Source organism: Camellia sinensis, chromosome 9, assembly GCF_055761805.1.
Source record: "Camellia sinensis isolate YWXY chromosome 9, ASM5576180v1, whole genome shotgun sequence".
Taxonomy (NCBI): Eukaryota; Viridiplantae; Streptophyta; class Magnoliopsida; order Ericales; family Theaceae; genus Camellia; species Camellia sinensis.
This window is the reverse complement of record NC_138969.1, coordinates 30,867,555-30,925,768: the sequence shown is the minus strand read 5'-3', so window position 1 is coordinate 30,925,768 and position 58,214 is coordinate 30,867,555. Positions and strand designations below refer to the sequence as shown.

The window sequence follows — 58,214 nt, the reverse complement described above, 5'->3', positions numbered from 1 at the left end:
CATTAAGTGTTAGATTCTGTTTGCTCTTTGAATTGGATAAAGTTTGCTGACATGGATTTTCAAAGATTTTACACAAATAATGTAGATGATGAATTGAATATTCCTACCATAATTAAAAGAACTTCCTATTTATTTATTTATTGAGAAAGCAATTTAAAATATGTTTTATTTTATGTGACTACCACTATTTTAGGGAGGTGGTCCACCGACATATGCAACATTAATTCCATAATCTAATTAGTGGTATATGTATTGAATTAGTTTTGAAAGGCAACACAAAGAAAAAATAATAATAAATTTATTAGACACTCCACATTTATATAATTTTGGTATCTAAATCAAATTATCATAAAAGACAAAATCTAAAACTCTACACTTACTTTCAACCATTACTTTTTTTTGAACTCCGTCCGTTATTGTTATCACTTCTAACAACCACCTTAACTCCCAACTTAACCTCCTTTATTATTACTGATACTAATTGTTTCTCTCCGACTACCATATGCAACTCCTTATTTTCCCTTTCACCTACATTTCCTTACCTCTTATCCCCTCACAACGTCTCGCCTCTTCCCTCCATCCACCTATAAAATTTGCATCCCTTTCCCTCATGCATGGTCAAACTAATAATCATCACTCGCTTTGATTCTTAAACTTCATATTGTCTACATATGGTTACTGATTAATGAATTTTTGTCAAAGTGGTCAAATTGAAAACTTTTGTCAAACACTCGTAATGATAAACACCACGTGACATTGAATCGAAGGGTCAAGTAAGAAAATTGTAAAATTTAAACGGCAAAGTTAGAAAAGTATTAACGACATACGAAATTTTTGGTTAAAAATTTGTAATTCATTGCCAGAAACTCATTAATGATGGACCAAATAGGAAATTTTAAAGTTTAAAATCCAAAGTAAGAATTAGATAACCCTTTAACAGTGCAAAGTATAATTTATTTTTTTGGTAGTAAGGCTATCGTTAATAAGTATATATGGAGTAAAATTTGAAAATATTACAAGTTAACTTCGAAAAACAAAAGCGGCAAATTTGACTTTACTCATTGTGGTTTACTCCGTGAGATTTACTCATTATCATTTAGAAATAATTACATAACTTCTCTATAATTGTTTATTAAAGTACACAATCAATCATTTTATCTAAGTTAACAATAAGTGTAAAGCACATGCTAACAGTAAGGGAATTATGCATTCATTTCTAAGTATCAAGAGATAAATCACACATAAAGTAAAACACAAAGGGTTTAAAGTGAATTTTACATTTCAAAATATAACAGAAATGTCTATGACTTACATAATAATGTAACTTATATATATATATATATATATATATTAGTATTTTAGTCTTTTTGCTTAAATTATTAACAGACTTGACGATACGCTTTAACCTATAATGCATAATAGATTATGTGCTTATTTTCATATAACAGGGACTATGAGTAAATAAATCAAATTTATCCCCAAAAAAAGAGAAAAAGATTGAAAGTCCCATGGTTGCATGAAGGGCAAAGCGGTAATTTAAATCAACTCGCACTTGCACGCGTGACCTGCAGTAATTATCATATCATTAATTAATCCATTCCACGCTTGAAATTGCTCTTTGATTCCCAAAATTAGAAAATTAATTATATCCTAATTAAACGCTTGTAAGTCTTGTTTGGCAACCATATTATTTTTTAACTTCTGGGGCTGTCTTTTGTTGGTGACTTCCTGATTTTTTATTTTTCTGAAATGACTTCTTCACTTTCTGATTAATTGAAAATCATAAAATATTGAAAGCAAGTCATTTTGAAAGATTATACCGATATTCTATATAATTTGTTTCTCCTGTCAATATAATATCTATATTTTTAATTTTTTTTATTAATCTTTCACAATATGTTAATTTAATTTAATTGATAAAGAGACATATCGTTTTAAATTAATATCAGCTCCTCAATTATTTTGAAAATACTAACTTAATTATTTTGCCCATTTATTTATATCTACTTTTAAAAATACATTATCAATTAGATTAAAATTTGATGTAATTAAAATAATAATGACCAAATTGACATAACAGATAAATAATAATTTTCTCTATTCATTTTGTAATGAAAAATTAACAAGTCTTGAAATCAAATACCTAATTTTGTTTTTATTTTAAACTTTTCACTTGATTTTTTCAGAAGGGCAAGAAAATCCGACCCAAACGAGAAGTTAATCCTGATTTTTTTTAATGGTTAGTGGTTTTGAAATAAATTATTAATTTTTTTCTTTATCTGCACATTTTTTTTTTATAGATAACATTAAAAAATAAAAATAAATAAATAAAACTGGGTTGCATACGGACACCAAAACAGATTTAAATAGAGCTAAATTCTTCAGAACACTTACCCCTCTCATCACAACTCAACTCTCTCTCTCTCTCAATCATTCTCTGAACCCTCTTTACCCAATCATCTCTCTCCTCTCTCTCGTTACTCTCTCTCTAAATATATATATTATATATATATATATATATATATGTATATGTTGTGGCTGCGTACGAAGTAAAAGAAGTAATTGAGTGAAAGAAAGACCATTCTCGCTTCACGTCTCTCTACTTTCTTTCTCTCCTTTGATGGTGGGAAGGTTTTCATCGAATCTGTTCTGGATTGGTATATAATCATTCAACTATCTCTTTTGGTTTTAGGGTTCGCTGAGTTTCCCTTTTTTCAGGTAAATATGTGAGTGTGTTGGATTTTTTTTGGGGTTAATTTGTTTTTTTGAAATGCCAAGTGTTGATGAATTGTTCTGCTTTTTGTGTGTTTGATTTATGTGTTTTGAAGTTGTATTTCTGGCAAAGTTTTTTGAGTGGCGATATTGGGAAAATTTGGGCTTTACTTGTAGTAGTGATAAAGGTTGTGTTTTTTTGTGAAATCAGTGCCCTTCTTTTGTGGGTACTTTGTTGATCGTCTTGTAAGTTTGATGAATTTCGACTTTATCTTCACTGGTTTTTGGGTTCACCAGAAATTTGGATTTAATTTTTTTTTTAATTGAGAGACGGGCGTAAATGGACACCCACGCTTGTGGTGCTATTTGTCTCCTGTGCAATTCTGTTTTGATTTTGGTTGAGATATGCCTGTGTTTACATTTTTTTTATAACTCAGTATCCGGACCATTGGACTGACCAATCTGGGAACCAATCCCACAGTCCATTTGCGGGGTGCCAATTAAAGTCAGGGCAAAGCCCATATGGACGCCCTAAGAAATTGTTTGCACACCCTTGGAGGTTTCGAACCTGGGCCCTTGGAAGGATCATTCCTCAAGTCCCAAGCCTGTGTTTACATGTGGGCGGTGGGGCTGTGGTTGATCGGGAGGCTACGGTGGCATCTTATGTGTGTGGGGGGGGGGAGGGTGTTTACATGTGGGCGGTGGGGCTGTGGTTGATCGGGAGGCTACGGTGGCATCTTATGTGTGTGGGGGGGTGGGGGGGGGGGGGGGTGTGGTGGTGTGGGATATTCAGTTGCGGCAACAGGTGCAAGATTGGGAGGTGGCTCAGTTAGTGGACCTGCGGGGCTTCTTATATGGGTTGGGCATCACTGGAGTGGGATTAGATGTTATGGTGTGGCATGGGGTGGGGGCAAAGAGACGGTTATCAGTTTCATCTTTCTATTGGGGTTTGGTGGCAGATTGTGGGAGGGTTTTCCCTTGGAAGAGTGTTTGGGTGCCGGTGTTCTGTCTAAGGTGGCTTTCTTCATGTGGACAGCTGCTTTGGGGCGAAATCTCACATTGGATAATTTGGCATGACGTGGGCATGTTTTAGTGAATCGGTGCTTTATGTGCTGTGCGGCTTCGAAGTCTGTGGATCATTTGTTTCTTCATTGTTCAGTGGCTTCGTGGCTATGGGGTTTTATTTGCTTGCTTTTTGGGATTGCTTGGGTTTAACCGGAAGGGGTGTTGGAGCTTTGGGCCTAGCAGGGTGCTCGGATTGGGTGTCGGCGTTGCCGGGTGTGGGTGTTGGCGCCGTTTTTTTTTTTTTATGTGGATTGTTTGGTTGGAGCGGGAGAGGAGAGGTGTATCATGGTGTCCTTTGGTTAGAGAATCGTCTTCTTGGAGTTATGTATAATTGGTTGGAGAGGAAGGTTGATCGGATATATTTGTTTTTTAGATTTTTTAGATGAGGTGATTGGTTATACTTATTTCTGGTTTTCCTTCATTGGGGATGCTGTTTTGTATTCGTTGCATCATTTTTGATACTTTCTTAATAATATTTGTTTATTTATCCCCCCCCCCAAAAAAAAAGTTCATACATATCACAGTTTGACTTTCATGTCTTCATTTAGAAATTTTTTCATAGGTTCACTCCGCAACTATTGTAACTAATAGTTGAATTATGATGCATGTTGAAGTAGTCTGTAGTTTAGGGAAATAATTATTAATCTATTCTTAAGGAAGATTTGATTTTTATGCTTAATCTCTTCAATAGTTTGGCCAATTACAATTGATTTGTTGAGGGCAATGAAGGCTTGTTTGAAATTTTTTGCAATACCTAAGAGACTCTATTAACATGGTCTCAAGGACCTTGGCAAGTCGGGATAAGTATGTATAGTGTTTTCAATTTGGAAGGCTTCAATAGTCAAATTACATAAAATTGAGTTTTGGTTTCTAAGGTTTCAAGCTCTTTGAAAGGTGGTTCAAATAGGTGTACTACTTTGTTGTTATTTATAAGTGGATTTGTTATTCTGATGTAGTTTTGTGATTTTAATGATTTGCTGATCCTGGTATGCAAATGAAATTGATGGGTTTTATTAGCTGATCTGCCTTTTTTATAAAAAAAAACTATATAATAAACAGATCTTCCCCTCGACACCAATCATGAGTTTTTCTCCATTCCTCTCGTATATCGTCGTAATGCCCTTGATGCTAGGTTTTGTTGTACCATAGCATGTAAAAAAATAAAAATAAAAAAAGGTTTTTGATATTATTGTGCCTCAGAATCAACCCAGTCAGGGTTGTTTTTTGGGGTAAGTAAGAAAGCAGTCAAGGTGGTTGGTGAAAATTTTGCTTTATCATCAACAGATTGAAAACCATGATCCGCGGTGTTTAATTTCACTGCCACAAAGAGAAAGAAATAATATTATTTCACTCGAAGTGTTTCTTTTAACCTTCCTTTCATTGTCAGGAATTAACTTTTTTATATTTGTGTAGGTTTCTTATTATTGGCCAATAGGTAATGCAATGCAACAGTCATCGGAGGATAACTTTCCTGGTAATTTCTGAAATTCTTCTTCTTAAAAAACAAAAAGTGAAGTGTGTACTATTATTGATGAATCATGTGATTCGTGTGTTCTAGGTTACTTAAAGATTCCATCCAATGTTTCCAAGAAAGTTGGAAGTGGAGCATGGGGAGTCTTGTATGGATCTGATGTCTGTCATGCCTCAAGTGATGCTACCCTTTTTTCCACTTCATTACCAGTTCTTCCCCATGAAAAGTGTATGCGTCTGCTATTGCTTGAAGATAACTATGCCATTTTGATTTTGAGAAATAATATTATTTCTTTCTCTTTGTGGCAGTGAAATTAAACACCGCGGATCATGGTTTTCAATCTGTTGATGATAGCTCACCCAGCTTAAACAAATTTGATCCAGATGTGGAAAGTAATGACCTGCTTGAAGATGTTGAAAGTCATGCAATTGGAAGTTTACTTCCTGATGATGAGGATGAGCTTTTAGCTGGCATAATAGATGGTTTTGACATAAGTGTGTTACCTAATCAATTGGATGACTTGGAATTGGAAGAGTATGATCTTTTTGGAAGTGGTGGAGGTATGGAATTGGAATCTGATCTACAAGAGGGCTTGCTTAAGGGTTTGTCGAAGATAAGTTTATCTGAGGGTGGTGTTGGTAATGGGGTCGCTAATTTTGGTTTTCCAAATGGTGTGGGAACTGTTGCTGGAGAACATCCATTTGGGGAGCATCCTTCCAGGACCTTGTTTGTCCGAAATATTAATAGTAATGTCGAGGACTCAGAGCTGAGAGCTCTCTTTGAGGTAATACAAGTCAGTTGAACCTCTTTGTAGTTAGGTTTTGGCTGTTATAGTGTCCACACTACCACCTATTTGTACTTAGGTTTGTTTTGGGAAGTAGGTTAAAAGCTGACTTTTTGATTTTTGATTTTTGATTTTTTTTGGTTGAAAAAACGTATAAAAAAGTAGAGAGATGATGTGACCTAAAAAAGCTAAAAAGCTGGCTTTTAGCCAGGTCACCAAAACAGGCCTTAATTGACTTGTATTTTTTACTTCATAGCTGCTTCTATGGATATAATTAGCTAAATCCTTGCACTATTTTTAAGTTTTTATTTAATTCAATTTAATTTTTTGCTGGAGAAACCACTTAATTTTGCTTTCATGACTCTATGGTTTGATTTTGCATTCCACACATCTGTTTTGGGCCTTTGGGATATATGGTCCCTAAGGTCAGGTTTCCCAGCTGAAGTATTGAGAATGTGACTTTGATCTTCATGAGGATGTATCATTCTTACCATTGTCCTTTGCTTCTCTCTTTACGATATTGTTTATCTGTGCTCAGCCTATTTCTCCTAGTTGTTTGTTTGATCAAGAATATAACTTATCCTCTGGAGGGAATTTATTGAACTAACTGGTTGCAAGTTTAGCTAGAGCAATGATATTCAAACAGAAAAGTACACAAAATGTATACAGAATGATGTGGCAGAATTATGGGCCTATCATTTTAACAACAAAAACCCATTAAGATGCGTCTTAATATAAAAATGTCACTGAAACATCATTCTGATGAATGATTCTATATGAAAATTCTGGAAGAATAACATTTTCCTTTATTGTTATCATATGCAACCATCACATTTTTTTCCGTACTATTTTTCTACGCTCTTTTAATTGTTATTCCTGTGTCAGATGGATGGTTTCATAGTTTCCTTCTGCTGGCTGTGGATGGGTTTTCATATTTAATTATTATGTCATGCTAAAAATTGGTTCAATATATTCCCATTATATATGCTTTATGGTGCTTTCTGATATTTGAATCTCATATAAAAATTGTTGATCCTTATATTTAATGGTGCTGGAGCCACCACATCATATGCTTAAATGTGTGATTAGATTCTTCTAGTCCACTCTGGTTTGAAAATATTTTGAGTTGTTTACATTGGAATTTTTTTCATCCTCTACATGAAAGAGTACCATATGATAGTCCACAACCTTATTTCTTATATTCTTCCATATGTCCATTTTTTAAAGAACTTGATGATTGGGCTGCCTTCTTATTTTTCTTCTGTGTGTGCATAAACTGTATGATAGCAGGTCTTGAATAAGATTACCATTCTTTATGACCTGACAAGAAATTACTAACAGATCTTATTTGCTTCTCAATTTGTGATATTTCTATCTTTAGCAATATGGAGACATCAGAACGCTATACACTGCATGTAAACATAGGGGCTTTGTGATGATATCTTACTACGATATCCGTGCTGCTCGAACTGCTATGCGGGCATTACAAAACAAGCCACTAAGGCGGAGGAAACTGGACATTCACTTCTCAATTCCTAAGGTTCAAAACAAATTGTCAGCTTCGTGTATTTCAGTTTCTATATGTTGATACTAACTTCATAACATTTTTACTTTATTTTGTCTTTATTTTTGGTGCCACACCAGGATAACCCATCAGATAAGGACATTAATCAAGGAACTTTAGTAGTTTTTAATTTGGATCCTTCGGTTTCCAATGATGACCTTCGTCAAATATTTGGGGCTTATGGCGAGGTTAAAGAGGTGATTAATTATTCTCTTCCCCCCCCCCCCCCCCAACATTTACTGCTTGTGATGGTTTTCTTCCATCAGGCATTCTTGTGATTTGGGCTGACATCTTAGCAAATTTGGTATTCATTGCACAAGCAGATAAGGGAAACACCACACAAGAGGCACCATAAATTCATTGAATTTTATGATGTTAGAGCCGCAGAAGCAGCACTTAGGTCCTTAAATAGGAGTGACATAGCTGGTAAACGCATAAAGCTTGAACCTAGTCGCCCCGGGGGAGCTCGTCGAAAGTGCGTTTACTGACTTTCTTTATTCTTATTTTTATTGCATTAGGTGTTCCAAGTTTAGCAATTTCCTCAATTGATCAGATTCTTCCAAACTAGTTTCTCTGATTTCATTTTACCATTACAACTGCTTGGCACATTTACTGCATTGTTTCATTTTGCATTAATTCTGATTGTATTTGGTGGCTGAGGTTCCCTGGTTTTGTTGGATTAATCAAATTGATCCATCCATAGTTTAATGAGATTGCACCATACTAACTTTAAGCATTCTGTGCCTTTCAAACAAAACAGAATTATTGGACATATAGCTAGATGCATGTAACAAATGGATAGATATATCGATGTCATTGAGGAACTTACAGGTGAAGTGATGGATTTTAGGTAGTCAATGAAGAATAAGAAAGTAACATGAGGAGTTTGAGGGTGCTTGAATGGAGCTTGATGGAATATAACATAAGATCATTCTTGCTGTAATTTATCTCCTTGTTCAAAAGGTTTATGTTTATTAACTTGATAGGGGCAGGTATTTAATTATTATTTATTTATTTGGGAAGTACTTCTGTGGTTCTAATGAGGAACACTTTTGGCTATGAGAGCTCTTTCACTGTAACATTGCTTTTCTTTCTCTGTGGCGGGGATTGCTGCTGTTTATTTAAATATGCATTGCACTCAGATCAGAAAGAAGTGAATGAAGATAATGGGCAGGAAGCATGCATTAGAAATCTCTGTAAGGAAGAAGATGGCGAGAATATGATATCTCATGGTTATTAGAGAGACAAGCAAATTAGAGATCTTGGATGCAGTTAGATGCATCACGGAAGAAAGAAATTTAGCTTGGTTTTTTTAAAGATTTCTGTAGTAGATTGAAGACTCTGATCAAGTTGTTTTTGCACTTACAAGTAACAAAGGAGGATATGATCTTGATTTACAACTTCCAAGTCAAAAGTCATTCTGTAGAATAGTGGCAGAGAATTGTGGACTCAAAGAAAGCTTGGAACAAGTAATTTAGACAACTTAGTTGGCTTCTCTTTGTGGAAAACTCTAAAAAGTTGTAGATTGTCTCAGGCAACTTGTAGAGATGTTTGTCTGTAAATTTGATGCTGTTTCTAGAGAGAGAGAGAGAGAGAGAGAGAGAGAGAGAGAGAGAGAGAGAGAGAGAGAGAGAGAGAGAGAGAGAGAGAGGTAGAGGTGATGAAGATGGTGGGTCAGTTGAGAGGAGGAAAAAGTTGCAGTGGGTCAACTTCTTTAAAGAGAATGGAGTATAAAATGAAATAGCAGAATGAAAAAGGTTTAGAGTGGGAAAGTCAAGTCAAAGAATTACACACACCGGCATATATGTGATGAATTTGGGTTCAGTTTGTCTCGACAACCCAATTCAGGATTGAACCGAATTTAATTTGGGCTGAACAAATTCAGCTCAAGCACAGGCCGAAATCAAAAAAATGTTGCCCAGTTTTCGGGTTGCTCGGGTTCAATTTGCCCAGGTTGCACCCCAAAGCAAGATCATGCTTGGCTTAAAAACATTATATGCCCAAGTACAGGTTAAACAGTGACCAAGTGAATTTTGAGGCTAAAAGAGTAGGCAGTGCAAACTTCTTGTATTACCAGTATGAAATATGTAGGCCAATCCTAGTGCAGAATTTGGTTAATGAGGTTCCCAACACCATCAGGTCAAAACCCACCCATGTCTGCCACCCTTCTTGCTTATATACTTCGGATGTGTACTTGCACTCTATGTTACATGGACTCGGATACGGGTGTCGGGTGCGGGTATGTATCTAGAGGTCGGACTCATCAAATCATAAATTTAAGGATACGCGGACTCGGCAAAAAAATGTCATATTTTTATATTTTTAATCTAATATGTGAGATAAAATGGTATTATATGTAACTTATAGTGTCAAAATGACATTTATAGCAATTATATAACAATATATACATATAATAATAGTGTTATATACAATTATATAAGAAGTATCCGTTGAAAAGTATCCGACACATATCCCATACCCTTGTCCGAGTGTCGGGTGTCCGACACGGGTATTTGATTTAATTTGAAGAGTCCATGTAACATAGCTTGCACTATAAAACAGTGATTGAGCTCTATATGTCTCTCTTTTTCCCTTCTCCTTCCCCTTCCCTTCTCCATTCTTATGTACCTGATTAGATGGGTTGATTATGTTAGAAAAGACCAACGAGAAAGTGGGAGGGTTGCAGGGTTCTAGATAATTAGGGGCTGACTAGAAGGATAATGTTAGGTTAACGTAAAAGTATTTCAGCTCATTCAGTATGGGGCTAGAAATTGTTGTTAAGTTGTCTATGATAATAACTTTCTTACTTTGACTAACAAATTCTAATGCTTGTATTAAGAGATGTTTTATCTTCTTTTAGGATTTAATATTTCTCCCAAAGCTCCAGATAACATGATATTAGTGGCAAAGTTGTTTGGCTACTGTTGTATGTTTGCATTGTGCTCAGTTGATGAGATCCATTTAAGGACAAAGAATAACAAAATTTAATGCCCCATCTTCCATGCTTTTCCCGGTTTTTAATTACTCTACCATTGGCTCTCTATATACATATGTCTTTTAGAAATCCCCTATAGTCATAGAAGTATTAACTATGTGTATCTATGTTGTTGTTGTTCCCTGCCAAACATCATGTTTTGTTTTACTTTTTGTTATTTATTGTTAAACTTGAGCCATTTTTGTGTTTGATTTGTAGAATCTGTTAAGTGGATCTCTCTCTGTCTGTCAAATAGTTTAACTGATACAAATGTTGCCTTGTTACATATTTTACCTTTAGCCTTATGTTGCATCTGAACCAAGACCTTGAACAAGATGAATCTCGAAGTTTCAGACATCAATTGAGTTCATCAATAGCCAACTCCCCTCCAGGTAATGCCTTCTGGGATTAATTTCCCTTATTTTTTAGTTTGTGAGAGTGTTAGTGTCTTCTCGTTTGAGTTATGATTTCTTGATCCTTTTTCTATTTTATTTATCTGCTTTTTGACTTAAAAACTGAGTTGCTACCCACATTCCTGGCAGGTAGCTGGCCTCAGTTTGGCAGCCCTATAGAGCGTAATCCTCTGCAAACTCTTAGCCATTCCCCTGGTTTCAGTTCTATGAGCCCTACAATTGGTAATAATTTACCTGGGTTGGCTTCAATTCTACATCCTCTGGGATCAAACTCTGCAAGGGTTGCACCTATTGGCAATGGAAGAGGTAGCCAGGTGGAGCCTAAATTCACCAACTCAAATTCAAACTACGGAGCTGCTTTTCAACAGTCTCATTCATTTCCAGAACCAAAGCTGAATCAATATTCTGGGACCATGTCCACTTTTGGTGGTTCCAGTTCAAATGGATCTGGTATTGAAACATTGTCTGGGCCACAATTTCTTTGGGGAAGTCCCAGACCATACACAGAACAAACTAATTCTTCTGCTTGGCAACCACCATCCATTGGGCATCCATTTACATCCAATGGACAGAGTCATGGCCTCCCACACACTGGTCGCCATGAATCTTTCATTGGTTTATCTCCCCACCATCCACACCATCACGTTGGATCTGCCCCATCCGGTGTTCCTTTGGAAAGGCACTTTGGCTTTTACAAGGAGTCTCCAGAAACATCATTAACGAGTCCACTTGGTTTTGGAAGCATGGGTTTAGGCCACAATGATGCAAGTTTTTTGGCGAATGTGGGCTCTCGTCCTGCTTTAAATGCCGGCGCTGCTTTTGCTGGAAACATTGGAGAAAATGGTTCCCCTGTTTTCAGAATGATGTCTTCTTCGAGGCTTAGTCCTGTATTCCTTGGTAATGGTCATTACCCAGGACTAGCACCCCCCCGCATGGAAGGTTTTGAGCGGGGGTGGAGCCAACGTGTTGAGAACAATGTGAACCAGATAGATAACAAAAAACAGTTCCAGCTTGATTTGAATAAGATTAAAAGTGGGGAAGATACTCGGACAACTTTAATGATCAAAAACATCCCCAATAAGTATGGACTCTGTAATCTTTCTCATTTGTGAATAACAGCTATAGATTTTTAGTGCTGGACTGGATGTCATTGTGATATTCGCCATTGTCTTCATCCAGGTACACCTCAAAGATGTTACTTGCAGCCATTGATGAAAATCACAGGGGCACTTATGATTTTCTTTATCTGCCCATTGATTTCAAGGTAATTTTTGTTATGGGCATTTTGATGAGGTCATACTATACTACTTGAATTCATCACAACTGATTTTGGTTCTTGCATGTGGGTGCAGAACAAATGCAACGTGGGCTATGCATTTATTAATATGCTGTCTCCTTCGCACATTATTCCATTCTATGAGGTATTTCAGATGAGGTGTCTCTTGAAAAAAAAAATCGATGTGCACTATTAACTTTTTTTCCCTTTTGTATTTTTCCATATATCCTGCTTGCAGATTAGCAACTGCCAGAATTACATTTCTTTCTCACGAAAGGAAAATAAATGTGAGTGATGAAGTTTTCAAAAGCAAGTTGTATGATTTGCTCACGTTCCTAAACTGTGCAGGCATTTAATGGAAAGAAGTGGGAGAAGTTCAATAGTGAAAAAGTTGCTTCATTGGCATATGCCAGAATTCAAGGAAAGGCAGCCCTTGTCACCCACTTCCAGAATTCTAGCTTGATGAATGAAGATAAGCGATGCCGTCCTATTCTCTTCCATTCGGAGGGCTCAGAGGCTGGTGATCAGGTAACACTATTAATTACCTGGTACAACTGAGATCTATAGTGACCTATGTTACATGGACTCTTCAAATTAAATCAAATACCCGTGTCGGACACCCGACACTCGGACAAGGGTATGGGATATGTGTCGGATACTTTTCAACGGATACTTCTTATATAATTGTATATAACACTATTATTATATGTATATATTGTTATATAATTGCTATAAATGTCATTTTGACACTATAAGTTACATATAATACCATTTTATCTCACATATTAGATTAAAAATATAAAAATATGACATTTTTTTGCCGAGTCCGCGTATCCTTAAATTTATGATTTGATGAGTCCGACCTCTAGATACATACCCGCACCCGACACCCGTATCCGAGTCCATGTAACATAGTGACAATATTATCTGATTTTACATATACTTGATAGAAATGTTGAAATTTATATTAAGTTAACATGCTGGAACTCCCGTAACTGACATATATAATACACGTGTTTTCTTTCCCTTGCTCTTTGTCCAATCCAGAGTGTATCTTCATTTTTTGATCTTCTAGTCAAGTAATATGGCTTCGTGAAAAATCTGTATTCCATTAGAATATCAGGATTGTCATGAAGAAGATATAGCCCCCTCCCCCCACCTGCAAAAAATAATAAATAAAACAGAAACAAAAGCAAAATTTTGGATCAATGGTGCATCATATGTAGGGTAGATGATGAATCTTCTTATTTTTGTATTACCCATTAGTTTCGTCTTTTTGGCATTGACTTTTTCAATTTGTGGAGATTTGTTGGGTAGCACCAGCTTCTTGTTCCCAAATGCTTCTGATTGAATTCCAGAGTTTTGGGTGCAATGATAAAGCAAAATTCTTGTGGGATTATGTTTTTCATGCAAATATTTTGGGTCATTTGGTTGGAGCGTAATGCTAAGATCTTTGAGAATATGATTGAAGAGTTAGGCTCTTTATGAGATAAAGTTTGTTATCTGCCATCTTTTTGGGCTTCAGTTTTCGCTTCTTATACAGGGATTTCACCTTCTTTTTTTTTTTTTTTTTCTTTTTTTCTTTTTTTTGTGAATTTATATAGATATGTGGGCAGTCTGTGATATGTAGTGTAAGACTTCAGTTTTCTCTTCTTTTAGAGGGAATTCACTTTATTTTATTTTATTTTATTTTTGGGATATCTATAGATATGAGGATAGTGTGTGATATGTAGTGTGAGACTCTGGTGGTTTTTTCTGTCCGTGGACTCCTTGTTCTCCTTTTTTAATAGTATTTCTTTTGCTGCCAATCAACAATATATATATATATATATATATAATAGTTCACTGACCATGCTGGTGTTCATGTAGATCATCCAGGAACATCTTCCCATGGATGGTTTGAACATCCAAGTCCATCAATCATATGGGTCTTACTCAGAGGATTCTCCTGGAAGTCCTTTACCGGGCAGTCCAGATGAGAAGCCAGATAAGAGCTAACATTAGTGAAGACAGAAGCAGATTGCCCGCAGTCCAAAACAGTGGTGGCTGTGAGTGCTGTCGCATATATATATATATGTCTATAAAGATTAGGATGTGCATCAAAGAAAGGGGCGTGTAGATTTTGTACTATATGGTTTTCTTAAGAAAGCTTTGGGGAGCTGAAGCAGGAGTATTTTGATTGCAAAAGCATTGATCATGTGCAATGTATCTCTTCTCTGTGCTCTCTAGTTGGAGTCGTTTTGATATTTTGACTTGAAAAATTGGGTAAATCAATCTGCAAATATGATGTTTGTTTTGGGTATAGAGTATATGGGGAAAACTGTATCATGGGGTTTGAAATTTTTTGGATGGTGATTTGTATTGGGGACTATCTACAAACTGTACAGTGTTGAACTTGGAAGACAGACTAGACTGCCTTCTGTCAATCTAGCGCAGTATTCTTGACCTAAATGACAAACTATGTAATTCTGAGACATGAAATTGTATACAGTGCTTTCCATGGCTTCCGGTATTTATCCTTTGAAAGCGAAGGTGTTGTATTATTGTAATTCTGTACTTTATCCTTGAACACCTCTCTCTCTCTCCCTTTCTCTCTCTCTCTCTCTCTCTCTCTATATATATATATATATATATATATGTATATATATATATATATATTTCAAACATGATTACATGTTTAGGGTAAGGAAAATGATGTTGAAGTTGAGACTCGAGCTGAAACAAACTAATGTTGTTGGTTTTGATTGGTTCATGTTTGGGGTCACAAAGTCCGGGTTAATCAAAACCGATCACATTGGTTAGTTTCAACCTGGAAATTTTTGGGGGGAATTTCATAACCAAGATTGAGCTTCAGATGGTTAAAATAAGATTAGTTTCTTTTTTCTTTTTTCTTTCTTGTTAAATGTTTCAAAGCTTGAAAGTTTGAAATTGCTATTAAATTGAATTTGTGCATTTAGAATTTGAGCTATTCTACTTCATTTTTATTTTTTTGTTTTATTTTATTTTATTTAATATTTTCCTACACTTATTTTTTACTATACTCGTGAAGTCTCATAAATCAAATTGATTGTTCAATCAATTGTATTGTATGAATTTTTTTTTTCTTCCTTCTCTATCCCTATCTCTATACCATAGGTGAAGTGTCGATGCCATCTTCTGTATGAATCAATAGTATTATATTCCAATTCTTTCACTGTATCTACCTATGAAAATCTCGAATTACATCCCAAATTGATGGCTTATTCTTTAAATAGGAATCCATTTTCTAAAAGACTAACAAAAGCTTTAACTCTGAAGTTACCACAGCACACTGCAATTTCAGTTCGTGAGTACATAAATATTTACACATTCACTAACAAGAAATGGTTGAAGCACACAATAAAAGATGCTCTTATTCCAAAACATGTACAGCGAAAACTAACCCGAGGCATAATAGAAGTTACATACTATGAAACCGTCATCATAGAAGTTACATACTATGAAACCGTCATCATAGATGCTTCTAGAACATTCTGGAAATGAAAGCTAGTTATTCTGCTCGCTATCCACTTTTGAGCGGCCATTCATTCCCTTTGTCTTGATGACCTTGTTCTGAATTTGAGGTCAATGAGGAAGTGACACGCATCTTGCTCTCTGGTGTAACGGACGTGACCATTCATCATGTTGAGAAGTTTTCGGGGACAAGTTTAGACTCGGTCATTCCTGTGTAGTCCATTGATTTCCTTCTCCAAACATGTCTTGAATCAGAGCATAAGGCAGGCCTTGCCCAGAATGAGTCATTCTAAAGAACCAAGAAAGGGAAAGAAAAAAAAATGTTGAAAACAGAATCTAAAAGTAAATATTTATAACTTATTTTGTTGTGCTTTTAGAATCATATACACTTCTTTTTAATAAAATGAAATCAATATTTAACAATCTTTTATTCATAGCAACATTGATTTCTTTCATTTTACAAATGCTCTCTAATGTGAACAACTATACAAATATCAATATGTTTAACTAACCAATGATTAGCTGTTTATTCATTTCAACAGATTTCAATTTATGTTTCCAAACATTTCTATATATATTTAAATTCGTTTTGTCACTTCTGAAACATTTCTTTTTCCATGCTAATCGAAACAATAGACTGAAACAAAATTTTGAAACATTAATGTGCCTGACCTTAAACAAAACAAAAAAGCATTTGTTTTTTATGTAATTCATACACAGAGATACAGGAAAGTCATCTTCTCCCACTGCAAGCCCTCATCAGAGCAAGCAGGCATAAAAAAGAGTGATGCATCTAATACAATAACTAAATTAATCAATTAAAAAAAAAAAAAATTGAATTGGTGCAAGACTTGGATTCAAAGAGATAAAAACTTACTCCTCCTCAATACTACCCAAATCTATATTGTTTACGATTGACATCATTTGTTTTTCGCACGCATCGCTAGTCTCAAGAAGTTGCTTCTGATCCTCCCAAACAGCACTACTTTCCAGTAGTTTGTGGATAAACCGTATTCCATTCAATGGATTTCTCATCTCTTGTCGAATAAAAACCAACTCTTTAAGTTTCGAAACGCGCTCTTCATTCTCTTTTTCGTTTCCAAAAGGCTTGCACGCCAGACACAATAGTTTGCAAGAAACAAAAACACCCGATTATATTCTCTGCCTCATCGGTTCTCTTATTCGCTGTTAAGAGCACCTCCACATATTTCCCATTCCTATCAAAAAACCCAAATGGCAACTTCTCAAAATCATTACCGTTAATCACTTGTTGAAGTAGAATATTAAATTTAGTGAGCGTGTCTTGACCTTTCAATCGACAAAACCCCCCAAAAATTTCCCCGGGAAGCATTCTGCCGATTATCTCTTGTCTCGTCCAACCAGTTATCTTTTCCAGGGCTGCATTCCATTCAGAACAACAAGCCTTTTCGTCTGAACCAAATATTGGTGGAATCAACGGATTGAGACTTTGAATGATTGCCTTATAATCATCTAGCAATCGGATGAATTTATCCATGACAACTTTCTCAGATGTGATGTCTTGACCAACAAAGAACACACCCATAACTTTCTTTGTGCAATCTCTCCTCACACCCATTGCCCACAATGTATAATACTGAGTTTTGCTCATTTAGCCCAAACTTTCGCAGCTTTAGTTCAACACTTTTCTCCTCCTCACCTGGATAAAATTAAACTAAATTTAGAACCACGGTGTCATTGGAGTTGAACTTCTTCAAGAGAATCTTAGTCATTAACCTAGAAATCAGGACAAAGAACCTTAGACAAACTGTTCATAGAAATTGAATAGAAAATAAAATTTGATTGTGAAAATAGAGATATTACTATTAGTATATAAAGGTAGTGTTCTTGATCATTAAGATAGGGGAAAATTCACCTTGCAAAGCTCTACATATAAGATATTAATAGTGTTCTAGATCATTAATATAAGAAGAAAAAAATCTCCTTGCAAACCTCTGCTTATAAGGTTTTCAGCGACTCCACGCAAATCCTCACGAACAACATTAAACAAAGATTTCCCCATTGCTTCATTGGCTTGTAATCCTGTCAGCTCAGCGATTTTTGCACTCCAAGCATTGGTAAAACCAGCCAAATCAACCCCAAAAATAGGAGCAGACGCTCTCTCAATCAATCTAACCATTTCACACGACACCGAACTAAATTCATCCATCCCCTTCTCCTCAGAACCATTGTGTTGTGTGTATATTACCATCTTAGTATCATCACCGTCTCCAATCTCTCGAAAATAAATTTTCATTATAAGCTGCAAAGATTGAATAGCATTAATCTCCAAAACCTCCCAAGGCAAACTTGTGTTTCTAACCACTTCACAAAACACTATGAACGAAGATCTCAGATGCATTCTTCCACCATCATCTTTATCCTCAGGATGATGCTTAGCTCCTGCCCATTTGACTTTGTTTGCGGTGCGAGACCTAAACCAAAACAAGAAATCTTTCGATGTAATTCTTGCAGTTGCCATGCCATGCCACAAACCGCATCGCCCAATAAATATGCACCAGGGTAACCAGCATTGGCTAGACTCTCCGTGCTTTATCTGGTTGAATCCCATTGATTATTCAACAGCTACTTTGCAATATCTTTTACTTGCGACTCGGTTGGAGTTACACCTTGCAACCAACATTTCCCACCATAGTACAACGCAGCCCCGTCACATTTCAGAAGATCCATGATACTAGGCGATTGAGTCACAATCCCACATGGGGCATTGCGGAGGAGTATGTCACACAACAAAGTTTGCATTTGGAGAACCTTTTTCTCCGCCAATTGTGATGTCAATTGAAGTTCCATGTGAAGCTGCAACACGAATACTGCATTAGGGATTCACAAGCCCAGCGAAGTGCGAAAGTAATGTAGCGAGGGGAAGTATGGTGACACGCCAGTAAGCGCCATCGCTTCGTTGAGTCTTTGTCATTGATAACAATCGCTAACACCAATGAGGCAATTGAACCCATGTTAGCCATATACTTCTTGTGGCAAGCATGGCGCGAGCGAAGGGTTGAATTTACTAAGCAAAGAGGTTGTTTTAGCTCTTTGCTTTGAATTATTCTAACCGGATTCGCAAGACAATTGCAAATCATCCGAACTCGGTTCTGCTTGAACAAAAACCAAGCAGCATGTGGGATGTCCGTTGCCGGAAAATGTAATCCCAAGTAGGGTTCTAAATCAGGCCTTCTAGTTTCTGAAACAACTTCACCATGATCATCATCATGAAAGTTACAAACCATAACCCTATCATACCCGGTTAGCTGTTGAACATCTTCAACAACAGTATCACACAAAACACCAATATCACAAGCAGGGACAGATTGCAGCCTAGAAATTGCTCTCGCCACCAGTTTCTGAGACTGCACAGCCTCTGCCAGCGACAAAGCTGGATCACCCGAAAGTGCAGGCTCCAAGTCAATTATAATACCCACATCAATCCTATGAAGTATAGCATAAAACGGCTTCTGGGTACTTCTAGAATAGACCCAAATTGGGTTTGACAGTGAAATTTCACTAGACCCATTTCTTGTTTTGACTCAAAAAGTGTGTCTAAATCCAAAAACTCAAAGCAATAGTCACTATAACTTGTGATTTTGAAACTGGGTTCAACAATTGCAAGCATACAACCAAAGGATTGGATTAAACCACCTCTCTGAATCCCAGAGAGGTAAGCTGTGATTTGTTCTTCAGGGACAGTTTCTGGGGCGTGAATGACTGATCTTGAGTAGTTGAAGGATTTACCAAAGTCTGAAGATTGTTCAAATTCAGAGAGGAGACTAGCATCGGCATTGCACTAAGCTATGGCTTTGTTCTTTTTGGTGATGTTGTTGTTGTTGTTGTTGTTGTTGTTGCTGCTGCTGGTTGAAGCTGTTGATGAGAAGGTGGTTGTGGAGTTGATGATTCTTTCTCTGCTTTCTCTGATTCTCAACTCCATTTTTGGATCTCTTGATTTGATGGTTTTTTTTTTTTTTTTTTTTTTTTTTTTTTTTTTTTTTGGGTGAGAAATTGAAAGGAGTTGGGTTAGCATTTAGTAGTAGAAAGTAGTATGGTGGAGCTTTACAGAGCCCGCTTGAGGTGGGTTGCATCAACTTCAATTTGCTAAAATTAGTAGTAGAGTTCAAAAAATAATAAATAAATAAATAAAAATCTAAAATAGTTATTTGTCATGCCCTTGGCTTCTCTCCCGTCCGATTGTTAGGTCTCGTGGATTCATTTTTGAGTTTCATTTTAATAATTTAAATTATTTATATTTTAAAATTTATCAAATATATTATTCTTATAAAAATTAAGTTTATTGGATAAAAAAAATTATATGTTTGGATCAATATTGTATGAAAAAAAAATGAACGGTAAGGAAATAAATAATTCATACAAAATTAATCGAAACATGTGGTTTCTGTTACTTGACCGACTTGATTTTTTTGCAGGGATGATACACTCGATAAATTTTAAAATGTAAACGATTTGAATTGTCGAAACAGAACTTTAAAGTGGGCCAATTGGACCTGACTAAACGGTCCAATCTGATTACGGACGGACCACAATCCAATCCCGCATTGGCCATATCAATAGGTCATCTCTAGGAGGTGCTATCCTCACATCACAAATTTTTGAGAAGTTATTGGTTGATCCAGGACAGTGCCACGTGGTTTTCCACATACATTATAATTGATAGAGGGGTAGAGTTTGCGATTTTATATTACGTAATTGAGAAATATGAGAGAGTATGATGGTTTGTGATTAGTCAGAGTATAACCACGTAATACTCCTGGATCAACCAATAATTTTTTCAAATAAATTTTTAGTTGATGCCATTTGTTGTTTGGGTATTAATTTTTGAACGAAAACAAACTTATTGAGATATTAGAATTGATTTGAGGAGTGAATTTTTTTTTTCCTTCTGTTTTTAGTTTTTAGTTAAAATATGCAGTGCAGAAAATTGAAGTGCTTGGAAATTTTTTTTTTTTGACTTTTTATATAATAAAAAAAGTATATATATGAATGAATATTTGACCTTTTTATATGATATTTTTACTTTTTGATTTTTAATATTTATTTTTAATTTTTTTAACTTTTTAACTATATTATCTAATTGTCAAACGCACCCTAACTTTTAAATAAAAATGAATTGGTCAGATATAAACACATGTCAGGTAATTGATATTCGAACATATTTTTGTTTAGAAATTGGTATATATTTCACATGACAAAATTAAATGAACTAAGACAAAAAGTTTCCCTCATCACTTTCAACGTAGGCCCTATAAAAGGCTTGTTAGTATAATTTAATAATTAAAAAATAAAATTTAAAAATATCTCTCACTCAATTTTTAGATAATTATTTTTTATAATTTATTTAAATTATTTATATTTAATAAGTTATAAGAAAAAGTTAGACCACGTACTCTGAAGTATATTTCCAGCTAAGTAGAATGATAAGATGCACCATACAGAGCTAAAATACTTCAACAAATAACATTTTTGTTTCATATTGTTTGACAAAGTAGATAAAACGACATTTCATTATTAAAGTAGAATTGTCATATTATAATGTTTTAACATAAATTATTTGAGAAGTACAAATAAATAAGGGTTAATTACACTAATAGTCCCTATAGTTTGGGACTTGTGTCACTTTGATACCTGACTTTTCAATTGTGACATATTTGACCATGAATTTTGAATCTTATTCTAAATAAGGACAATTGAAAATATTATTAGATTTTTCAAGGGTAAAATCGTCAATTTGATAAAATATAAACTAATTTAACAAAAATAAATGTCAAAAAAAAATTTAATTTTTTTAAAATTATTTTTATCCATCAATGATAAAATTATGTAAAATTAATAAAAATTACATGATTAATTTTACATGATCATCATCCAAACACATAATAAAAATTAATTTGGTAAAAAAAAAATAAATGTCTAAAAGATTTATCAATTTTACATAATTTTATTTTTAGTAGGTAGAAATAATTTTTAAAAATTCAAAAATATTTGTTTGACATTTATTTTTGTCAAATTAGTTTATATTTTATCAAATTGACAATTTTACCCTTGAAAAATCTAATTATATATTCAATTGTCCTTATTTGGAACAAAATTCAAAATTCAGGGTCAAATGTGTCACAATTGAAAAGTCAAGGACCAGAGTGACACAAGTCCCAAACTATAGGGACTAGTTGTGTAATTTGCCAAATAAATAAATAAGATGGAATGTGCATAATTATGTGCATAACACGGATTAAATTAATTTTTCTTTATATTTTTTATTTTTTTCTATCTTATTAATGTCTTAATATTAATTTATATTTAATTATATATATATATATATATATATGAGTATTATTTACCCTCAAAGTTTCTCTCTCCTATGTGGCATATCTCTCTTCTATTTTTTTATTTTTTTTTAAGTACTGCATAAATACCCTTATACTTAATTATTTCTAAAATCTAATACTTAAAAAATTTCTACTTAATATAAATTACCCATAAATAAAATTTAAAATAATTATATGTACTAAAAAAATACTTTACGATTTAATTTTCCTCTACTTTTTTCACTTTTATTCTATTCAATTATTATATTAAAATTAAATATATTACTTATTTTTTTGTCTATCTTATTTATATTTTATTATTAATTTATATTGAGTTTCCTATTTAACATGAAATTGTTTACTAGGAAAATTTTATATTTGTGGTTTGGGATGATTTAAATAAGTGTATTTTTTGACTTTTTATGAAATATGGGTTGGGTATGGGTTGAGTTTGAAGTGATGTGTTAGAGAGGTGATGTGACTTAGGTCAAGTTTGGCAATCTTAAAAAAAGTTAAAAAATTACTCAAAAAGTTAAAAAATTATCACTGTTCACCAAAAGTAAAAAATTACAGCTGCACAACTCTCAATCCTAATTTTCCTCTACACACTAATTTATACAATTTTTAATACACATTTTTTCATAAAAAGTTAAAAAGTCAAAAAGTTAACCCAAACATCCATATTTTTTTCCTCAATTTTTTAGTCCAAAAAGATAAAAAGTGCACTTATTTAGGACACCCCAAACAACCCCTTAAATAAGATGATGTGACTTAAATAGGATAGTGACTTTTTGACTTTTTGACTTTTTTAGATCATGCCAAATAAGGTCTTAAACTTTATATCTATATGACATGGAAGCTCAGATTTTTACTCCTTATGGGACTTTTGTCCCTTTGTCAACACATGGACCAATAGATTGAATTTAATCCAATGGCTTACAATGTCTAAACACCTTACAGATCCTCTCTCTCTCTCTCTCTCTTTCACACACACTCAAATTTTGAACACACTCCTCTTTCAAATTTTGAACACACACTCTATCTCTCTCTCTCTACATTACTCTCTTCATCTTCTCTCTTCCTCCATCCCACTGAGCAGCCCCCAACAAACCCATCTCAATCCCTCTAAACCGCTCCAAAATTCTTCAACTTCGCCGGTGGGGGAATCCGAGCTCTACAACTGGCGTTGCTTTGACACAGAGGTAAAGAATTTCTCTCCATCATCAAAAAACTAGAGTCACATCTGTGAACCCTCCTCCAAATCCACAGAGGTAAAGAATTTTATTTGTTGTTTAATCATTTATAAATTTATTGATTTTCTTAGTTGTTTTCTCTCATATTAATCAACAAATCGGACATTTTTGGGATTAATCTAGACAGTTTTTTGTTTTGGTAGGGAAGGTTTGTTTTGGGTTGCCTATTTTGCCATTCTTTTTTCTTTCTTTTTTTAAATTTCTGTTTTACCATATTAATCTAAACAGCTCTGTTTTTTTTTATTTCTGTTCTGGGTTAGACAATTTTTAAACCCTTAATTTGTTGTCATATTTTTTTTTTCATCTTATTTTTTGTTTATCTTTTTCATCTTATAAAATGACCCAATAAGTCATGTATTGCAAGTATTTGATAGAATGACCCAATAAGTTTTCTTTATATAAGCACGCAACTAGAACCCATTTCCTGAACACATGTGTTCAAAAAATAAACCAATCATGTTTTTTTGTTTTGTTTTTTTATTTTTTGGTGTGAGTTTGCTGGACTCAAATCAATTACGATCATTACACATGTGTTTCCTAGAATGACCCAATAAGTCATGTATTGCAAGTGTTTGATAGAGTGACCCAATAAGTCATATTAAATTAATATACACCCCAAAAACTTTTTTGCAAGTGTTCGATAGAATGACCCAATAAGTTTTCTTTATGTAGGCACGCAATCCTGAACACATGTGTTCAGAAAATAAACCAATCATGTTTTTTTGTTTTATTTTTTTATTTTTTGGTGTGAGTTTGCTGGTCTCGAATCAATTACGATTATTACACATGTGTTTGATAGAATGACCCAATAAGTCATGTATTGGAAGTGTTTGATAGAATGATCCAATAAGTCATATTAAATTTATATACACCCCAAAAACTTTTTAGCGATATGCATCCAAAGTTTTAATCACAATAGTTCATAATCTTAAAAAAATATCATAAAATCATCATAACTAAGGTCACTTGAATTTATAATTAAACATCACAAAATTTCATAATCAAAACCACCATGGGTTATAACCATAAACACTACAAAAAGTCTAATAACCAAGTTATCATAAATTTGACCATCACAAAATCTTATAAGTAAGGCCCCGTTTAGTGTAGCTGTTAAAATAGCTTATAGATTATAACTTAACAGATTATAGATTATGACTTTAATCAGAAGTTGTTAATATGTTTGGTATAGCTGTTAGATTATAGATTTAAGTTGCTGAGTAGTGTTTGTTAAATAAGCTGTGAAATAGCTTTTTCAATTAATTTTTATTTTTTGTTTGTCTACATTTCTCATAAAAAATAATAATAATAATCTATAGTCCATTTGAGTCTTTTTCTATTTTTAAAATAATAAAAAATAAAAAAATTTACGAGTATAACCATAAATTAATATGTCCACAGCAGAAGCTGATAATCAGAAGCAAGGGGTGAGCAGCTTCTCAGAATCAACTTTTTTGAGTTAAAATAAGCTGTTAGAATCAGAAGCTGTTTGAAATAAGTGTAACCAAATAGTCCAAAATAACTTTTTCAAAGCTAAAAGCCATAAGTTGGCTCTGAAAAGCTGAAACAAACGCCCCCTAAATGCCACAAATCATTAGAATTATGGTTGGAAAGGTTTGTTTTGGGTTGCCTATTTTGCCATTTTTTTTTTTTAATTTCTGCTTTACTATATTAATCTAGACAGTTTTTGTGTGTGTGTGTGTGTGTGTTCTGGGTTAGACAGTTTTTAAACCCTTAATTTGTTGTCATATTTTTTTTTCATCTTATTTTTTGTTCATCTTTTTCATCTTATAGAATGACCCGATAAGTCATGTATTGCAAGTGTTTGATAGAATGACCCAATAAATTTTCTTTATATAGGCACACAACTAGAACCCATTTCCTAAACACATGTTCAGGAAATAAACGAATCATGTTTTTTTATTTTTTGGTGTGAGTTTACTGGACTCAAATCAATTATGATCATTACACGTGTTTGATAGAATGATCAACAAATTGGACATTTTTGGGGATTAATCTAGACAGTTTTTGTTGTGGTACGGAAGGTTTGTTTTGGGTTGCCTATTTTTCCATTCTTTTTTTTTTAATTTCTTTTTTACCATATTAATCTAGCCAGCTCTGTTTGTTTGTTTTTTTTTTTTTTTTTTTTTTTTTTATTTCTGTTCTGGGTTAGATAGTTTTTAAACCCTTAATTTGTTGTCATATTTTTTTTTCATCTTATTTTTCGTTCATCTTTTTCATCTTATAGAATGACCCAATAAGTCATGTATTGCAAGTGTTTGATAGAATGACCCAATAAGTTTTCTTTATATAGGCACACAACTAGAACCTATTTCTTGAACACGTGTTCACGAAATAAACCAATCATGTTTTTTTGTTTTGTTTTTTTATTTTTCGGTGTGAGTTTACTGGACTCAAATCAATTATGATAATTATATGTGTTTGATAGAATAACCCAATAAGTCATGTATTGCAAATGTTTGATAGAATGATCCAATAAGTCATTAAATTTATATACACCCCAAAAGCTTTTTAATGATATGCATCCAAAGTTTTAATCATAGTAGTTCATAATCTTAAAAAAATATCATAAATCCTCATAACTAAGGCCACTTAAATTTATAATTAAACATCACAAAATTTCATAACTAAAACCACCATGGGCTATAACCATAAACACTACAAAAAGTCTAATAACCAAGTTCATCATAAATTTGACCATCACAAAATCTTATAACTAAATGCCACAAATTGTTAGAATTATGGTGCATGGTACACATTTTTCAACGTTTATTTTATAACCAAAACCACTATGTGTATCAAAGAATTTTTCAACGTTTATTTTAATTAATTCGTAAAAATTATTTGTGATATAGTAAGTGTGTGGGTGAAAATCTGACCACACTGCCTGCTTAGTAACCAGCTGGAGAGCACAGGCAGAATAGATGGCTTCAGTAACCTGTAACAGAAAGAAAAGGCTCCGGCGGTGGTTCTTCCACCCGGGGGCACTCTGACGATCAAGTCAGTATATCTCTCAAAGATAATCAAGTGCAAAACTTAATACTCAAAACATAAATTGCATACCTTAGACCCACAGGGGTGCCTCTCTTTTATAATATACTCAATCCAAGTCCCACTAGAAGTATGACTTCTATGCACTCTAATTCTGTGCTTACTTTGGACTCCTCAAGAGATAAAGATAAACTCCCTAAGAGCTTTATCCTTATCTTGGTTAAGTCCCCTCTTCGTCTTAGGACTCTTGTCCCTTATTCGTTTATCTCGGATTCCGATATCTTCGGAGATATCCTCGGCAACACCGAGATCACCTCGGCCTAACTACCACGACACGTGGCACCTCGGCTGACACGTCGGCGTCACCATGCCACGTGTTGGTATTCAGAAAATATATCCCCACAGTAAGTTTTCAGCTTGGAAAACAGAGTCTTTTGACAAGGCATTCAACATTAAACCTATAGTTTTGAATGTAAGTTTAATATTTCTTTTGTTTCTTTTCTATTTTTGTTGGTAATCAAGTTACCGATAAATTAAGGTGAACTTGCTTTGCATCTCATGAAGAATTATTCATTGCTCATATAGTAAATGTTTTCTTTATTTTGCTCTCATGTTTTATATATTCACTATTGTATTTTTATCTTCATTTCATTTTTATTTTAGCCACTTGATTTTTTATTAAAAAAAATTCTCCTTTTCCATTTGCATAAAAGAGAATATGAGCAATGAAGCAAAATAGGATTGGTAAGTAGTGGAAAAATTGGGAGTGGAAGGAACTTTGGAGCAGTGGCCAATAATGTAGCTCCTGATAAAAAATAGTACTGCTAGAACTTTTTATTTTTTATTTTTTATTTTTTATGATTTGCTTCAATCATCGGGTCATTTTTCTTCCATAAGTTTGGTCACTTTTTTCCATAAGTTTTGCCTTCTTTTATTGGTTTTCTTTATCTTTTTTTGTCCAAAGTGTATTGTGGAAGTCTCAGTAGCTTTATTGTTAGTGGTTTTGGTGGATGTTAGAGCAGTGGGTATTTAAATAGAATGAATGTCTCAGCATCATTTAGTGAAGTGGGTATTCGATGATCACATAGTTTTTTTTGTTCTCCTAAAATACCTTTTTCTCTATTTATTTTTTCTCCTAAAATATCTTTTTCAAACCTTAGAATCATATCCTTCTATTTATTTTTGTTGTGAGTTGGGTGTTGCCTTTTTTGAATTGATCATGACATGTTTGGAGCTTTTATTTCAACAATGTGATTGTGGCAGTGGAGTTTTGGTTTCAAATGTTGAGTTTTGGTTTCTTTTGCGAAACACCCACATCTTATTAGCATTTTTGGAGGAGTTTGATTATTTAAAGCTCCGTTTTTTAATTTTGAAGGGACATTTGTGTATATCATTTTCGATGGTGATGATTTTGGCTTAGATAGTTTTGACAAGACGTTTGATTCAGTTTATAATTCAATTTAATAACAAAATTGTACTGTTCAAAGTTGTAGCTCATCCCATTTGAAATCCATTTTAGCGGCTTTGCAGCATCATCTCTTCCCGTTTCTCTCTCGCTCTCTCCAACGGACCACCATCAAGGTAATGCCACTTTTCTCTTGCTCTCTCTTCAAACCTCACCTATTTCAGCATCTTTTGTTTTAATAATCTTTACTCTAATTTGTGAATATCTTTTGTTTCAATAATCTTTAATTCTAGCAGGTTTGTTACTCAATAATATTGACAACATGTTGTCCAATTTAATTGCTTTATTGATGTTTACAGGTTGTGATTGAAACATTGTGTCTGAAGCATTGTGGACTTCCTTAAGACCTTTCATATCGAAACATTGTGGTAAGAATTTGATTTGTGTTCTTACTTAAACATTGTCTCTATATATATTTTTTGTTTGCTTTTCTATCTATTTGTCCACTTTATGTGCAGAAGTATATATTGGTTGACTTTACTACTACATATATTTCTACTCATTTACACCCTTTGCTAGGTTGGGGTAATGTGGCATATCTAAAAATTTTAGGATTTATTAATTTGTAAGAACAATGGTAAGATTCATTAATATTTTCTTTTCATGTTGTTTGGAGTTAGATTGTGTTACCAATACCTGAAAATGTCCTCATATTAGACTGATTCATTATTTTTATTTAATTTTTGGAGTCAAATTATTATTTTAAAATTGTGTAGATGTGCAAATCTTTTGTTATATGTTAATTTTAATAAATAGATTCTTGGAAGCAAAGTACTAAGTGATTGATGTGTTTTATTGGTAGTTTTCATTGGAAACACAATCCATTTTGATAAATTGTTTAATTTTAGTAAAATTTGGTAGCGGAAAATGATTGGTAGGTTATTAGTTTGGCGTCTGCATATCTATTTGATTTTTTATTAATTCCTTGAATGAGATATTTTATTCATGGAAAATGATTGGTAGGTTATTAGTTTGCAGTTCCATTTAAACCTCTTTTAATTCAATAAAATTTAAGAAAGCTTAAGCCATCGATATGTTTGATTCCTAACAATAATGTAGGAGCCATCGATATGTTAAGTATCTATTGATATAGATTTATATCAGCCATTTGTTATATTTATATAGATTTACAGTCTAAATCGGATGAGATTGAAGTTTATGAGATATAATAGGATTTTAGTTTATGATAATGTGTTTCAAATATAATGTGTTTAATATGTGTATGATAATGGGTCTCAAATATAATGAGATTTAAGTTCCTGATAATGTGTTTTGTATAAACGAGTTATCTTCTACCGTCTAAAACTTGCTGTTTAGTGGATGGAGCTCTCAACTTTGCTAAAGAAACTTTCAATAGGCTTGGATAGCATAAATGAGAATTAAGTGTTTCAAATATGATTAGTGTTCTGATAAATGATTTAGGTGATTTTGATAAATGTGTGAATTGGGTTTCATTTTTAACATGAAAAGTAATGTTTTGTGATCTTTTGTTTTTATGTTATTGTTAAAAATTAGAATTGGATTTCCTTTTATTTGATTGTACTTAACGTATGGCACAATTAAGTAATCAAATAGTCATTGTACAACCCATTGTTATTTAAACCCAATCTATTCATAGCACTATTAAATGAGTTATTTCTTCACTGCAGGTCTGTGGTGTTTCAACCTCTTCAACAACCTTAGAGTTTATTTTAATTCAAATCATGGACAACATTCATAGTTTTGGTTATGTATGTTTAGTTTATAGTTTATGAATTGAGGCTTAATTTCTTGCTTATTATTTATAATTTTCCTCATAATTAAATGTTTTTGTATTATTGTTTACAGGTGGATGATATGTTAGAGGAAACAGTAATATTAAATCTCTATACTCATTTTTTATTTAATCTACATTCCTTAATATAATTTTTCTTTTACCTTTCAAATGCATTTCTATATATACACAGGTTCGGTTTCTTCAAAATAGAAATGTCAGTGTTGTGCTCTATAATGAACGTGGCTTCAATGTCCTCTGTGTTCGTGGGGTAAGCCCACTAATCAAATGTATTTGCTTCTGATATTTTTTCTTCATAATTTTTTCTTATTTTTTGAAAGGCAAAGGCAATGGTAAGGGCAAAGGAAAATGAGAAGCTTACAGTAAAAAGAAAGAAAAACTACTCAATAAAGGGAATAAAAAAATACACAAGTGGTATGATTCTTTTCAAGTTTGTTTTGGAGCATGTGTAAAGAAAATCGTGGGGGAATGTGATATGTTGAAGCATGCATAATTTGTGTAATTTTTTTTTTTTTTACTGTAAAGTTTGTGAAGATGGACTTGGTGCTTTTAATCTGTAATATTACTAATTTCCAAACTAAATTATGCATCCTTAAAAAACAATAAACTAGAAAAAATTATAAAGGATCTTTTACAAAGATATATAAAATTTTCCAAATAGAATAGGGAAGTAATTAAAGTTTAAAAAAGAATACAAATGATAAAAGAAGGACACAAATTGAAAGTGTATTTTAATTAAAATTTTGTTTAAATTATGATCAAGTCAAACTTTTGTAGAATTGGGTTGAAAAAGCTATGGAGCTCAAGAGGATAAATAAGACTACATTACTCCGATGGAATAGTAAAAAGGTATTCTTAGTTCATATTGTTTCAATATCTATTTTTCGTATTGTTTCAATATGCTAATGTTAATGTTTTTAAAATATTAGATTGTTGTACATGCTCCTCACTGGAAAAAGTACACAGAAGTTGATACATAGACATTTCAAAATGTGATGGAGAACAAGTTTGAAGGCGCCCAAGCGCTTTAGATGCGTCCAAGTACTTTTTCTATAGGCGTTCAAGTTTTTGTAGAGGAATCCAAGTACTTTTTGTTGAGGCGTCCAAGTACTTTAGAGGCATCCAAGTTTGAAGACATTATATGGCATACATTTTGTAAATTTGACAAAAAATTACTTTTGTAAAGCTTGATGTTAACCAATTTTGTAAAGCTTCAAATTGATATATACTTCAATGGATTTCTAATATTTTTGTAAAGTCTATTATCAATGTAAAAGATTGGACCTTATGGATGGTTATTGAGTGTGGACTATCAAGTGCCCTTGAAAATTCACTAAACTTAAGTGCAATAATTTAATTTAGTATCTTTGCATATTTTGGTGGAAGTCACATATGCTTGACATGGATTTTTGTATAATTTTAGTGTCTATTGTGTAGGATGTTAGAGTCACATTGAAAAAGAATAATTTATTAGTGGGTTGAAGCAGGAGAATGTTAATAGTATTGTTGCCTCTTAATTTGATCATGGTTATGAATTTTATGTTTCTTCATTAAGAAAGACCAGTGTATTTTGATGCACTATTTTCATGGTTTGTTTCTGAATTCATTTATCTTTTCAGGACCTCTCACATTCCAACACAGCTGGTTGTGAAAGTAGTTTCGGTTTGTTGTATCATCCCTGATATTTTGGTATCAACAATAAGGTTAGTCTTTAAAGTAACTTGGATTATTTTTATTTCATTTATTTATAAGTAGTTAGTTGAAACTGTGAAGAAGTTGGGAGGATTTGAATTATTTCTATTGATATTTGATGTTTTAGTAGACTGATTTGAACTATTCCTTAAACAGGGCTAATTTTGAAAATATGTTAGAGAATGAGGTGGGAACTCTTGAAGGCACCACCCATAAAAGATTTGAAATTTATTAGTTATTTATTTCAGTCTTCTTTATATATTGTGTTCCTCTTTCTATGTGAAGTTTTAAATTAGGGTGATATTATTATTTTGAATTGATTTATTATAATTGAATTTCGTAGCACGTGTGGTATCAAAAAAAAAAATTGCTCGCAGTGCCTTCAGGCATGGGTTATCCCTAATATATATATATATGATATATAAACTACACTTTTATAATTTAACAGAACGAAAATTGCACTGGATATTTTGTAATATATTTTTTAAATATATATGTATACATATATATATATATATATATAAATAATTATATATATATATATATAGATATTTATTTATTTATAGTATATTTTATATCATGATAAATAATATTATTCTTTTGCAATGCATGCATTGCAACATATTTCTAAAAATAATTTATATAGACATATATAAATAATTTTATTTTATTTTATTTTATAAAATATTATTTAAAAAGAAAAAAAAATTAAATTATGTATCGCACGGATCAACCACGAATTTCATTATTAAAGTGGGATTATCATATTATAATATTCCAACATGAAAAAGTTATAAAGTAATAATAGGTATTATGAAGAGTTTTACTATTAACATTGTGACACCCTCAAGGTTAATTAAATATTACATAAATACTTATAGTTATATATAATTGTGAATGTATGTGATAATATATTATTAAATAAATAATAATAAATACAAAATCTAATTTGACATTAGATTATCAAAAATGAGATTAATTAGGGATTATTAATTGGGGCCAAATTAACAGAAATATGAATTTATAATACTAATTGGGTCAAATTAGAGTTAAAAATAGTAAATAAATAAATCTAAAAGTAAGAGTAAATAAATAATAATATTGATAACAATAATAATAATAATAATAATAGTGGGTGTGGTAGTAAAATAATTAATTAATTTTTTGTTGGTATACAATAAAGTGTAATTTAATTAGGGATTAATTTATTTATATGGTTATTGGGAAAAAGTGTAATTACCATAAACATTTATTAAGGTTACTATAAATCTATGTTAGTAAATGGCATATCCAGGTGAGATTGAAACAAATCTGTGGAAGGATTCAAGATCAGCCACGTGTTGGCCGGATAGTGGTCTTACCTCCCTTTAAATAGCAAGAAGTTGCTCAAATCTGTAGAAGGAGAAAACAAAGAAAGGGAAAAAAAAAAAAAAAGAGGCACGTAGGTAAGAAACTTATAGTAGGAAAGTTGTGATAATGAAGTAAGTGTAATGGTCAATATTAAGGTGAGTTATATTATACCTTGAGTTACCATAATATATTTTACGTATGTTTTAACTTACTATAATTTATTTTATACAAGTTATATTTTATAAGTTATATTAATTCAAGTTATGATTTAGAAATATTTCAGTTATGTGGATTAATTTCTAAACTCTTTTTGTTTAAATGAAACCCATGGATATGTTTGTTTAAATTTTAAAGAATATTTGACTATGATCTTATAAACAATTATGTTTTGTAAGTACCACCACGGGAGTCCCACGCATTGGGAGACTTAAATAACCATTGGCATCTGTTTGACCACTTGTGGCCCTCTATTTGTCATGGATCCATTGACCTCTGTTCTGATTGTCACTTTTGTGACCTTCGTTCTATTCTGTTCTGTACCGTGGCTATGGTTATTTACTTATATAATTTATATGTTTCAGTTTCTGCCACTTAAATGATTTATTTACCAAATTAAGTTATGTAAATGTTTTGGCTTCCATGGTTATTTTGTATTCCCTATACTCTTGTCATAATATTTCTCACTCTGCTATGTGCTTATAGCTGTTACCATTTCAGGTGACGAGATGTAGGGGAAAACCCATAACCTCACGAAATAGAACCCGCACGTGAATTGATATTAAACCACTTTTTTTTTTTCCTTCTTCTCTTTTTTTTTTTTTTTTTTTTATATTTTTGCTCCATTTTGTTCTACTCGGGGCCGGTCACTGAATAATAAAATAATAAAAGTCCTATAAATGTATTTCTCTTATTAAAATAGTAAAATGGAGTAAATTCCTGTTTAATTATTTTTATTTCCACTTGCACAGTTTAATTTGCTACAAATAGAAAAAGTTACTAAGTTGCGATTCCAACCCTAAGCCCCTGGGATTGGGTTGTGACAAAGGCGGTATTAGAGCAACGGTTCAAAAAAAAAACTATTTTAATTTTATCAGGAAGTTCGAAAAGTTATAAATAAACATAATAAATAAAACTATATAGCTAAATAAACATAATAAAATAAAATACGATAAAAAATAATAATAATAAATATTTACCTGCAACGCTAGTCTTTTTGTGTAAAATCTCACGTTTATTCTGCTGTTGTAGGAATGTCAGAGATTAATCTTAATGATGCGTTTTGGGATGAGCTCTAGGCCATTAATTTAGATGAGATTTTAGCCGAGCACCCCGCCCCCGCCCCCGCCTCACTTGAGAGTTGGGGAGGTTCAGAGGACATAATCAGAGGACTGTACCTAGGCCTTGCCCAGTTGATGGGTCGGCCAGTTTATATCCAGGCTGACCTTACTGATGCCCCACATTTACTATGGAGGCACAACCTTGTCGATACACGTAGACGTTTTCTTGGACCATCTCGTGTCCTTGGCGTTGCCCCGGGACATGACCGCCGGCACTATATCATAGGCCCTCTACCCCCAGATTTTGTGGCTAGAAGGGGGAACGTATACCCTGAGGACTATATTTTCACTACAGTCCCTAACCCACTAGAGATCATTAATATTCAAAATGTTGACTTTAATAATAACCTGTCATATATTGAGACACCCCGCTGGATTGTCGACCGAGCATTTTAGGGATACATACAGTCCATCCCCATTTTCACAGTCCAAGTAGCATGGATGTGTTTTGGGGTAGTCCAGTTAGGATGGGAATTTGAGTTTTTTATGCAACACTATTTCCCATGATTTTTCGGCCTATTTGACCTACCACTCTAGATTTGGTAGAAGGAAACCTTTTTGTATGCTGACCATGTAACACCCTCAAAATAATACATAAACCCAACATTTCCGACATGCATTGATATAAGAGAATAAAACATCCTTCCATTCATCAGAGTAGTTAAGTACAAAAATAATACATGTTGACAACAAAAGTAAATGCCCTATGGGCTTACAACTTTCAAAGCCAACACTTGGTCACAAAAGAGAGTACTAACTCATATACACTTTAAGCCCTTGGCTTGAATTTACATGTAATATTCAAATAACAAAATAACCAAAAAGAGTCTTCAACTCCAAAACCTTCCAAGCTATGTCCTTGGAGGTAGCATATCACCTGAACCTGAAAATGATGTCCCATATAGGGTGAGCCACAACCCAGTAGAGATATATTAAACCAAATATAAGTAATGACTAAAACAATAGCATTTGATAGATGGTTAACACTTATAAACCAGTTATATCACAATATAGTTCCATGACAATCTTGTCCATGTTTCAATTCAATTTTCTTTACTTATACAAACCCGATACATAAACATGGCTCAAAACCTGGCCTACCAATTCAATGAGACTATGGCTCATATTAACACGTTTCCATATTTCACAATTACACATGAGATTTACAACTCATATTCAAACACTTCCATACTTCAAATTATACACATATTTGCTGAATCAACACTTCAATTTAATACACATATTTGCTGTATTAATGGAGTCCATCCCCTATCTCCTCCCAAACAGGTTTGAGAGTCCATCCCCTATCTTCCCTCAAACCATGGAGTACGTCCCCTATCTCCTCCCACACAATACACATATTCCAAGTATATAAATAATTATCATATACAGGAATCAATCAATACATATATTTGATGTATTATTTCAACTGTCATATTCAATGACATATTCAATATGATTAGTTTCCGTTTTCCCTAATCAACATACAGTGTCTACAACAATTAAGACTATCCTCCACCGATAGCCCAAACAATTATTTCTAAACAGAAAATAAATGCATTAAACAAATATAATATCAACTTTTATATAGGTGAGTGATAAATTAATCCAACTACACCATTCAATCCCATAACCTCCCAATTTCACAATTTTCAATTCAATTTCATATTTCCCAAATTAATTATACCAATTAATTATCACAATAATTAGGGCAGTTTTCCCTAATCCTCAATATCAACCCTAAGGTCCAATTTCATCGATAATACAACAATAATTCCGTTTCTCAATGTCTTACATACATATGGGTTTTAATATTTGAAAACCTCTCTTTTATAAATTACACAATAACCCCAACTTTTTCAAAAATTTCCTAACATCACCAACTACTCAAAATGACCAAAATTAAAGACAAAGCTCATAAGATGGAGTAGGGTGTCCCTACCTTGAAATGAAGAGCTCAAATGGAGAAAATAGTGAAAATCCAAAGTGCTCCAAATCCACAAATTTTCAGATTAAAACGTAACCCACACAACCCTCTATCTTTCTTACAAAGGGATTAGGGTAGAAACACACTATAAGTAGATCAATCCCTAGAGAGAAGGTGTGTATAGAGAGAGAAAGAGTCGGATCTAGGGTTTGTGTAAAAAATGAGATGAAAAAGTGAAGTGTTTCCCCGCTGCTGTTTACTGATATAACACAGGCTTGCTCGAGCGACCAGACACAAAGAACCCTCGCTCGAGCGTAGAAAGCCTCGCTCAAGCCAACAATTCGAAACTTCAGGTCTGCAACCCAGAAGCACGCTCGAACGAAAGAATGCTCGCTCGAGCGAAAAAAACCCAAAACATACAACTCACTCGCTCGAGCCAAGAAATGCAACTCTCAGGTCCAGAACCAGACGCAGACGCAAGCTCGAGCGAAGGACTTCTCGCTCGAGCCACCAGATACAAAACTCAACTCTCGCTCGAGTGAAGAAACCCTGGCTCGAGCGAAGGATCTAGAACACAGAGCTCGCTCGAGCGACAAAAGCCTCGCTCAAGCAAAGAACCAAAATTCTGGGCAGCAACCATTTGCTCCCAGTCACACCCAACCTGTAACAAACCTGCCTAAAACATCCTATAACTCAAATACAAAGTATTGAAGGACAGAAACAAGATATATACAACAACCAACATCCACGGAGCCAAGTCCGGATCACACTAATCAATGGAGGGAAAACCAGGGTCGCTATAGACCATGATGCGTTCTGATCCCTTTTTGTTGTCTTTTTGTTTTGTTTACCACAGGGATTGGACACTAACATATTCTAACTGATGTAATATTAATTGTAAAAATAGTAAAGTTGGCATTTTATATAGATATAGTTTGCGCTACATATGCTTACATGTATGCTGCGTTGTGAATATAATGTCTCATTTATTACTTTGTAGAATGACCAATAATGGTAACGGAAGTGAGTCATCAGTCAGTGACACTGAATCGATGAAAAGAATAATAGAAAGAGCGGTTATTAGCTTTTTGCAAGCCTTGTAGACTAACATCAACAATGGGACGTCGGAACGGCGAGAAGAGCTGGTACCATAAAACAGTCCCAGGATCTGAAACCCACCACATTTACTGGCGGCCCAGACCCAATAGTAGCAGACACTTGGGTTAAAGACATGGAAAAGATTTTTCGCGCCTTACCCTGCACTGAAAGACAAAAGGTAACTTTCGCCACTTTCACTTTCAAAGACAATGCATAGAAATGGTGGCTTCTCACTTTGGCCAAAGAAGAAATTACAACTTGGGTAAGATTCTTGGAAGTATTCTACGAAAAATACTTCCCAGATTCATTACGGGAACAGAAGGCATCCGAATTCATACATCTAAAGCAAGGAACCATGACGATGGCCGAATACGAGAGCAAGTTCACTCAACTCGCTAGCTTTGCAACATACGTCATCCCCACCGAAACTCGAAAAGCAAGAAAATTCGAAGCAAGATTGGATGTCAAAATTAAAGACAGACTTGAGGCCTTGAAACTGCCAACCTATGCAAAAGTGGTAGACCGGGCGTACATTGTAGAAAAGGGGATTAAAGCCTCGCGTTCTAGGGAATCAAGCCAAAAGAAGCGATTTTGGGAAAGAGACAACAGAAGACCCGGTATTGCGCCTCCTAAAAAGGTGAATACTGGCACAACTAGTTCAGTCCGTCAAGGTCCTACCAACCCCCGAGGTGGCACTGTTCCAATTTGTTCCACTTGTGGGAAGGCTCATTGGGGACAATGCCATCGAGACACGGGAGCATGTTTTAAATGCGGTCAAGTTGGCCACTTGCTGAGGGATTGTCCAAAGATGACTAATCCTACACCCAGCCCCTCTGGCCTAGTCAGAAAACTCGCAGGATCTGGAGAGGAGAGGAAGGACCAAAAAGGCCAAGGAAGAGCTTTCGCCTTGGGTACCTGGAAAACCAGAAGTTACTGAAAATGTGGTGACAGGTACACTTTCTGTCTGTGGTCATTTAGCTCATGTCCTCATTGACTCTGGGTCAACTCATTCTTTTGTTGCACCACACTTTGCTGCCAAGTGGGCATTAACACCCGAACCATTAAGATTTATATTGTCTATGTCTTTTCCTTCTGGTAAGTCTGCTTGTAGTACAGATGTGTACAGATCTTGTGTTATATTCTTAAAAGGCAAAACCTTATACGTAGACTTGATTCCCCTCCACATTGAGAACTTTGATGCGATCATAGGTATAGATTGGCTGGCTGCCAACCACGCCTCTATCGATTGTAAAACCAAAAAGGTCTTCCTCAGGTTACCAAACCAACCCAAACTTGTCTTTGATGGGACTGGAGTTTCTAACCCTCCCTGTATTATATCCTCCATGGCAGCCCAATGACTTCTAAGAAAGGGTTGTGGTAGTTATATTTGTTATGTGACCGATACACAGAAAGAGGCCCCTACCGTTGATGCAATCCCCGTGGTTCGAGAATTTTCGAATGTTTTTCTTGAAGATCTACCCAGTATTCCAATTGATCGGGAAATCGAATTCACCATTGAAACCCAACCTGGCACATAACCAATATCAAAAGCTCCTTATTGCATGTCGATGACAGAATTGAAAGAGCTGAAGACTTAACTCTAGGAACTCCTGGACAAAGGTTTCATTCGACCTAGTACCTCACCCTGGGGAGCTCCAGTATTGTTCGTGAAGAAAAATGATGGCACGATGAGATTATGCATCGATTACCGAGAGCTGAATAAGGTCACCATCAAGAATCGGTACCCTCTGTCGCGAATCGATGACTTGTTCGATCAACTTCAAGGCGCCCAAGTATTCTTCAAAATCGACTTACGTTCTGGCTACCATCAGCTAAAAGTCAAAACGGAAAGCATCGAAAAGACTGCCTTCAGAACCCGTTACGGGCACTACAAGTTTCTTGTGATGCCTTTTGGCATCACAAATGCCCTAGTAGCCTTCATGGACCTCATGAACCGAGTATTCAAACCTTATCTTGATGAGTTCGTTATCGTCTTCATTGACGACATCCACATATACTCAAAGTCACCAGAGGCCCATGAGCAGCACTTGCAAACGGTTCTACAAACACTACGTGATCATAAACTTTATGCAAAGTTGAAGAAATACGAATTCTGGATCACTAGTGTACACTTTCTCGGTCACGTCATTGACAAAGATGGCATCTCGGTTGACCCCCAAAAAGTTGCAGCAATCGTGGACTGGCCACGACCTACTAATGTGTCAGAAATCTGAAGTTTCTTGGGTCTAGCTGGCTATTATCGACGCTTCATGCAAGATTTCTCAAAGATAACATCACCCTTGACCCAGCTAACTCAGAAGAATACACCCTTCGAATGGACTGATATACAGGAGCGTTGCTTTCAAGAATTAAAAAGTCGACTTGTGTCAGCCCCTATTCTAGCACTCCCTACAGGAGTAGATAGGTTCGTAATCTATAGTGATGCTGTAGACGCGCCCGCGTGGGGCCTTCGTGCTACAGTTCGAACTCGATTTTTGTCATGGTTCTTAATCTGAACCAAAGAGTCCAAATCAGGCAAATCGTTTTAAGAAAAACAGATTTTTAGAAAGAAGTGCCAAACATGGACTGCTTTTCCAGTTACAGAGTCACCAGCTAAATATTTTATTTTGGGAAATTTAGGAAACCCTGACTCGGTGCCAAAGGCCACGTGTCCGTCATCACCAAAGTTGCCTCGGCTCGGGAACTCGGGTACGATTGGGGAAGGTCAGCTATGAGCACCCCCTCTCGCCCGATCCGAAGATCGGCCTCTACTAACCATGATATCCGATTTTGAAAATGTTATGTGTTCTTATTCCAGTTAATTAGCTAGAATTACTGTGTGATGCGCACAACACAAAAATATAGACTAGATCGCCTAATTTGGAACGAAGCATTGCATATCCGTTTGTTTGAAAAACAGTTTGAAATTTGCTACTCGCAAGTAGGCTAAAGCACGGATTTCAACGAGTTGTTCCAACTCAAACAATCCAACCTTCACCCATAGGCATTCAAGCAATTTATATCACATAAGCAGCTAGCCTCATGGTAAGTATGCTGTCATGGCAACACTCACACTCATGCGAGATACTAAAGCAGAAAAATACTTACAACACTTACGGTGTACTCCAAGCCAAGACAAGAACATGTTAGCAATCAATGCATGATTCAAGTCCATGTTAAGTGGCTAATGCAACGCATACAGAAAGCAATCTAGAATAGGCTCGGCTAATCTAAGGATGACATGTGAAAATGCACAGATAACATGTATTCAAGTTAGATTTGAAATACTTTATGCAGTTAGCATGATGTGCTGAGCCTGGTGCATGCAAGACTAATGAATGATGCACGCATGCATAGCATAAGGTATGCTAAATTAAACATGTCCTAATACTAACCATCAAAAGCAGGTAAGTAAAAGGGAGAAAGAAGTGGGGGGTTGGAAGACATGCACACACGCACCCATACTTATTACAAATTTGCCCTCGCTCAGAGGGACCGAAAGAATAATACAAATTAATTAACCTACAAGCTAATTAAATATTACAGACCAATTAATTAATTAACAAATTAACTAATCTAATAAAAGCAGTAAACAGCCTCGGGAAGAGGGCCCAATGCAATGCGCGCTCGGCTCCGCTCGGAAAGTCATTGCCATGCACAAGTTGCCTCTGCTTTGACTGTTATCCTTCTCTGAAGACTGCACAAATCTCAAGGTTACTTCCCTGAATGCTGTGAAACACCACCGGCTGAGGGAATTGGTCACCGGCCATGGAGAATGGTCACCGGACACAAATTAATCCATCGGCCTCTTATGGATGGCCGGTCGGCACTGAAGGTGGCCGGCCGGCCAAAGCTTCCTGCAGAATCTGTTTTTGACAACAACAGAGGGAAAAACTTAGCATAGCAATGCATTTCAAGCAGATGTGTGCACCACCACATCCCTTATCATGTTTGTGACTCAAAGGGGGTATGGTGCTCGATTCTCGGATCACTAATCACGTATTTCCATGCATGATTGCCCAAGAAACCAAGTGTGCATTTTGATATGGAATGCAATGCACATAATCAAACAAAGAAGCTCAACCTCTATCACACTCAACTCAAGAGGCAAAGCATGCATGCCAATGCAATGCAACCTAGATATGTGGACTAAGTATGCAACATGAGCATAGGCACTAGCAATACACCATGCATATTAGGCATGCAACCTATGCAAGCAAGCATGCAAGGTATGAGGCATCAATGCTAATCAACAAGCATGCAAGATACAATGTGGATATTCAAGCATGTAACCACACACAAGTATACAACAACACACAAGGTGAGCATGCATCAACATGCAAGGGGTGGTCTTAAACTGATTTGGACAGCCTTATACTAGGCCCAAAACAATGGCCAAATGCTAAGAGAATGATGACCAAATAACATGCAAGCATGCATGCACACAAGGACCAACACTTAGGCATTGAAAAGCAACTCTCAAGCACACTTAAGAGGATGCAAACATGGACATATAGCATGCACATTAAGCTTTGAAAATCATGTTAAGAATGGTGCCAAACCAAGTAAACAAGATAGACATGGCATGCAAATAAAACCCAAAATCCAAGACAATCCAAAGGGCTTAAATCTTGATCATGTGACATATGAAGCAAATGATCAAAATGAATCAAATCAGTCCCAAATCATGTTAAGGCAAGCCCTAAAAACCACTTAGATGGCATCTAAATGATCTACACATGGAGGCATGCATAAGTGCTTAAACATGGAGTATATAACACAACCTCTTAAAGCATCAAAGGAGCATTAAATGCAAGCATGCGAGCATGTTATAAGGACTGAAATAGCATAGTCAGTGGTTCCAAACCACTGAAATAGTGCAAGTAATGCATGCTACACACTCACACACCTAAGGCTAACAAGCCAAAATGCAAGGTGGCTATACTAAGCATGCTATGGTCGACCAAAACAACCAAGAACAGAACTTAAGAATGCTAAAACAAACACAAAAGCTTCACAAAGCTTGGCCAAAATCATGCTAGAACAAGGATCAAAACCTAAAGCATGTTAAGACCAAAACATGGCATTACAAGGCATGTATGCTAAACAAGCATGGTGTACCTAAACCAACTTAACACAATGCTATATCATGGCAATATAAGCACAAAAATCAGTTAAGGCATGATCAACATGAACCTAAACTAGATGCTTCCTTAAGAGGCAAAAATGACCCTTTTCAAGGACAACAAGGAGGGGGGGTGGCTCTCTCCTTCTTAGGACCTCAAGGCACCATCCTCACCACTAAAATCCCTCAAGATTTCAATGGTGAGGAGGCCCAAACACAATGGTCCTGGAGCTCACCAAAAATGCACAAAAATGGAGCCTAACAAGGCTTAAGAGGGGTCAAACAACCCCAAAGCTCAAAACAATGTTAAACAACTATTTAAAGGACTCAAAAACAGAACTTTTATACGTTATATGAAAATCCTAAAAACAGTTGCAAGATAGGCAAAAAAGCTATGCAAAAAGGGGGGATTTAAAGGTAAAGTTGTTACCCTTGAAGACCTCCTTCACAAACAATGCTCCAGCTAGTTCTTTGAGTTCAAAACCACCCAAGAACACCAAGAACAACCCTCTGGCCCCTCAGCAACCAAGAGAAGGTGTAAGACTAGGTGTTTATGTGCAAAAGTAAGACTAAACACACACACTAAGCTTAAGAGAGAGAGATATAGAGATAGAAGAGATACAAACTCAAAACCCTAATATCAGAGCTCCCCTCAGTTTTTTTCTCTCTCCTAAAAGAGGGAGAAGAGGCCTCCTCTTATAGAGGATTCAATCTTGTAAAGCTTCCAAGGCAAGCTAACAAGAAGGAGATCCCTCCATACACGTGTATGGAGGGGAGAAAAGTGTATGCCAGCTAGCATAAAATATCTGCAAAAGCAGATGAACAGTGATCGGCCAGCCAAAAATGTAATTTGGCCAAAATAGATGGCCGGTCGACCATCTATAGTCCGGTCGGCCAAACATTTGGCCGGTGGAAACAAAACACAGCCGGTGGCCTCAAGCCATGGCCGGTGGAGTGTGAGGATGGCCAATAAGCCATTCCCTGCCCTCCAAAGTAAAAACACAAGTGTTTGGTGCAAAACCAAACACAAAATAGTAGAGTCGAGAGATCCTGAGGCAAGGCGCGTAGCTGAGACTTCCGGGAACTCAAGACAAACACAAACAAGGATGATCACCAAGTGTTCAAACGGTGACGCCCAAGTCTTGAGGACGGTCAAAAATGGGGTGTCTCCAGATGCCTCATACAATGGTTTGGGTTACATTCTCATGCAAAATGGAAAAGTCATTGCTTATGCGTTATGACAATTAAAGACTCACGAGAAGAATTACCCGACTCATGATTTGAAATTGGCTGTGGTAATCTTTGCTCTCAAAATCTGGCGTCATTATCTTTACGGTGCAACCTGTGAGATTTACACTGATCACAAGAGTCTTAAATATCTGTTCACACAGAAGGAACTGAATATGAGGCAACGACGGTGGCTAGAATTTATGAAAGACTATGATAGATCCATCACCATCCAGGAAAAGCTAACATGGTGACAGACCCACTGCGCTGAAAGACGACTAAAAGTTTGGCATGTACTCTCGTTTTCCATAAGATCAATGGATTACTCGCCAACATAACCATGGAACCTACACTGATTGAAGAAATTAAAGCGCGCCAATATGAAGATAAACTTTTGAAGAAAAAGTATGATGAACAAAGAAACACGTCTAATCCTGATTTCACTATAAGCAATGGGATACTGAAATTTCGAAATCGAATGTGCATACCCAATATCTCGGAACTCAAGAAAAAGCTACTAGAGGAAGCTCATAACTCGAGAGTTGCAGTCCACCCTGGTAACACAAAGATGTACCATGATCTGAAGGAACACTACTGGTGGACCGGAATGAAAAGAGAGATAGCAAGCCATGTTTCCAAATGTCTGCATTGTCAGCGTGTTAAAGCGGAACATCAGAGATCTGCAGAACTGCTGCTACCATTCCCTATTCCTAAATGGAAATGAAAACACATTACTATGGACTTCGTAGTCGGGCTACCACAGTTATTTTCGAATAATGATGCAATATGGGTTATAGTAGACCGATTGACGAAGTCGGCGCATTTTCTGCCAATCAAAATCATGTACTCCCTTAATAAGTTTGCCACTTTATATATCAAGGAAATTATTAATTTGCATGGTATCCCAGTTTCAATCGTGTCTGACCGAGACCCCCGCTTCGTGTCTCACTTTCGAAACAAATTGCGAGAAGCTTTGGAAACCACACTGAAGTTTAGTACTGCGTATCACCCACAAACTGATGGACAATCCGAAAGAACAATCCGAAAGAACAATCCAAGCATTGGAAGACATGTTACGTGTGTGCATATTGGACCTCAAAGGTAACTGGAATAAGCACCTATCTTTAATGGAATTTGCCAATAACAACAGCTACCAAGCAAGCATTGGGATGGCACCGTACGAAGCTCTGTATGGAAAGAGATGTCGATCACCTCTGTGTTGGACGGAAGTCAGGGACAGGAAATTGTTAGGCCCCGAGATCGTGCAAGTCACCAGTGAGAAAATCCAACTCATCTAACAACGAATTCGCACTACTTAGAGTCGCCAGAAAAGTTATGCAGATACACGGAGACGAGACTTGGAATTTCAAGTAGGGGATCATGTGTTCCTCAAGATCTCACCAGCAAGTGGAGTAATCCGATTTGGAAAGTGAGGAAAGCTAAACCCACGTTACATCGGGCCATTCGAGATACTAGAAAGGATTGTTCCTGTAGCCTATCGCCTTACACTACCACTTGAACTATCCAATATCCACAATGTGTTTCACATTTCAATGCTTCGACGGTACCTTCGAGATCCAGAACACATTGTTGATTATGAGAATTTAGAAGTTCAGGAAGATCTCTCTTATGAAGAGCAACTAGTGCAGATTCTCGATCGTCGTGATTAAATTCTCCAAAACAAGACCATACCGCTGGTAAAGGTCTTATGGCAAAATCATCGTATCGAAGAAGCTACGTGGGAAATAGAAAGTCAAATGTGAGCCAAGTATCTATACCCCTTCGAAAATTAAGGTACGTCAAGTTTGGGGACAAACTTCTATTTAGAAAGGGAGAAATGTGACGCCCTGAACGTTAATTAAATATCACATAAATACTTATAGTTATATATAATTGTGAATGTATGTGATAATATATTATTAAATAAATAATAATAAATACAGAATCTAATTTGGATAATATATTATTAAATAAATAATAATAAATAAAGAATCTAATTTGGCATTGGATTATCAAAAATGAGATTAATTAGGGATAATTATTTGGGGCCAAATTAACAGAAATATAGAATTATAATACTAGTTGGGTCAAATTAGAGTTAAAAATAGTAAATAAATAAATATAAAAGTAAGAGTAAATAAATAATAATATTGATAACAATAATAATAATAAACTGGGTGTGGTAGTAAAATAAATAATTAATTTTATGTTGGTATACGATAAAGTGTAATTTAATTAGGGATTAATTTATTTATATGGTTATTGGGCAAAAGTGTAATTACCATAAACATTTATTACGATAACTATAAATCTATGTTAGTAAATAGCATATCCAGGTGAGATTGAAACAAATCTGTGGAAGGATTCAAGATCGGCCACGTGTTGGCCGGATAGTGGTCTTACCGCCTTTTAAATAGGGAGAAGTTGCTCAAATCTGTGGAAGGAGAAAACAAAGAAAGGGAAAAAAAGAGAGGCATGTAGGTAAGAAACTTATAGTAGGAAGGTTGTGATAGTGAAGTAAGGCTAATGGTCAATATTAAGGTGAGTTATATATTATACCTTGAGTTACCATAATATATTTTACGTATGTTTTGACTTACCATAATTTATTTTATACAAGTTATATTTTATAAGTTATATTAATTCAAGTTATGATTTAGAAATATTTCAGTTACGTGGATTAATTTCTAAACTCTTTATGTTTAAATGAAACCCATGGATATGCTTGTTTAAATTTTAAAGAATATTTGACTATAACCTGATAAACAATTATGTTTTGTAAGTACCACCACGGGAGTCCCACGTCTTGGGGGACTTAAATAACTATTGGCCTCTATTTGACCACTTGTGGTCCTCTGTTTGTCATGGATCCATTGACCTTTGTTCTGATTGTCACTTCTGTGACCTTTGTTCTGTTCTGTTTTATACCGTGGTTATAGTTATTTACTTATATAATTTATATATTTCAGTTTCTGCCACTTTAATGATTTATTTACCAAATTGAGCTATGTAAATGTTTTGGCTTCCATGGTTATTTTGTATTCCCTATACTCTTGGCATAATATTTCTCACTCTGTTGTATGCTTATAGCTGTTACTGTTTCAGGTGACGAGATGTAAGGAAAAACCCATAACCTCACGAAATGGAACCCGCACGTGGATTGATATTGAACAACTTTTTTTTTTCCTTCTTCTCTCTTTTTTCTAAAATATTTTTGCTCCCTTTTGTTCAACTCGGGGCCGGTCACTGAATAATAAAATAATAAAAGCCCTATAAATGTATTTCTCTTATTAAATAGTAAAATGGAGTAAATTCCTGTTTAATTATTTTTATTTCCACTTGCGCAGTTTAATTTGTAACAAATAAAAAAAGTTAGTAAGTTGCGATTCCAACCCTAAGCCCCTGGGATTGGGTCGTGACAAACATACCATCAATTATTTTAGATTTTTTATTTTTTTGCATTTTTTTATTACAATAATAACCTCAAATGAAATTACTAAAAATGGCAGCAATAATTTTGGAACACCTCATTCCACAATTAAGCCCATATACCCACGACATCATGAGTTAGTGTTTATGAGAGCACTCACTTCTATCACCATCCATCCATCTTTTCCAAATCCCACCTTTAAAGCCTACCCACCCTCAAAACATTGAAAATTCTTTGGCGGTAGCGATGACTACCATTTGATTACCTACACTTCTTCTTCAATGACAATGAGTGAAATTTTTTCAGGCAACCATAATTGCATGAAACGAAAGGAGTACAACAATAAAAGTTTAGATGAGGTTCATAACTTTGATGGTGTTCTTAACTCAGAGAAGATTAACATTGTAAGAGTAAATTTCTTTTAAAAAAAATGGTAAAAATAATAAAATTCTTTATCATTTTTTTTAAACTGAACTCCCGAACATATGACTGAAATTCGAGAACACAAGCCCGAACATTGTTCATTTGTTCGGAAAACCGAAATTTTCTTATTTGTTCAAGAATAGATAATCGAAACTCGTGGAAATTGCAAAACCTACAAAAAGGAAATTTTAAATTAACAACAAAAAAAACTCTACATGTATTTTCACAGATCACGAACAAGTATATGGAGATTAAATAATAATTGCCTTCGTGAGTTTTGTTAAGATTTTTGGGAGATAGTCTTTTTGAGGTGTGGGGGTGTGTATTCAATTGAATGAGTGGAATGTTTTCATAAAGATAATTTAATATTTTTTTTGGGGGGGGGAAAGGAATTTTAAGGGTTTTAAAATTTATAAGTGGGGGCATAAAGAAATGAGAATCCAAAATAATTGATGGAGTGTTAATAGCAGCACTCATTATGAAAGAAATAATTAAAAAATTTCATAAAAATTCTCCAGTCTTAGATTAGTTATTATATGTTATGCAATCATTTACACTAAATTATAACTTATCAATGATAAAGCACTATAAGACAAAAACTAAGTTTATACTAATTATAAACAAAGTTTAGTACTCTATTGTGGGGACATAATTTTTGAATGACAACACGTGGCCAAGGTGTCACCGAAGTGCCAGCTGAGGTGCCACGTGTCCTGATCATGACGCCAAGATCATCTCGGCTAGGCCGAGGTTATCTGCGAAAATACCAGAATCCGGGATAAGCAGATAAGGGACAAGAGTCCTAGAATAAGAAATGACTTCAGTTTGGGTAAAGATAAGACTCTTAGAAAGTTTATCCCAATTCTACTAGGAGTCCAATATTAGCAGTAATCCTAAAGTCCATTGAAGTTAGGCTTCTATTGAGATTAGGTAAGTGTTGGCTATAAAAGAGAGACACCCCTATGGGTCTAAGGTATGCTTTTTATATTCTAAATAGTGAGTTAAACTCTTTTGCTATCTTTGAGAGATAACTGACTTGATCGTCGGAGTGCCCCCCGGGTGGACGAACCACCAACGGAATCTCTTCTTTTTATGACAGGTCGTTCGGGCTTGATCTATTCTGCCAGTGTTCTCCAGCTGAGTGCTTGATTGGCAGTGTGGTCGAAAATTGACACACATAATTTGGCACTGTCTGTGGGAAAGAAAGGAGAATAGAAGGCCAACGACAGACAGAAAGAGAAGGTTGGGGACGACACCCCTACTGAGAGTGGGAAACATATTGACCCTGGCGTCGAAGAAGACAACTGCAACGAAGAGACTCGTGATATGAATCACGGAGGAAAAGACGTTGGCCAGGAGGGCGGCGTACCGAAGAAATCGGCTCGGAGCAGGTATTATAACGAGGATGACCTCCAGGTATGGAAAGATAGATGCTTGCGGAGGGACGACGAGATGAAGGGAATGGCGGACAAATTGGCGGACTTGCAAACGGTCGCCAATTTCATGATGCAAAACAACATCATGCAGCCACCGTTCCCGTTACAAGATACGCCGATTCCAGCGCCCAAGAAAGAGAAAGGTGCCTAGAAAGGGGGGCAGAAAACGGTTCCTGCAGTTCCTTAGCATGGTGGGACCAAAGGACATTCTTGCCGGCCTTCGCGGGAGGTCGGGCATGGAGAATCCCAGAAGACACGTCGAACAAAAGAAACCTACACCAAAGAACATCGGGATGTTCAAGGGAAGGAACTCTGTTGCGACACGACCAATGGAGAGAGGTCCAAAAGGACTCACAATGACATTGGAAGTAGTGCATCAAAGAGGGCTAGAGAATGATGCTTGGGAGTTGGAATTTACAAGCTAAGGTTGGTTTAACACTTGTTGAAATTTTAAAAATTTACGAGTTGAAATTAAACTGAGGACATGTTTAACACTTGTTAAAATTTTAAAAATTTACAAGTTGAAGTTAAACCGAGGTCATGTTTAACACTTGTTGAAATTTTTAAAATTTTCAAGTTGAAGTTAAACCGATGTCATGTTTAACACTTGTTGAAATTTTTAAAATTTACAAGTTGAAGTCAAACTGAGGACATGTGTAACACTTGTTGAAATTTTAAAAATTTACAAGTTGAAAGTAAACCGAGGTTATGTTTAACATTTGTTGAAATTTTAAAAATTTACAAGTTGAAGTTAAACCGAGATCATGTTTAACACTTGTTGAAATTTTAAAAATTTACAAGTTAAAGTTAAACCGGGATTATGATTAAAGGAATGAATGATATAGGTTCCATCACCTCAGGATGCCGAGGTAATAGAACCTAGGGGACAGTTGTGGGGACATAATTTTTGAATGACAACACGTGGCCGAGATGTCACCGAAGTGCCAGCCGAGGTGCCATGTGTCCAAGTCATGATGCCGAGATCATCTCGGCTAGGTCGAGGTTATCTGCGAAGATACCGAAATCTGAGATAAGCGGATAAGGGACAAGAGTCCTAGAATGAGAGAGGACTTCAGTTTAGATAAAGATAAAACCCTTAGAGAGTTTATCTCAATCCTACTGGGAGTCCAAGATTAGCAATAATCCTAAAGTCCATTGAAGTTAGGCTTCTATTGGGATTAGGTAAGTGTTGGCTATAAAAGAGAGGCACCCCCATGAGTCTAAGGTATGCTTTTTATATTATGAATAGTAAGTTAAACTCTTTTGCTATCTTTGAGAGATAACTGACTTGATCGTCAGAGTGCTCCCGGGTGGACGAACCACCGCCGGAATCTCTTCTTTTTGTGACAGGTCGTTCGGGCTTGATCTATTCTGCCAGTGTTCTCCAACTGAGTGCTTGATTGGCAGTGTGGTCGGAAATTAAAACACACATCTATAATTGATTAGGGGTTATGTGATGCATCATACATAATAATAATCCAAAAGTAAAAAAAAAAATTATAAAATTTTTTATAATATTTTTTCATAATACCTAATATTACTAAAAGTAATAACATCACCGATACTTTAAAGTCAAATTTTGATATTACTACTGTATGAAGATGTCAAATTTTAATAATAGTAAACTAGTCATTTTCTATTTTATTTTAAAATGTTAATATTATTTGTGGGCCCCAATTATAAAAGAAATTGAAAAATATACTATTTGTGAGTCCCCATTTAATAATAATAGACTCATTTATTTAATATAATTTATATATGTGATTCGATCATATGATAATTTATACGTGGTTAACTTAATATATATATATATATATATATATATTCTTTTCAACATATCATATAAGATGAACGGGTATAGATTAATTTCACAATGCGTTAATTTTACATATAAATTTTTAATTTTATCAAAATCGAGCATTGTACCTCTCTTAAGGTTTGAAAAATATACAACTAATCTTATACAATCTTCCATTCTTTTTTTAATATTTATACCAGATTAAATTAATGAATTATAACAAATCAATTGATTGATGAGTCTATATTTTTTAGACAGTGGAGAGCGAAAACTAAGTTAAAGGGAAAATAGCTATTTATGAGCATTTTTAGGCCCTCCCTTTAATAAAATTAAAAATAGCAAAATTAATACATATAGTATAAAAATATAAAAATACATAAAGTAAAATATTCATTTTAATGTAAAAAAAGATGATATATAATTTTTGTAATGCCCCAACTTTTTAATTACTCGGAAACATTACCAAAAGCCTATAATTTAGGTCCATTTTTTTTTTATATATCTATTATTCTTGAGTAATAGAAACATAATAACATTTGTTCTCTCTCTCAATAAATACAACAAGAATAATACATGCCAAGCTTCCGCTACGGAGCTACAAATAAATAATTATAAACATCAATGTACAAAATTCATTTCTTTCACATCCATTATGAAATTACACATAAAAAAAATATATACATGAACTTCTCAACTCTCCAACTAATCAATCTAAATTCTCTTCCTGTAAAAAAAATCAAACAACAAGGGATGAGCATAATTGCTCAGTAGGAATCTCATAGTTCTACAATAATAACTAACACGCAGATAGAAATGATCTTGCATGCAGGGTGCTACCATATTGTAAGGTGACGTTTTGTAATTTCAAAATATCATACGCAGAGTACCTTTTTCTCAAAATTTATTTGAACATTTAAGGAAACCTTTAGCCATAAAAATTATCCCTTATCATTAGAAAATCATAAATCTTTTTTGAAAACAAATATGCTTAAGGAATAACCTCATTTTAAATTACTAACCCAATTCCAAAATACTCATCGTTTCATTTCCATTTACCTTTTTATTATTCATAATTATTATGACTCCATAACCTCAAAGTTTAAGTTACCTTAATACTCCACAAATAACCCTCATACACTCCATTCTCACTTGTCTTTCCATTATTGCTATAACTCCATAATATAGAAATCCAAATCTCCTTTATATTCAATAACAATTCTCCTACACTTAACTCCTACATGTCTAACAATTACATCACATCCACATTTGCGTTATCATTTATAATTCAACATATCACAAGGATAATAAACCCTTTTAATTCAATTTCTACATTATTTACAAACGAAACTCATAATCTTCCCTTAATGGTTACATATAACCCGATGAGTTTGTTATCACTAATCTCTTATCTAATTACTATTTCGTTATCCATTGATTTCAAATAATTTCTATATACATTTCCTTTCCATACTAAGGTACACATCAACTTGTAATTTCATCAATTCATCACAAGTCACACATATTACCACCAACTCAACACATTTCTCAACACATTCCACCATTTGCTGACTTGGTACGGCGGGATAGCGGGCACCCAATTCATGGCACATTCCACCTTTTGCCGGCTATTATACGGCGGGAAGATATGGTGGGAAGTGAACTCCCAGAAACCTTTTTCTCAAAAACCATACTTTTCAAAAAATCATGTTTTTCCACATTTACCGACTGTCATACGGCAGGACATGGACCCTCAAAAACATTTTCAACTTTAAAACCATCCCAACATTTGCCGGCTATTATACGGCAGGAAATAGGCACCCAAAAACATTTTCAAAACCATATATTTTTCCACTTTTGTCGGCTATTATACAGGGGACTGTGTGGACACCCAAAAATATCTTTCCCACATTCGTCCAGCTATAAGCCTATACAGGGCATTTGGGCACCTTTAATTCAAAATCACCCCCACATTTACCGGCTATTATACGGCGGGTTGTGGGCCCCCAAAAACATTTTCAACTCCCCATGCGGGTACCAACACAACGCCACCCAACACAACTCAACACACTTAACACCAAACAATGCAATTCAACATAATTCGATGTAAGTTCAACATAGCTCCATGCAATTCAACATATTTCAATGCAACCTCTTAAACCTCAACTTCATCATTTCATCACAAAATTCATATCATCCATACCATTAACAATTTCTTCCCCCAAAACTTTGTTTCATATTATCACATAATTTAAAATATCAACAATAAAGGTTCAATCACAACTTTTACATAAATTTACAAACACTTCCAAAATTTAATTAAACTTGTATATGCTCAATTGAACACCTCAATTTCATAATACTACTTTTAATTTAAGCAAAACCATCATCCATCTTCATGAATCAAACTAGGGTTTTTAGAGAAATTAAAGCTTTCACCCAAACACTTTTTATTCCAATTTTTCTATTAATTATACACCCAATTTCATAAGCTCATAATCATAACCCAAAATTTAAACCCCAACATTTCAAACCCTAAGCCTCCAATCTCATCATTTATCACAATATCCTTAAAAATATAAATTTTGTGTTTATACAAAGAAAATACCACAAATCTATCTATAATTGAGAGCATTGAAGGAGAACTAGAAACCCCTACCTCAAGGATCAAGCAAGAAAGTAAGGCTTTAAGAAGAATTCTTCGCAAATCCAAATTTCAATCGGTAGAAAAGTAAGATGTTCAAGCCTTCTTCACTTTTTGGTAAGAGATCTTGGCCGAATATTTGAGAAATGGAAGCTATTTGGGTCAAGAAATCAAGGGTTTTCGAACTTAGGATGAGGGAATGGAAGAGAGGAAAGAAAAGTGGAGAGAATGATCTAGAAAATCACTTTTTAAGTTGCTGAATTCGCGCAGTCCACTCGAGCGCACTTGTTTCCAACATAGATACTAAAACTTCAAATGGGTATAACTCTCCCATCCGGACTTCGTTTAGGTCGTTCTTGTGTCCAAATCAAAGCCCCAGAAACAAGATATCCAATGGTTCTAGCCTCACACCCAAATTCAAAGTGTGGAAAAAGAAAAGGGCAAAAGAGTAATAGTTGTTCGTAGGAAAATTACCCGAGTCAAAGTTTTTTGGTCCAATCTTACTCAACCATCATGTTACCCCTTCGATCAATGTCTCAAAATAAAACAAGGGGGCTTCAAACACAATAATAAAAATGTCAAGAACAATCCCACTAGTCCTAGAAACTCAGACTCAACCAGGTAGACTGCTCGAGCGTCCAATCTTGCGGTCAAGCGAACAGACCAACAAAGCTGACCGCTCGAGCGGACATTTACAACTCTCAGAATCTCAGACGTCTACAAAAGTACTGGGAGCCTCACAAGGCCGCTCGAGCGTCAACTCTTGCGCTTGAGCAGAGAGAAAAATTCTGGAGTCTTATAATTTTTTTTATTCAAATGATACGAATTTTTTTTAAAAATAAAGTCAAATATTATATGAATTAAAACTTTATGACAACTTAATTATGCCAAATTTTAATAAGTTTATTGCCATTTCTAATCAATAGTTTATTGTAATTATGTAAAACATACTATTTTAGTATTTTTGATTTTTTATATAAAAAAATGTGTAGAAAAGTAAATAGAGTTATGTGATAATTTATAGTAACTTTTTAATTTTTTGACTAAAATGTCTAGTTCCCAAACACGGCCTAAAATCATACTAAATCCCAAATAGCAACTATTCATCCAATCCGAAGTGGGCCAAACAGCCGCATAACAGTGGATGGTATCGTTTTTGTTTTTATTTTATATTTTATATTTTTTAAAAATACAAAAAAAACATATTTGACGGATTGTTTTTGAAAAAATTACAATTTTTCAAAAAAAAATACCAAAAGGTTATTTTCACATAAATAAAAAAAATATATGAAAACTACGGAAGTTTTATTCTTTTTGTTTTCGAAAACGTGAAAATTAAAAATTAAAAAGATACCAAGCAGCCCCTTTCCAAAATGAGTTTCTTGCTAACTACGCCAAACATGGACTCAGCTCATAATTTTTTTACGATCTGGGCCTGAATCCAATGATAACAGGCCTACAAGTTATGACTAGAGCCCAACCCCATTAATATCTTCATCGGGACCATTCATGTTTTGTTTAGGCGATAAAATTGAAAATTGAAAAAATATTGAACGTTTAAAATTGAAAATTGTGGAGGAATAAAATATTGGCTCCAATTCAACCTTAGCCAAGCAGGTTGGCCTAAAGGAAAAAAGAAAAGTGCAGATAACTAGAAGGCCCATCAGAAAGGTAGATAAGAGAACAATGTCACGTGGCTGAAGCATGAGTAAAATTTCCTTTGGAAAAGAGATCTACAAAATGCATGAAGTCCTTAAATCCATCATTATCCAACGGTGAACACAACAATTAGCAAAGAAAATGATGTAGACCAAGCATACCCAAACAATACAACCGTTCGATTGTCTTAATCGGACGGACGAAGCATTTGGTAAGTTGGTCACTAACATCTGACATAATGTAAGTTGCCCGCAGCAAGATGGTCCAATAATAAAGGGTAAAGACAACCTAACCACTTGCATGACCAAAGTTCAGAAACAAACAGAACCATCAGATCAGATGTCAATCCAACAGTTGAGACCCATGACAATAACACTATAAAGATAAGGGTAAGAAAAGTAAGAAGGCAAACCAGAGGTAACTAAGACTCATTCTTTAAGAAAAAAACACAATATATGGCCAATCAGTATTCTGACTTGCCATGGTAAGAGCCCTGATCATTGATGTACGTTTCTTCATAGAGTACATCCGGAGGTGTTGGTCTGGCATAATAATTTCTGGTTGGAGGTAACATAGCTGGTTGGGAAGAGTTATAAGGATAAAGTTTGTTAACGGATGTGGGTTCTTGAAAATTTAATTGTATCGCTTGAATTTGTTCAAGTGATAAATCATCTTCATGTTCTGGAGGAATAGCCCTAAGCATGTGGATTGAACCAGAGGGTTCATTGGACTCTGTTTGAACATTCAATGTTTTCATTTTCTGTAATAAAGTGTCCATAAATTCTGTATTTGAGGCTTTTAATTTAAAATTGGTTACCTCTAAGGGTGGTTTTATAGAAACTGGATGGATTGTGGAAGGTCTAATGACGGGTGGAGCTAAAGTCCTATCTCGGAAAGTATTGATCGCTTCTTCGATCTTAGTTAACTGTTTACTCATAGTTTGACAAAACAAATTGGTATAATTATGTTGTCTGCAAATAAGGCCAAGGTCTGAAAGTTTGATATAGTCTGATTTGGTAAATCTAGCTGATTGAGCATCTATATATGTTGTGGCAACTAACGGTTGACGAGTTACTTCTCCATTAGGAGCTAACTCTAAAGATTGAGGTGGTGGATGGAGGGCATGGATAACTTGTCCTTCAGTTGTAGTCCACGTCTTATACTGATCCTCTAATGTATTTAATTGAGAATTAAATACTGTATTATACCATTCTACAAAAGGTATTATTTTCTGGTGTAATTCAAGGTGTTGATAGTATTGATCCTTGTATTCTTGTAACTGTTGAGGTGTATGGTTTGTAAAATACCACGTCCTAAATTCCTGGTAATGAGGTTGAAGAAATTCCTGGTTTAAATACTTACGATTTTCACTTCCTGGTGTAAAATCCATTAAATATCAAAATTCATGTCACTGGCCGTTGGGCTATCTGGTGTTGGGGTCGTATAGACACCATGTGGGATTTGGTTGTTGGATATCCTAATACCTTGTATTTCGGAAATCATTGGATCTTCATTAGGATCACTAGGTGGTCTACTAGGAGGTCTATCGAGTATGAGGGAATCTACAGATTGCCTACTAGATTCTGCTAAGTCTACCCTATATGGGGGAATAGAACGGAAATTGTTATTAGAAAAACTGCGATGAGCTGTTCTAAAACTGGCATTTGAAGAATTGCTTCGAATCAACTGCTGTGGAGGTTTCTGAAATTGAATATACACATTTCCTCCCTGTGTTTGAATTACATCATCTAAATTCTGACGGATGATAGGTCGTGTTGGGACAGCATTAGGTATATGCCATCTTTCTGGAAAAGTTATATCCTTCCAAGGAATTAACCTAGGGACGGCTACTTGACTGCTATAAAGATTAGTGTCAATCAATACTGTCTGTCCTGTAGTAGTTTTCTTACGGGTGTAAGGATTTAACGTTCTTAAAACCTTAAGATATATTCTAGAATGAACAGAGAATGGTGGAGATCCTGGTTTATACTCATATCCATGAGTAAGAACTCTCAGTTCCAAGACATCAGATAAGTTAGCATCAGTCATTGCTATGCTAAGATTCAGATAAATATCAAAATATACTAGTCCATGAGACAAACTTGTCTCAATGGCTCCCATTAAGGAAGCTCTCCAATTAAGACACCTTCCATTACGGAGTGTACACTGTATACTGGTATTTTGACCTAAAAGAGTCTACGGCTTAAAAGCTATCTGAACCAATCCTATGTGGATATATTTATATTTACCGATAAAAGGGATAAAATCATTAATATGGATCAATTTTATGATTTCATCATTGTTCTGGATACATGAGGCATGCTCAAAAGTTTTAATTATCTGTTTACTGAAAAAATTAAAATGTCCAATCTTATAGATTGTTCTTGAATCTACTGTTGGGATTGTCCATTTGTCTAAAGCATCCTTTACATCCTGATATGCAACTAACTCAGTTGTTTTTGATGATGAGGTAATTGTATTACCTACGGTAGTTACTGATTCATTACCTGTTGATTCAACTGGTGGTGTTTCATTAGTAATCTCTGCCATGGATGTACTGTGATCATATATGCCTAATTTATTAAGTTTATCTTCACATTATGTTTATTATTAAAATTGGCTCTGATACCAACTAAGGTGCTCACTAAAGGTTTAGGCTAGCACGTCTGTCAACGACTTACAGGTATCAATGGTTAACATGCAATCCCTGCTATACGACCTAACCTTACGCGACTTGGGTGACATCCCACTAACCCTAACAATTAATTAACCTTACATTAGCACAAATCCAGGAATAATCATTCACATAATATGTGGATAAACAGAATAAATTACAACATATATGATCCCATTAATTTACTGTTCTGGAGGTGGAGGCCTTCTGGCCGCCCACGCAACTATCTGTTCGTTAATCAGAGTTTGTAATTCTGTGATACGCTGATTACACTCTGATATACGCTCAGATATATACGGTTGGGTGTAACAATCTACAGGTGTATTAAGATAATAATTTTTCTATTGTTGCCAAAATTACAGGAAAGATAATAACTGTTCTAAAGTATTAACAGAGGGCATGCATACTTACAAACATGAAGAGTGCACACAAAAGCTTGATATTATTAATGGAGGAAGTACCACTATTTTACAAGAGGGGGGTTGGAAGGATTACAAATGGAAAGAAAAATGAAAAAAAATCTTAGTTCTATTCTGTCTCAACAAGGGTGAGACCATCCCTATTTATACTACAAAGAAGATAAGAGAGAATCTAACAAGAGGACAGGTGTCTGTCATGAAATGGACCGACGACTTACACCTAATCCTTATCCTTATCTTCAGCTTTGTCGGAAAGTGGGTCAAGAATCTCCTTTTAACTGATAGTGGGCATCTGCTTTTCCCAAAGTTGTTTGTCTGGTAGTGCCGACACTCGACATAATTACTGCTCTGGACCCTTGCCTTTGCTTTTAGA

The 58,214-nt window shown here is 34.8% G+C and overlaps 1 protein-coding gene, 2 long non-coding RNA genes and 1 pseudogene across 5 annotated transcripts; 2 read left to right on the top strand and 2 right to left on the bottom strand.

The window, feature by feature from the left end:
- Positions 1–2,362: 2,362 nt before the first annotated feature.
- On the top strand, positions 2,363–14,785 carry LOC114265024 (protein MEI2-like 5). The gene is made up of 13 exons (XM_028205757.2): positions 2,363–2,718; positions 5,191–5,251; positions 5,336–5,476; positions 5,557–6,032; positions 7,414–7,572; positions 7,677–7,793; positions 7,920–8,071; positions 10,871–10,962; positions 11,113–12,064; positions 12,163–12,247; positions 12,336–12,404; positions 12,608–12,787; positions 14,129–14,785. The coding sequence occupies exons 2-13, from the start codon at positions 5,221–5,223 to the stop codon at positions 14,255–14,257; spliced, it is 2,583 nt and encodes an 860-aa protein (XP_028061558.2). The 5' UTR covers positions 2,363–2,718; positions 5,191–5,220; the 3' UTR covers positions 14,258–14,785.
- On the bottom strand, positions 12,409–14,328 carry LOC145798532 (uncharacterized). Its single transcript, XR_014339511.1, has 2 exons — positions 13,179–14,328; positions 12,409–12,830 (listed from the first exon to the last, which is right to left on the bottom strand). It is a non-coding gene; the product is annotated as an uncharacterized LOC145798532 (long non-coding RNA).
- Positions 14,786–15,821: 1,036 nt separating the features above from the next.
- LOC114265023 (phytochrome E-like) lies at positions 15,822–19,871 on the bottom strand (annotated as a pseudogene). The gene is made up of 3 exons (XR_014339510.1): positions 17,772–19,871; positions 16,629–17,493; positions 15,822–16,040 (listed from the first exon to the last, which is right to left on the bottom strand). The product of XR_014339510.1 is annotated as a phytochrome E-like (transcript).
- A 3,293-nt stretch (positions 19,872–23,164) lies between these two features.
- LOC114288011 (uncharacterized) lies at positions 23,165–30,901 on the top strand. 2 transcript variants are annotated; one of them, XR_014339509.1, is made up of 8 exons: positions 23,165–23,303; positions 27,860–27,947; positions 28,131–28,199; positions 29,481–29,561; positions 29,659–29,682; positions 29,778–29,855; positions 30,383–30,454; positions 30,535–30,901. It is a non-coding gene; the product is annotated as an uncharacterized LOC114288011 (long non-coding RNA). The 2 variants fall into 2 exon arrangements; XR_014339508.1 differs by having other exon boundaries at positions 23,241–23,372.
- Positions 30,902–58,214: the final 27,313 nt, after the last annotated feature.

Coding starts and splice junctions, on each gene's coding strand:
- LOC114265024 (XM_028205757.2), top strand. CDS start 5,221: ATGCAACAGTCATCGGAGGATAACTTTCCTG. Junction 5,477..5,556: donor AGTTCTTCCCCATGAAAAGT/GTATGCGTCTGC, acceptor TCTTTGTGGCAG/TGAAATTAAACACCGCGGAT. Junction 10,963..11,112: donor AATAGCCAACTCCCCTCCAG/GTAATGCCTTCT, acceptor CATTCCTGGCAG/GTAGCTGGCCTCAGTTTGGC.